We start from the raw sequence: 72,089 nt of genomic DNA on the forward strand, positions 1-72,089 counted from the left end.
CCTCAGCCTGAACTTTACCAGGTCAGGCAGCGCAGCGGAAAAATCAAAACGAAACACAAGAGAGAGAGAAGAAGAACACAACCAGATTTAACGTGAAAAAACCTTCTTGAATGAAGAAGTAAAAACCCACGGGACCTAGTCCAGATCAAAAATCCCCTATGAAAATAATGGTTACAAAAAATCAAATACACCGATTTGGTGGTTAACTCAACCTCTCCAACAATGGTGATAATCAAACTATCCTAGAGATGTTTCACTCAAACTCTCTCTAGAGATCTCTCAAATGCAAAGCATAAAGCTTTACTCAAACAATCAAATAATTTTTCTCTCAAATTTGTTCTCTCAAATCTGACCTAGCCTCCACCCATAACTAATGAGTATATATAGAGGAGGTGGAAATTAGGGTTAGGATTCTTAGGAAACCCTTCAAATGAGCTTGGGCTTAGCATTGAAGGAGGAAGCCCAACATACTACAAGCAAAAGGTTATGTTTTTGTCATTTAAAATCGGCTTTAGTATATCAGAATGGCTAAATAAGGTTTGTGGTTATATTTGATTCCTATATAACCACTTTAATCATGTAAGCTATTATTTTCTCTAAAGTAAAATAGGGTGTATGTACAGAAATATTTTCAGTATATCAGATGTACCAACCACTTAGTATATTTTTTATTAAATATGGAAAAAAGTGACACATTCATACTACCTTTATTTTTATGATTATTTTCTTTCATATTCCTCTTTTTTCTATTTTTGACAAGGGAGTACCTATTCCAGTTGTATAAAAAATTCACTTGTATCCACACACCTCTCTCTCCCCTCTTGAGTCATAGTTTCAAAAATCTGACTATTATGTAATAATTGTCATAAGAAAATTCGTTTATAACCTTTTACAGAAAGGAGATTCAAGTGCAGATAAGGATATCATGTATATTTACATTAGAAGAGGTCAATATTTCAATTGATTCATTGTTTCACGACTAGTTTGATTTGGGACAGGTTCATGATTAAGACTTTAAACTCCTCTCAAATGTAGCACTGAAAAGGATCGAACTCATAACATATGCTCTCATTCCTACTTGCTCAGCTCCTATGCACCAATAGAACTATCACGATTTGGTTAGAAGAGATATACCTTTTATGTGAATAACTGTGATCATATACGCTGTTGCCGATCCATTTATTCTTACACCACCTCTATGATGGCTACGGGTTATTTAAGGGCGTGCTTCAGTTCAACAAAAGAAAAAGGATGTGTCTTTCAGATAAAGTTTGGTCCTTTATATTTTTACTGCATTGATTTAATTATTATTTAAATTCATATGATTAGATCGATTAATTTTATCAATTATTTAGTACCAGAGCTTTATGATACCTTTGAAGTTGAATATTAGTTTATCTATCATTAAATTTTAAGTTTATCATTAAAAAAATTTGGATATAAAAAATAAAAAGTAATTTCAACCCAAAAAATTAAACTAAATAATCATTTTAACCAAAAATTTAAATTGTTAGGTAAATGTACATTAATAGTCTTATATTTTATATCGTATTTTTCTAATACACCCCGTCACATGATGTCACGAGAATCCATTGAGTTTAAAGGGAAATAATACACAACTCCATCTAATAATATTTAATTATTTATTAATATTATAAAGATATTGAAGATCAAACTCATAATCACTTAATTACAAAGACTCTAATATTATATAAAAAATTATTTCAACCTAAAAATTTAAATTATTAGATGAAAATATATTAATAATCTTGTATTCTCTATCATATTTCTCTAATAAGAAATCAATAAAAAATACGAAGTGAGAACCTTGGGTTGAAACCTGATCAGTTTGATGTATCTGGAGGTTGAAGTCGCTTAAAGGATAAGTGAATTTATGCTGTCACGACATTACACGAGCAATGAAGATAGATGCTTAACTCTAATTGTGTTGCATGTCACGCTTTTATTATTTGACATTGGTTTCACAGTGTTGCCCTTTTATTATTTGGCATTTGAGGCAATTGTTATTTGGTTAGGAAAACACAAATTCCACGTGGTGGGGTTCATGCTTAGAACAGCAAAATCAATAAACTTACATTTTAATTTAAGAGCGGTTGGTCTAGTAGCATTCTAACTAGATTTTAAGATTTGACTTGTGAGAGCTGCAAGTTTTGGAGAGGTGGAGAGATTCATATCTGAAACAAAATTAATAAGACTTATTACACTTCAATAACGATTGATTAAAAAAACTTATATTTTAGCAACCGAGCTATAAGCATTGATTTGTTATGCATTGATTAAAAAAACTTGTATATTTTTATATTGTAATTATATGTATTAATTAAGTTTTAATATATATATATTAAGAGGAATTTTTTTAAGTTAATGTTACAAAGTTATTAAAACTGTCAAAGAGTTAGCAACCAAGCAAGGTTATTTTAGTAGATCTACAAAATGCTTAATCCTAGCCCCCGCTTACTACATTTCAAACAAACAGCGGGTCCTGGGCCATATACCAAGTTCTAATTATAGGGACTGTATCTTTTCATGCGGGCAGAGGAAAAAAAATAGTTTGTAGCTCATACAATTAAATGGGTTCCACTAATTTAAAAGAAAAAGAATAAAATATTGACACGCAAATTGACCTCTCACCCATAAGGAGAACATCAACTTTGCTGTGACAGAAGAATTACTTTCCCCCTAATTATATGCTAGAAACCAATAGAAACAGATAGTGGTTTGGGTAATAAGTAATAACTTTTAATTAAGGAAAATTATACTCTCATATTGTATGAGATTCATCTCTTATATTATACTTATATAAAAAGATGTGTCTTTTTTTTTTAATAAAATAAAATAAAATGGTGGACCTTACTTTATTTATCTCACAATATAAGATAACTTCTTTCCTGTTACATTAGAAAAATAAAGCCCTTTAACTAATACCTATACAGATGTTTTAAAACCTCAAGTAATAAACTCTCTGGTCTACATTCTTAATCATGGTGCAAACAGATGAGCTTCTTCGATCCTTTAAATTCAAATATCATAATCATTTGCACTAGTTTAACTATTGGTCGAAATATTAACTAAAATATTTTAGCGAGAGAGGAGGAGGGGCCGGGGGTTGCGAAAATACCCTCCTCATTGATCGCTTTGTGATTTATTTGGGTTTGATAGATATGCAATCTTGTTGGGAATCCGGTAGCGTGGATTCAATTGTTAATGGGTTGGGCAAGGTTGGGATAGGATCGAAACCTTGTGAGCTCTTCAATGTTCGAATTTTTAAAATAGACTCATTTCGTGATCTTAAGTAAAAAATTGACCCATCAATAAAAAATTATAAAAATATCATTTTTGTAGAAGAAATATATTGTTAAAGAGAAAGTTATTCTACCAATCTTTTTCTCTTGTCTAACTTTGTCTATCACTCTCTAACACCGTTAGATCAAAATCTAAAGTATGATCCTTTAGAGTGGTAGGCAAATGTAAGCAGAAAAGAATGTAAGTAGAATAACCTATCATATTAATAAAAATACATAACAATGATATAAAAATTACTATGAAGTAAACTCTAAGGGTAGCTCAGTTGACAACTGAACTCCCAAGGATTTGCTTGAGTCTGGTATTCAAACTCTGCTTAAGCAAATTTTTAGAGGTCAGAGGATGTATCTCTTTCTTCGAACAGGGAATTAGTCTTATTCTTTCTTCAATGGCGAAGCTCAATGCACCTACTGTTTCAATAAGGGAATAATCTTTGGGGTTGTACTCCGAGAATAAGGTGATGAGAGGAGGTTGAATGAAGATACCTTCAATTATAAAAAAACCAAAAAGTTCATACTATGAAGCAATCAGCTTATGGGTTTTTTCTATTTACAGCGAGACAGGATTTCAGGTCAAGACACTAAGTTAATTTTTTTTTTTCGAAAACATTTTTTATATTGGATATAACGAATTAATGAGAAGTTGATCAATTTTGAGCACTTTTGACAATGTTATATTGGGGTTTATATTTATCATGTAATATGATATAATTACTTTTCTACACACACAACATTTTGTGGAGCTCATATTTTTTGAAGCAAAAAAAAAAAAAATTAAGATACGAAAAAGGAATCATTATAATATGACATAATTATTTTTTCTACAATATAACCTTTATAAAATCATGTTATATTATACGGGTAAAAACATAACTTACCCTCATATGGAGTAATGTAATGATGGGATTTATTTTTTTATTTTTTTCCTTTTGATACATTCTTTTTCTGTCCACGTGGTCTCTTCCGTAGATGCAGTTCCTGTCACGGGTCACCTTCCTCGCTGTCACATTCTCAACGCTCTGTGAAGGTTGACGCTAAGGTATAATTACAATGAAACTTACTTATCAAACTTCCATTGTTGAGCAAAAGAGCGTAGCTTTGACAGAAGCTATTAAGAGTTAGAAAGTGATTATACAAGGCCAATTACACGCGATGTTTTGGAGCGGGTCTTCAATAGATACTCCCCAGAGGCCAGAGGCCAGAGGCACCGGTATACAATTATGTTTACACTTAATGTTTGATGAAAGTTTTAACAGAATGTTCGAAAATATAACATTTTTCATTGGCAATTATTTTATTTTAATACTGAACGCGCTTATGTTTGGGAGATCAAAGTTTATTACTCCGAATTTTATTCCTGATGTTATTCGGTTTTTGACATTCTGTGACTGGAAGTATGAAAAATTAATGCACACCCACCACTTTTTCGGGGACATGCATGCCCACCTAATTTTTCATGCATGCGGCATGCCAACCTAATTTCATCACAAATAATGACGGCAATCCCTGTTCCATCCCCAATTGCTACCATCAGTAACTTATTCTGGTAATATCCAAAATAAAACTTTCCAACTAAAGCTGTCGGTGCATGCAAAGAGGCTATATTATTTTTTATTATGTCCCATTAGTCTCAGGAGGGTCCATTTTTTGTTGTTGGTAATCTCAGGACCCTATTTGGTGCAACGAGAGTAAGTATTATTTTTACCAAAATTGAAAAAAAAAAATATAAAAGAAAATAATCATAAAAATAAAAAGTAATATAATTTTTTCTTTTGAAGAATGTATTGAGGGATCGATACATCTGTAATACTGAAAATATTTTCCGATTACAAAATAAGGTTTCGGAATGTCTCACCTAGACATAATAAAAATAAAAATAATATAAAGAATAAAGAGTGGGACAGGCGATTATAGCAATCGCCTCCCTTCAAACAAATCATGCGCTCAATACCATTGACAATGAGGAAAGCAATAAAATTAAAATATGATTTTTATAGTAACTTTTTTTTTTTTATTTTCATCGTCAACATATTTTTATCCAAATTAAAAATAAGATAAAAAGTAAATTAAATAAATAAACAAAATAAAAAATATCAAAAAAAATATAGGGAGAAATGACTATAAAGGCAATCCAAAATATCAAAAATAATGAATCTTTCCCCTCAATACTGATAGTTTTCCTCCATTTTGTCTTGACACAAATCGTATGCCAATTTATTCCTTTCTCCATTGAGTTTTATTTTACCACTGTACCTCAAATAAATTATGGACAACCTCTTCCTCTTTTTGTCTTACAAGAATATCTAGGAGTTTTTTTAAGAAGATGCATCTTTTTGGCCATCAATGCTGCTCTTACTTTTTATCGGATATCTTTATTTTTCATGTTATAACATACATCCACCTTCACATAGTCATTCTTTCTACTTTCATTTTATGTTAATATTGTTTATGTGTTGGCCAACATTCAACTTTGTATAATGTTGCAAGCCTTCTTGTCATTCTATAAAAATCTCCTTTAGCTTCAAAAGAATTTTGTTTTTACACAAAAATTCTAATGCAGTATGTGAGTATGTCATTTCATCCAACTTGCTATAATTTTATGTTTTACACCCCTTTCACAATATAGATGACATGTATCTAAAAGTATTTTTTTTGGTACCTCTTATCCTGACATATGCACAAAATCTTGAACTTCTTATTATCGTCATAAACTCACTCTACTCTATATACTAAATTTCACTCCATCTTAATGCAAACCCTTAGACTTCGATATATTTATCCACAATTCTAATATTTTGTTGACACCAGCTTTAATCATATCAATAAGCATAATATCTTCAAGCATACACCATGACGTCTCCTTTTGGATTTTTTTGTTAGCTCATCTGTAGTTAAGGCAACAAGATAAGGACTTAGGAAGTGTATTGGATTAGAATTTTATAAGACTTTTTTGAGATAAAAAATATTATAGATTTTAAAAGATTAGTTATAATTGGATGGATTTTAAAGACTTTTTTTACAATTAAAATTTCGTAAGATTGAATTTTAAAGGATTTTAATAGAATTTATAAGAATTGAAAGGACAATATGGATTTAGAAGATTTTAAAAAATCATATGCATTTTTAACAAACATTCAAAATTACAAAAGTCAATAAAAAAAACAAAGAAATGCAATGATATTAATAAAAAAGTAAAACCTAATATAATTTTATCAATCATAAAATCTAATATCATTTTTAACATACATTCAGAATTACTAAGCAACAACTCTCCGCATATCTAAAGCTCTATTAGTCCTCCACGCATTAACATATTTTCGTTTCTGCTCTTGGGCTTGACCAATAGGTTAAAAATTATCTTCTTCATTAACTAGTGATACTGAAGATCATGAAGATGCATCTATTGATTCAATTGAAAATTCATCTTAACGACATTCTTTGCGAAGAAAATTGTGTAATGCTACACATGCTAACACAAGCCCTGTTTATGTTTTAAATGAAAATGGAGGTGCTGACTTAAAAATTATGAACAATGATTTAAAAATGCCAAATATCCTCTCAATTACATTTCTCGATGATGCATTACGAAAATTTATCAATTCATTTTCATTTTGAGGGTTATTACCATGACCTATAAAATCTTGCAGATGATATTGCACACCTCGAAATGGAGCTAAAAATTAGCATCGATTGGAAAGTTCACAATCCACTAGAAAATATTTACCTAATTATTTATACAATACATATAAAATTAGTATGAAATCTAAATTCATTTACGATAATAAAATTTAAACTAGACAATAATTAAAACAATTTTAAATGAGATTATATCATCACAATTTAAACAAGTTTATTTAAATGAGTAAACCAAACCAACATTAAATAGTTCAATCAACAAACAATAAAAAAAAAATATTGAATAAGCTAATGGTTATGTACGAAAAAAAGAGAGTACATGCTTACAAAAACAGAGCACATATATTGTTCTTTCTCTCTCTCTATATATATATAGAGAGAGTTTGCCACCCGAGTATTAAGATTTTTAATATGTATCATTGCCAAACACGAAGAATATTAGGATTTTATGTTCATTATAATCCAAACAATATACAAAAGAAGAAGGTCGACGGAGAATGTATGTGGTAAACTTATTAGTTCAATTTCAAATTGAATACGTGAGCACATACATTATTTAGAGATCAGATACATCTTTATCGTTAACTCTATACAACTTTAGTAAAAGAAAAATAATGAAACACATCAATAATCATGAAGGGGGAATACCAAAACCTGATAAATACAGGCGACAATCACAATCACTAATCATGAAAGAGGAATACCAAAATCCGAGAAAATATACAAGAGTCAAAAAAAGACATACCTTGGCTTTGAGAAAAGGCTAGAGTAGATTGTGAGACACTGCAATATAAAAATCTCAAGAAATCTTAGAGGTTATGATGAGATTGTGAGAGAGACATCATATTCATATTTTTCACTAAAAGTCTTACAAAATCCACACCAATAGAAAATTCATTAAAATAATCATATTTTTGAATACCACAATATTTTTTTCCTTTATTTAAAATCTTGATTGAATAACAACGGATTTGGATATACTTTAAAATAATCTTTTAAAATCTTAATCGAATATTCCGTTACTTTTTTTTCAATCATTTTAAAATTATTATTGAATACCAATGGATTTTTTGTCCAAAAATAACCGGACAAAAAAATTCATTAAAATTCTTTGAAATTCTAATACAATACAATCCCCCTATGGAAAACTTTGGTGCAAATCTATTATGATTGAAAATCAACTTAATGTTCCATTACAAGCCTTTATACTTACAATAACACTATCATACATGTCATTGATCGCCTGCTTAGACAATATTTTTTTCTCTCATGGAACCACCATAAAACATTTCTTAAAACCTCATCGTACACTTTCTCAGCATCAATAAACACTATATATGGAACCTGTTTCTTTTAATTCATGAAAATATAAAGATGAACACTTTTTTTTAAGAGTTTTAATACAAATTTAGTTCACTAATTATATATAGAAAATGAATCATTTCGTTTATCTATGAACACATCATGATTCTTAAAGACTAAATTGTTATAAATTTCCACAAATAAATAATTGATTTCATATTAGTTTTTGTATGATCAAAATACTAATTTGATGATATTCTCGATGACTGATGAAATATATCTCAATAATTGATTTTAGGTTAGTTTATTGGGTGATTGACCAAGTTGTCAATTTTTAAATAAAATTTATTATTTCATTATATTTTTTAAATTATATACCAAATTTATTTATGATTGATTAAAGTTGACCGAACGAGTATATTAAAATCAAATTTTACAAATGACGTGATCTTGTTAATGCACTGTGACGTGTTGGGTAAAAAGTATTTAATTAATCAAATTAATTAAATTGGTTTGACTTTTTGGGTCAACTTTAATCAAACGAAATAAATTGTTATAGTTTAAAAAATAAGATAAATTGATAAATTTCTTTTGAAAAAATGGAAATAAATCTCTTATAATAATATTCTGACTGTAGTAGTGCCGAAGGCCACATGGGAAGGGGCAAATACATGTGGTATTACCACAAAAAAAAAAAAAAAAAAAAAATTACTGTATGTGGGAGTCGCATTGCATATTTTTCGGGTCACATTTCTTAATTTTTTGTTGCTATCTTTTTATTTTCAACGACAGTACACTAATTTAACAACTGCATGCAAATTACCAAAATGCTATTTGTTAATATTTATACAAAAAAATCTATATGTCGACAAAGAATAATAAAAACGCATCAACAGACGAACTTACACGAGGTTAATAAAATAAAGCAAAAAATAATCTAAAAAAGAAAAAAAAAAGAAAAAAAGAAAAAGAAAAAAAAGAATCGTAGTTGTATCTTGTTCGTGGTGGGTGCGGGTGGTGCGAAATCGAGGGCTTTTCCTCTCTCTTCTCTCTCTAAATTTTCTGTCTCCGATTGCCTGCAACATTCTGAACATGGATCTCTAAGTTGATATCGTTTTACTGCGTTGAATTGAGGCCCAAAGCTTTGCAGTTCCCGGGTATGTTTTCCTTGATTTTTGGTTATTGGATTTCGTGAGTTTCAGAATTACCAGATCTTGTTTACTGGTTTTGGTTATTCCACCTTCTACTTGAGGTTTAGCTTTAAAGGATCAGTAACTTTGAGGCTTTTCGTTTTGGATCTCGAGTTTTTGTTGCCGTTTAGCTCTGACATCGAGTTTAGGAATTGTGAGAGGTGAAATCTGAGCGAGTTTGCCGTCGAATTTGTCTCAATCTTTGGTGGGATCAAGAGGAATCGGTGAAGGGTTAGGGTTTTGGTCGATGGCTTCGAATCCTCCATTTCACGTGGAGGATCAGACGGATGAGGATTTCTTTGATAAACTGGTTGAGGATGATATGGAGCCCGTTAAGTCTGGCCATGACGAAGGGAATGATTTCGATGACGCTAAAGCATTTGCAAATTTGAGTATCAGTGATGTTGATGCTACTGTGTTTGAGAATTCAGATACGGGTGAAAGTGGGATTGAACTCAAAGGGGAATTGGGTACTGTGAAATCCGATGTGGGTTTGGTTGCTGGACATGAACAGGAGGGAGATTCGTTGCTGTCCTCTAGTTCAGTTGGTTGTGATGGTGAGAGGGATCTCGGTAACAATGGGATGGAATCGGAATCCACGCCTGCTTCAGCTGTAAGCAAGAGCGATAAAACCTCTAGTTCGGAGGTTAAGGAGGTGGATTGGAATTCTTTTTATGCTGATTCAAATGGAGGCACTGGGTTTGGATCTTATTCTGACTTTTTCAGCGAGTTGGGAGATCAATCTGGAAATTTTCCAGGGAATGCATATGATAATTTAAATAGTGAGGTGAACCCTGGTAACGAAGTTCGAAATGATGGCTTAACTACTTCAGTTAATTACGTGCAATATCAAGAGGGTCAAGGTTATGATGCATCTTTAGAAAATCACACAAGCAGGCTAGGTGATGATTTAAATACTTCGGTTAATTATGTGCAATATCAAGAGGGTCAAACTTATGATGCATCTTCGGAAAAACATGAAAATGGACAAGATTTGAGTAGTAGTCAGTATTGGGAGGATCTTTATCCTGGCTGGAAGTATGACCACAACACTGGGAAATGGTATCAAATAGATGGCTATAATGAAACAGCTGCTACTCAGCTAAGCTCGGAAGCCAATACAGCTGTGGATTGGACTGCTGCTTCTGGTGGAAAAACAGAGATCTCTTATCTACAGCAAACTACTCAGTCTGTTACTGGAACTTTAGCTGAAACTGGCACAACTGAAAGTGTATCTAGCTGGAGTCAGGTTTCACAAGGGAATAATGGGTATCCAGAACATATGGTTTTTGATCATCAGTATCCTGGTTGGTATTATGACACAATTGCCCAAAAATGGGAGTCATTGGAAACTTACAATTCAACCATTCAGTCTTCTGTTCATGGACTTGAAAATGGGCATGCTTCTACCGGTACTGTTTCACCTAATGAAAATATGTATAGTGAGTATAGCCAAGCTGGTAATTATGGAACACAGGGTGTTGTTAATCAGGCTGTAGATGGAAGCTGGAGTGGTTCGTATGGTGTTAACCATCAGCAGGGTTTTGACATGTACACAATTGAGACTGCTACTCAAAGAGGGGATAATATAACTTCTGGTGGTAACCAGCAAATTAATCATTCTTATGGTTCAAGTATTTCTGTGAACAAAGATCAACAAAGTACTTATAGATCCTTTGGATCAGTTGCATTGTACAATAAAGTAAACCATGATCATGGTTTAGCTAATGGAACTGTTGAATCACAAAGCTTTGTCCCCGCTGGAAACACTGTTCATCAGTTTAATTATTCAAACACAAAGTTTGATGACCAACAAAATTTTTCAAATGATTTTGCTGAAAATCAGAAGTCCTTTAGTTATTCCCAGCAATCAATCCAGGGTGGACATCAATATTCATATGCCTCTCATGTTGGAAGTTCATCAGCTGGACGTCCTCCTCATGCCCTGGTAACCTTTGGATTTGGTGGAAAACTCATCATAATGAAAGATCCTAGTCTTTTGAGCTCATCATATGGAAGCCAGGTTAATTCTTGATTCCTCTTTTCTGTGTTGATTTATGCTTCATCTGATTCCTGAAAGACTTGGTGGTTGCTTTTGTGTGATTTGTGTTTGAAAATATATTTTCCTCTTTCTTCTCTACTTTCTTATGAGTGATTTCTTAAAATGATTAAAACCGTATATTCATTTTTATCTGAAGGATTCTGTACAAGGTTCTGTTTCTGTGTTGAACTTGATGGAAGTTGTCAAGGGAAGCACCGATTCTTCTAGCATTGGAAATGGTACTGGTGATTATTTTCGTGCTCTGTGCCAGCAATCTTTCCCAGGTCCATTGGTCGGCGGGAATGTTGGAAATAAAGAGCTATACAAATGGTTAGATGAGAGGATTGCGTGCTGCGAATCACATGATATGGATTATAAGAAAGGTGAAAGGTTGAGACTCCTTCTGTCCTTGCTTAAAATAGCTTGTCAACATTATGGAAAACTACGTTCTCCTTTTGGTACAGACAACACACGAAAAGTAAGTTACATCTTTAGTTGCTCAAATTATTTTTTTTTTCTTTTATATATCTTTGTTAATTGATCGGGCCATAGTTTTCAAGGTTGATCAACAATCTATTAAGAGCTATACTCTGCACAAGATTTTGCAACGTTATTAAGCGTTAAATTATAGGTTAGCTTTAATCAATGCATATCTGGGAGACCTTCTATGATTGCTATGCTGCAGTGATTCTATTATGTTGATGTAGATGATATCTGTCCTTGATTTCTCCACTTGTGAATCATTTCTTTTTGGAGCGGTTTATGACATTATAATTAGAATTGCTCTGCAACTGGCTTTTGTGCCTTATTCTTTTTCGTTGGCTTAAAAAGCATGATTGACTTTGCTTATCATGCCCTTAGGTAATCTGATTCTGAGTCACATTACTGCCTGAATACTATTCCTTATGGGACCACTTCCAGATTTGGTGACTTTAGGGGTTTGTATTTGATACAGGAAAATGATACTCCTGAGTCAGTTGTTGCAAAACTTTTTGCATCTGCCAAGATGAGTGGCACAGAGTTCAGTCAGTATGGGAAGCCGAGCCATTGCTTGCAAAATTTGCCTTCTGAAGCACAAATGGGGGTGTGTATTAAGTTAACTCCTGACCATCCCCCTCTCATGTTTTTTACCCTTTACTGATTTTAATTTTGATCTAGGCAATGGCTTCTGAGGTACAAAATCTTCTTGTCTCTGGCAAAAAGAAGGAGGCTTTACAATGTGCACAAGAAGGACAATTGTGGGGACCTGCACTTGTTCTTGCTTCACAACTTGGTGATCAGGTCAGGTGCCAAAATTTCAGAATGTTTAATACCTTGCTGATACTTTGTGCCCGAGCTAGACAGTCTCTTTTGGGTCTTATAGTCATTTTCTCATACTGTCTTTACTGGGGGAGTAAGTTTGGTCCATATTTGCATTGCAGTTCTATGTTGATACGGTGAAGCAAATGGCGATTCACCAGCTGGTTGCAGGGTCACCTCTGCGCACATTATGCCTTCTAATTGCTGGGCAACCAGCTGAAGTATTCGCCACTGATACCTCAAGTAGTGGGCATCCTGGTGATTTTAATATGCCTCTGCAGTCTGCACAGGTGATCCTAAGAGGATAAACTCAGAAGCCATCCATGCAAGGGCTATGCAATCCAGATGTTTTGTTAAATACATTGGTTCAATAGTTGCAAAGGTTTTTGGTTTTTATTTTACTTAGAAGCTCAAACTTTTGTTGTTTCTCTGCAATTTCAGGTTGGATCTAATGGTATGCTTGATGATTGGGAGGAGAATCTGGCTGTAATAACTGCAAACCAAACCAAAGGTGATGAACTTGTAATTATTCACCTTGGTGATTGCTTGTGGAAGGAAAGAAGTGAGGTATAGTTCTCACTCTGTTTTTTCTTCTGTTTAATGATTTTTGAAGTTGTCCATTCTGCTTCTGATTTGAAACTCATATTTTAGATTACTGCTGCACACATCTGCTATTTAGTTGCTGAAGCAAACTTTGAGTCATACTCAGACAGTGCAAGACTCTGTCTGATAGGAGCAGATCACTGGAAATTTCCTCGAACTTATGCTAGTCCAGAGGCTATCCAGGTATTTTGAAATCTCTATCGTTCTTAAGTCGCTTCCTCCACAAAATTTGGCTGTTCTGTTGCATGTGCATGTATTTAGTCTTTTTCTCACAAAATATCATGTACGTCGTGTCGATCCAGCAGTAGCTCTCTCGCTTTTGTGTGGGGGGTTTTCTGGTTGCAAATGCTCAAGTTTCTGGGATTTTGCAAGGTTTAAACTAGGATGTTTCATATTCTCTACTATATTTGGCTACATACTTAAGAGATGTCATTTCCTTTCTTAATTACTTCTCCAGTCCTTGGTTTATCTTCAAAATGAAACAATGAGTTTTTTTAATCAACCCTGTCTTCTGCAAGCTTTTTAAATAACCTATCTCTGCGTGACATATTCGTGCCACATCAGCATCCGTTGATTTCTAAAAAGAACATGTCAATATGGTTCAATTTGTATGATGTGTATATTGAAGCACTCAAACTTATCTTACCTGACGTGTACTTGGACAGAGAACCGAGTTATATGAATATTCGAAGGTGCTTGGAAATTCTCAGTTTATTTTGCATCCATTTCAACCATATAAGCTTATTTATGCATATATGCTGGCTGAAGTGGGAAAGGTTTCAGACTCATTGAAGTAAGTTCGTGGTACATTATTTGTTATATTATTCTCTATATGATCTGTCTTATTGTATTGTTATTATTTGATTTCAGGTACTGCCAAGCAATACTGAAATCCTTGAAAACTGGCCGTGCTCCAGAAGTAGAAATGTGGAAACAATTGGTATTATCTCTTGATGAGAGGATTAGAACTCACCAACAGGTGCTTCCTTGTCCTTAATTAAAACTTCATTATTATTATTTTTGTTATTTATCCTCTTGTTTAATAATTTATGTTCAGGGTGGATATGCTGCAAATTTGGCTCCTGCAAAATTAGTTGGCAAATTGCTCAACTTTTTTGATAGCACTGCACATCGAGTTGTTGGTGGTTTACCACCACCTGCTCCATTATCATCACAAGGAACTGTTCATGCAAGTGAACAACAGTACCAGCAAATGGCACCCAGAGTATCCACTAGCCAATCGACGATGGCCATGTCAACGTTAGTTCCATCTGCTTCAAGTGAGTGGACAGCTGACAATAATAGAATGGCAAAGCCTAATAGAAGTGTTTCAGAGCCAGATATTGGTAGAAGCCCAAGACAGGTGTGTGAGTACTATGAATGGTGTCCTGTTAAGATTTTCACCTTCCTCTGCATGTTTTTGGTCGAGTTAGAGTATAATATATTTAAACTTGGATGAAAAAAATCTGGTTGATTTATTGCAGGAAACAACCTCCCCTGATGCACAAGGAAAAGCACAGGTCTCAGGGGCTGCATCTCGCTTTTCTCGTTTTGGTTTTGGCTCACAACTCTTTCAAAAGACTGTGGGGCTAGTCTTGAGACCTCGTGCTGCTGGTCGTCAGGTATCATTAGTTGCTTTATATTCTGTTTTATTTAATTTTTTATTTCTGAGTGTGCCTATTCAAATGGTTCTTATTCTGCTCTATATGTAGGCTAAATTGGGTGAGAAAAACAAGTTTTATTATGATGAAAAGCTGAAGAGATGGGTAGAGGAAGGTGCTGAACTTCCAGCTGAAGAAGCTGCACTGCCACCACCTCCAACAATTGCTGCTTTCCAGAATGGTTCAAACGAGTACAACTTGAAATCTGCATTGAAGACTGAAGGTTCACCTCCTAATGAGGGCTCTAACATAAGAAATTCAAGTCCTGAACTTTCTCCAGGGATGCCACCGATACCACCTAGCTCAAATCAATTCTCTGCTCGTGGACGCATGAGTGTTCGGTCAAGGTAACGTCTTATATTTCAATCTTTTAAGTCAATGTTATTGTTGCAGGCGGGGGTTTGCTTTGGTTTTAGTTATACTTGTCAGCTGTTAAGCATTGTAAAGTGGACCTCCTGTTAGTTTCTCTATTAGATCATAAAATTTGAAATTGAAAAAACAAAGAATTGTAGCTCCTAAAGGGCTTAGCTAGCATAGTAATTGAATCTTAAAGGGTAATTTATTTTTTAACTTTTATTAGGGCTGAGAAGAGTTATAATATGGAGGGTAGTCTTGTTAACTTATATTTAAGGTGTAAATTATATTTTAACTTTTATTAGGCCTAACTAAAATGTTTATCAGAAATACCAAAGATGAAAAGAAAGGAAATCAGGAAGAACCTATGGGTTCTGGCTATTCTGTGCAGCCAGCTCAGTTTCCAGAAACAAGAGAAAGATAATATTGATGAAACTGTTTATGTATTATACAGGTATGTTGACACCTTCAACCAAGGTGGTGGAAGCTCTGCAAATTTGTTTCAGTCCCCTTCTGTTCCAGCTGTGAAACCTGTTCTTGCTGCCAACGCAAAGTTTTTTATTCCTGCTCCTGCACCATCATCAAATGAGCAGACAATGGAGGCTATAGCAGAAAGCAACCAAGAAGATAGTGCAGCTAATGAAGATCCTTCAACATCTGCCACGAATGATTGGTCATTCCAATCCCCCAAACATGTATCGTCAACGGCCATACAAAGGTTTCCAAGTCTGGGTAACATGTCAAAACAGGGAGCTACGGGTGGCAGTAACTCTCAATTTTCTCATTCACGTCGAGCAGCATCATGGAGTGGGAGTTTTAATGATTCATTTAGTCCTCCAAAAATGGGTGAAATTAAGCCTCGAGGGGAAGCTTTGGGCATGTCACCACCGTCAACATATATGCCTGATCAGTCTTCTGTAATGCGTACATCTACGAAAAGTAGCAGTTTTGGAGAAGATCTTCAAGAGGTTGAACTTTGAGCAGATATACTCAAGCTGTAAATATCAAATTTTTGTTTTTGATCATCAGAATAGTTGGGACGTCCCTGCTTCTGCATTTCTCAGGAAGCACGGAATAGTTGGAGTTCATACAGAAACAAAAGATGTATATCTCACTCTCCCCTCCCCCCTTTTTATTCTCTTTCTGTATTATTAAAGTTCCCAACTCCCGACCTGGTGTTGTATGATTAAAATGTGGTCGGTTCACTTGATAGTAGGTATTGTTTAATTTTAAATGCCAAGAGAGTTTGACACTGGCCACCATCTCAGGATTATGGAACTGGTGTCTTTTAGCAAGGGATAGGACCACCTGCTTCGGTGAGTAGTACAACTCATTTGTTCATTTTATTAAACAAGAAAACATTTATATATGCCCCGCGAGGAAAAAATATGCCCTCAATAGATCAAAGACAAAATAACAGTGAATGCAATTGTGAAATATAATTTTGCCCCTTTTCTGTTTCTTTCAGCTTTTAAATTATTTAAATTTCCAAATCATAGCCTTTTAGTCTTGATTGGGTTAGTTTTTATTACCGTTTGGTTGTTTTTTTTTTTTGAACAAAAATTATCAGAGGAGCTTTTCTTAAGATTTCTATATGTTTTTTCTTAGGTTTTTTTAAATATACTCTTATAAAATTATATTTACAAATTTCACTCTATATCCTAATGACAAATCGCTTGATCTCTTTCTCCCTTTTAAAATGCTAAGAATTTCCCCAAAAAGAATAAATAAATTGTATTTTATCCATTCTTTAATTTATTTTTTCCTTAAAATCTTCATTTTGTAACATTTGTCTTTTATTTCTTATAATATTTGTATTTATCTAAAGAATAGATGATTTTAATATCCTTTATGGAAATTTTAATTAAAAGCAGAACTTACAAAAGTTATTTACCAAACAACTTATTTTTAATTTGAGTTTTAAAATAATTTTTAAACTAAATTTTTTATATAATCACAATTTTTTAAACTTTTACTTTTTAATTAATGGGAAGATCTTGGGAATTCAAGAAGCATATAAGCACGGGTTTTGACTAATCACTTCAATATCTCCAGTGTATTTTTTGATTACTATAAATTTTAGTTATTATAGATAAATTATGATCTGCAATACAAACTTTAAAACTATAAGCACGTGCTTTTTCATGTTCCTGATCAAGCACTTGCGAGCCAAGTCCAATCGAGCATCAAAATTCAATGTTTTGACTCATTTAGCAAACAAAATTCAAGCTGTATTGAAATTATGTTTATTTCCACATGAAGTGGCCTAAGCTTTACATGAGCTAAAATGTGGATAAACTTAGCTATAAATCCGGCTCATCTACGGCTAAACATAAAATTAACCCATCACGAGCGAAAAAAAATTAAATAATAGAATCAAATATAATTTGACATTAAATTGGAAGTGAAATATTGGTCAGACCATATATTTCGAAGCACAAGCAATGAGATGGTTTAACATGCAAATGAGTGTATTTCATTTTACAGAAAAGTTCACACTTCAACATTTATAATTTAATTTCGATTACTAACGGTGTAAAAATTTGTGCACTATTAATTTCTATATAGCATCACCTATTTGAGAAACCATAAAATTGTTATCACAATAATATTTTACTTTTTTCTTTCTTACTTTTTACTTGCATTTGTACAATGACAGCACTATGTAAGTTCGAATTTAAACGTGTCACAAACTAATTAAACCCTTTACACTAACTCGATATCACTATCTTATTTATTAATAACTCCTGATACTAAAAAAATTACAGTATTCTCTCTAAATTTTCATGTCTTTAATATTTCTATAGTGAATCTAAAACGACGTCATTTTGAGTTAAAAAATAAAAGAATTATAATGAAAAAGATTATTATAACCCCGAAATAAATTATAATTACAAAAATATCTTGATTTCCGTCTCAAAACGACGTCGTTTTGAGCTCAATGTAGATAAGTTATCTACATTGACTGTAGAAAAGACGAATCCATTTTTTATTCTCATTTTTTTCAGGGTTCATTTTCTCTGCAGTTAATGTATATAAATTATCTACTTTGAGCCCAAAACGACGTAATTTTGAGATGGAAATCAATGTATTTTTGTAATTATAATTTATCTCGGCTATAATAGTCTTCTTCATTATAAATTTTTAATCCAAAATGATATCATTTTAGGAGTGAATGTAGATAACTTATCTATATTCAGGGTAGAAACATTAAATCCTTTATTTTAGGTATATTCGAAATTAAACAAAATAAAATTTAATCTCTTTTTGAACAGGCCTTGGCCTGGTAGGTAAAGTGGGCTGAGGTTTTTAAGTATTGGGCCTGAAGGCCCATCTAGGTATATATAACCCTAATCCTAACACTACTAATAGCACGACTATTTCACTTTGATCTGGTTTTCTACCTGCAGCCGCTGCAACTGATCGAAACAGAGAGAGAAAGAGAGTAATCAGCAGAGGAATTCATCGTTGCAGTGATGGGTAAGTGCAATTACTTTGGATTCAATGAGGTATGATGGTATTTCCCTTTTTCTGCATAATAATATAACCTAATTTGCAGGTAAGGTTCACGGATCACTTGCTCGTGCCGGAAAAGTGAGGGGCCAAACACCCAAAGTGGCCAAGCAGGACAAGAAGAAGAAGCCACGTGGCCGTGCCCACAAGCGCATGCAGTACAACCGCCGATTCGTCACCGCCGGTATTCTTCATAACCCTAATTTTTGTTGTTTACATAGTTGTAAACCCTATTTCTCGCAATGTTGCGCTATAAGATTCGTCTCCCTTTTTAAGATACACCAGAAAACGTTTTTCTGTCTATTAGAGAAAATACAACATGTAAATTGTCTGGTTACTGATTTGAGATTTTGATGTTTGTAATTGTAGTTGTGGGATTCGGCAAGAAGAGGGGACCCAACTCCTCTGAGAAGTGAGGCTGAGGCTTGAAGAATGAATGGTCTTTCTTAGCTTGAAAAATATGTTACGACTCTTGATTTGATCTTTTCTTTTTTCTTTTTTCTTTTTAGAAGTTAATGTTTTGATTATGTCCCGTGAACGGTTTTTTTAATAGTTTAATATCAGACTATATTTTTTGCTTGCAATGTTAATTCTCCTTCTATTTTTATTGCTCGGCACAATTAGGGAAGAAATAAGGTAGACTTTCCCTTTTATTGTGGCCATAGTTGTTTCAGTAATTGGTTTTACCCATCAAAACCTTTTCAAACAAAGCCTTTGAACATTATTATCTTAGCGTGATGTCTTTACCTGTCAAAACCCTTATTCCGCCACCATCCTTAACATGTATGACCAGGGTGTTCTGCCTTTAGAATGCTGCACCACCTGAACACAAATATGAAATATGAATTTCTTGCGATTTGGAATGTTTTATCATCCCGTGGGTCTGCAGGAAAATAGAGAATTATAGTAACCCTATTAATTACTTTTTTTTTTTTTTTTTGTAAAAACCCTATTAATTACTTTAAGTCAGTAGATTTGCACTTTGTTTTTAGCACGCACGCATACATGCATATGTTGTGTATTCTCAATGAAGGTTTTGATATTTATTTGTCTCAAGTCTCGATCTTTAGTTTAAATCTTCCTCGCATCGTGCTTGTCTTGTAATTTTCTATGTTATGAATTCTTAATGCCTGAATGATGCTCCCCTTATTTAGTCATATTGAGCGATAATAAGTTGGAACATAAAAATGGTGTGCCTTCCCTTGCCGATTGCTTGCGATTTGTGACTGGTTTTCAAGTACAATAGACCAGGTTCTTTATCTCTCAAGGGTAAACCAAGGCTGAATGGGACGCAAACGTCTGGTCGTTAATATTGTGAATAGATATAATAGGGCAGGAGATCTTGTGTGCATTTGGTGTCTAAAGTAACTTTCAGATGCCAGAGTTTTCTGACCATAAATGGGGAGGCAAAGGATCAATGCTTACTACTACCAGTTTTGTAAAACACGTTTAAAGTGGGATTATTTGTTGGGAAAAGTGTTTATATCCTACTGTAAATGATCAATGCTTAAGAAGTCGTTTTAGCCAAAAATCAATGTGTTTTTGTAATTTTAATATATTGAAATTCAATCTTATAATCTTAAAATGTCATTTTGTGTTTATTGAAGATAATTTTATGTGACTGGAGAATTATTTTTTTCTAAAAAAATAGTTAAAATATGCATTAAAAAAATATAAATATAAGAGTAAAGTCTCTTTTGAGTCCCTCGTCATATTAGTTCTTTATAAAAAAATTAGTCGTTTGGTCCATATGAAATTTAAAGTTGATTCATTTTATGTGGGCTTTTTTTAAATTTGAAAAGAATCACGATTTCAACTAAATGGATCCACTTTGAATTTTTTAGAAATTTTGAGACTAAATTTTTTTATAAGGGACTGGAGTGAGAATCTTTAAATTTCTTAGAAATTTCGAGATTAAATTCCTTTTCATAAGGAACTGAAGTGAGAAGTATATTTTTTGTTAGTGATCCAAAAGAAACTTTACTCTAAATATAATATCTTTTTTTTAAATTATAATGGCAGAGTTCTTGAACTCATTTTTTCAAAATATATTGATAGGAATAGATATTATTATAAGGGTTTTATTAATCTCATGTTAAAGAAGATATAAGTTATCTCATGTCATAGAGATCAACTTATAGGTTCCACTACCTGAAAAATAAAAGCAAAAGAAAAGAAAAGAAAAAAGTGACACAGTTATCACACGTAGCATAAGAGTAATTTTTTTGCTTATTATAATATCTTTTACATATATATATGGAATATGTTATTCTATCTGTCTTTTTTTCTGCATATCTTTGTCTACCATCCTTCAACACCGTTAGATTAGAATCTAAATAAGAGAGAGAAATAAAAAATGTAATTGAGATTCTGATCCTATATATATATATATATATATATAATTATGTAGAGTTTATTTTTTTTTTTCTTCATATGGTCACACGTGAACCCCGTATACTTTTACGAATGTATAAAAAATAAAATTATTTTTAATAAGATAAGAAATATTAATAAAAAAAAAAAGAAACAGTGAAGAACTTGAAATTATGTAGTGGAATATACTTGGGAGCATGCATTGCCATTTATTCTTTTTGCTTTCCCCGGACCTTTGTTATTATGTTTATGAGTAACTTGCTATGGTTGTTAAATTACAAAAAAAATAAAAAATTGGGTAATTAAAAATTTAGGTGGAGTTAGACGTGGTTATCCCGTGAGGGCAAATGTAAACCCCCAACTTTTTTAGGATTTTTTGAAAGAAATTATAAATCTCACCACCAACAAAGTTCACATATCAGTCAATAATCAAGTGATATTAATATTTTTTTCCTGCCGGAATTGCTAGACTTCCGGTCCAATTGTTATGCAATGTGGAGCTATTTCTCTTATACTGTGTCACAGATGCTGGTTTGTAGATTCTTAGGGACATAATTTTTCACTTTGGTGAGAATAAAATATTTTTATTTTTGTCATAAAATTGTTCTTTTCCTACTCATTGTAAGGTTATGACTCGTGAGGAACTCACACTTTATAGTCTATCACCTTGAGATTATATATGATCGAAAGGCAAATTCTTGTCTATATAAACATTGTCTGAGGGAAATTGGTATATAAGTTGAGAGTTCATAGAAGGATTGGGAGCTGATTTAGAAAATATGTGGTAACTTATAGGATCACTTTCTCCCCTTTGGAAATTAAACACAGCTATGAAGCGCTCTGAAACAACATCAGAATTTCATATCCGTATCATATTGTTTATAAAAATGAAAAATGAAAAACGAAAAAAGAAAAAAGAAATAGAGAGGATTGAACCATTATAATTGTGCATTTATTACATTTGAAGGTAACCAAAGAATAATCAATAAGAAGTCATGAAACACACCCTTTACAGAGAGAGAATAAATGAATTCCTATATTAGCAAAAAAAAAAATAGAAAAGAAGGAAAAGAATGGTTTTGGATTGAGTGCAGCTAGCAAGGTAAAACGTTATGGCTAAGCATCAGAGGGTGCGATCCAGTGTCTCCCATTGACGAAGCTCTTGACTAGAAATGGATGTGCTGATTCGAAATCCAACTCTCTGGCCCATGAGACTCCACGTACTGCCTCAGCTCCTGGTCCCCAACACTTGTACACTCCGAAGAACACAGTCCTATATATGGTGATTACAATTCAACAACACAGATACTATATATTACGTCAAGTTTAACTTGAGAAAAACATATTTATAACAACGGGAAAAGTTATATTTACAAACTTTATGTTTATAAATTTTTACAAACTATATTAAATATGACCGATCATATTTCAATCAAACTAAAAATATATGACTGATCATACTTAATATAATTTATAAAAAAAATTTATAAACGGATCATTCCCGTAATAATGTGATCACCGAAGGAATCATAAAATGGAGATATAGCTTACTTGTTCTTGTTGTGAGCATGGTCCCAATCATCCCAACCACCGTGTGCAACTACATCACCGAAATATGTGTACGAGTACACAATTCTCGAGTATTGGCCCATTGCTCGCCCCACATACAGTGGGCCTGTACCCGTAACCTTGCATCGTACGAATGCGAAGCCTGTCTTCTCGTATGGGTATTTCCTATCCTGGGCTGCTATGGAACCGAACCTCGTTGCTATTGAGTGTAGCTCGCAATCCTAAACCGATTAATATTATTACTCAACCCAACGCAATTATGAGCTTAACCCAAAGCAGGCAATGCAAGTGTTACAGATGAGATGTTGTATTGCATTTATTTAATTTATCAAATACTTCAATTATATTGTCTATCTTTTTATTTTTAAAACTTGCATTTTTTTTAAAAAGTTAAAGTATGTTAAATTTTATTTCATTTTAAAACCACGAATCACATAATAATAGTAAACAACAATAAATAAGTCTCTAATTGTTCAAAATTAACAGTTGAGTTAATGATGCTGAGAATTGCGGAAAGAGAACAAATATTTTTAACAATTTGTTCACATTAAAATAAATTAAAACATAAGATATATTAGTCTACCAGTGAATATGAGTATAATCTTTTAAAATAAAGAATAGGATAATATAATTTGAGCATCATTCCAAAAAAAAAAAAAAAAAAGAGTAATGTCACTGTCCACGTAAATAAGAACATTTTCAATTATCATGCTATTTTATATAACATGCAGTACATAATACCACGCAGTATACACACATACACCCAACTTTTTGAGAAAAAATGGTCCTAAGTTTTGAAAAAAAATTACATGAAAGAAACAAAAAGAAAAAGAGTTATGAAGGAGTGAAGGAGTTGGAGATGGATAATGGAGAGAACTGGGAAAATGTTTTCTAAAGCTTCTCTGATTAAGAACCGAAAGAAGCTTTCAGTGCTTATAAATATGGGGAATGATTGTCTTAAGTTGCAGTGAGTTTTTTTTATCTCTTCCTCTCACCATCAAAAGTCGTGTTTTCTTTAAATGTTATATGTTCCCCAAAATATATATTAATTTTGGAGAAAAATATTTATTACATAATCTATGTCATTTTATTCTCACAAAAAGATAAAAGTGTGGATCTCACAGAGACGTGGGATCCACACTTTTATTCTCATTATCTATCTCTTTTCTCTCACACACAATTTTACATCATTAAAAATCAGAGACTTTTCCATTTTTAACGTTACTTTATGCATCTGAATGTTTTTTTTTGGATTTCTCCTTCTGAATCCCGTGTGTGCTGACACAAAGGTGCAAAGTCCCAAAAAAGCTTGCTTCCTTTTCCTAAAATCACTAATTTCTTGTCCCTGACCCAAGCCACACACTTGCATTCAAATATAACAAACTTTACTACAGAAAACAGCACTAGTACTCTTCTTATCGCGTGTCATTACCATTAAAATAAAGTAAAATAAACTCCCATTAGATAAGGTTGGTAAAATTAAGATAAACAAACGAACAAATATTATACATTGTACTAAGTTAATTAATTACCTTGTACATGGACCTGCCATTACCAAAAATGAAATCAATGGAACCCTCGATATAGCATTCCTTGAAGTAATGCCTGCCAGCGTCATCACAAAGTGTATCTTGTGCACCGTAGAATCCACAGCCTGAGAAGTATGCTTTGTCCCCTGATATTCTAAACGCCGCCGCTTGCCACCCCTGCATCCCCGGCATTGGTGCTGGCGCTGTGTTCTGTGCATTAAATTAAATTAACCCTTTCATTTTTACTGTGCCAGCGAGTAAAAAAACACAACAATGATTCATTTACAAAAAAATTTTACAAATTTTTATAAATTACATTATATCCGACCAATAATATTTAACTGAAGAATGTATTACCACTCAGATAATATAACGCAGTTTATAAGAATTTATAAACAAAAATTTTATAAATATAATCTTCTTCCAAGAAAAACAATATAGTGTTTAAGTTATTTACCTTGAAGCTGATATTCCTAGCAGAAAAGTAGTTAGCAAAAACAGTAACAGAAGCTGTTCTGTAAGTACGCAATTGTTGTCCATTGGGACCAGGATCACTTGCTCTGTCATGCCATTCCATCACCGTCACTTCTCTACCCGCTCCTTGAAACGTTATGTAAGGTTTCGAAACGGGCACCATCACCTTCTCCCTGCAGTTCCCCCCACACACACACCCAAATCAACCACTTAGTTTCGTTTACCAACAAGAAATAACAAGAAACTAAAACTATTAATTAATTAATGGCGTTTATATACACGTAGCATCCGGCGCTGATTTGAATAAGGACATTCATTCTATTGTTGTCTGGGACAGCATTGACGGCGTCTTGAACGGAACGGAAGTGGCCACCGCCGTTAAGGTCAACGGTTATTACACGGTGGCCGATGGGTCCGACCCAACTGTGGTTCTGGTTGGAGGAGTTTGTGGAAGACAATATTTTGAGGGTGTTGTCGCGGTAGTGTGTACATGTTACTGTTGCTGCATGAAATATGCAAGTGAAAACAAAAAGTACTTGCAGCTTGACGAATAGAGGAGCCATTAGATAGTAAGCATCGAACGCGAAGAAAATAGAACTGTGAAGAGCTAACTGAGAGACTGTGTAATATTATTCTATTTATATTGGGAGTTTTTGGCTGCAGGCGTAATAATTAAAATAATTGAGGAATATACAAGTGTGCAAGTAAAAAACAAGAAGAGAGAGGTAGTTTGTATATGGAAAAGATGTGTATAATTTTAAATGATATAAAGTTGTATCATTTTAAGTGAGAGGAAGAAATAGATAAAAGAGGAGAGAGAGTGAACAAAAATATATAAAGATGAAGGTCCCACCTCTTTACGAGAGTGAAATGATATAAATTGTGTAATTTAAAAGTACAAACACTTTTCGTTTTTATATATTTTATATTTGGATGCACTATGACTTAGTACGGGTGTTTCATTCCAACGGTCATTTTTATTGAAGTACAAGCTTTTAGGGGCAATTTAGATGTAGATTACTAGCCTTGTAGAAAATTGATTGGCTGGCATTGCACTCAAAATCTAGTATTCCAAAACATGTGGGGCATCATCCTTTTGGCTCGGTATCTCTGAGTAAGATACCACCTAGGTACTACTAGCATGTCTCTACAGTAATCTTGATTGATAATTGATTATGTCTATTTGGCTCTCCAATCTTGATATTGGTAGAGATATGCTTGTTATTCTCGTATACTTATGAATAGAAAAATTATTTCCTTATAATAGAACGAGCCCCTTTTTTTGAATTTTCTGTTTACTTTATTCTTTTCATGCTTTACTCAAGTGTGTTTCATTTCATCACAACTAAAGTTTCAAAGAGTCAAATGGTAGGATGCAATTGCACTTATGATGCTATAAAAAAAAAAAACATGAGACATGATTACAGCAAATTTAGCTTCCATTTTGTTTATTCAGTTTTAACTTTTAATTAACTAGCTCGTAATAACTTGTAAACTACAACAACAATGCACATGCAAATATCAAATACGAATGCAACAATAATGGGGTCCGGTCTAAGGAATCATTTGTCACTTTTACTGTGTTAGTTTTCTTAATAGGTAGTATCTTATCTTTCCATCCCACGTCCCTTGATTCACCACAATTGTATAGCAATATCATTATCCACTGTGATTCAAACGGTCATTTGGGTGGGGGTGTGTGATGTGTGATGTCATATGTTCATGACACATGATGGTCCCGGCATGGATTCAATAGTATTTTTGTTTTATGCCCATCGAACCTTTTTATCTTTATATATAGTCGCAGACAAATTGGCCCCACACACCAAATGTTTTTCCGTTTGTGAGCCCAAAATTTTTTTTTGAACGTTGGGGCCCGAACCCTTTTCTCTCTCTCAATTTTCATAAAGGGGGGCATGAGACCATATTTACCCAAACTTATAAACAAGTCTTCCATAATGATTATGGCGGAAAAGGAAAAGCCAATGATCATTGGAGTGTCACGGGAAGGGTGCCACGACCACCCTGTCCCAGTTCCAAATACACTTCTTGTTTTAGGAAATGCAGTTGGGTAAAATGCTAACTTCAATCAATGTTGTTATTTCACTTATTTGCAATGGTTACTCTCATGTTAAACAAAAGTGAAGAAATTATAATTATATAAAGTTAGATTGATAACGATAAAAAAAAGAGAGAAAAATATTAAAATAAATAGTTATAAAATTTTTATCTTTGGATAATTATGATTTTCCCACATTACTATGTTATGTTTAACATGAAATGATCGATTTCCTATTTACCTATTTCTTTAAGTATCTTGTTAAAACCTGTGCACAATTAACTAAATAAAAGTTTCGAATTAATAAGTTCATAATAATTCATGAGAAGTTTTCGTAGACAAATTTATGAAACTAACTATAGTTACAAGCTGTCTGAGCTATCTTCTTTTTACTCAAGAAGTTGTATTATTTTTGTCTTAACATTAGTAAAGTGTTAATGTGATATAAAATTGCAAAGAATTGAAAGTTATTGATAAAAATTAAGTAAACATATAAGTATTAGATAACGCAGCCTACTTTAATTGCCATTATTGATGATTATTACTCTATACTTCACTGTGAAAAACGCAGCCTACTTTAAAGGTTCAAATGATGCTGTATTCACCCCCTCCGTGGGTCAGTAAGGTGACTGGTACAAAAGCAACCGATGTATGATACCGTACGCACATGCTCTTATGATGTATAGATCTTCAACATGCAAGAACGAAAGATGCAAAATCTTGATATGCAAGATGAGAGAAGAAGAAGCCAACACAAAATTAAAGTGTTTCTGTATATTAAGTTAATGAACCAGTTAACCAAAGAATGGTTATATACAACCCGTGAAGGAGGAGAATTAAAGAATAAAAGAATAATGCCAACTAACTCTAACCAGTCCTTAATTGAATTAACAAACTAAAAACTAAATCAATTAAGTGTCATTGGGCTGGGCCCTTTCTTCTGTTAGGCCCAATTGTGTTGAAACCGGCAACACCCCCCCCCCCCCACCCACAAGCTTGGGCTGGGTTATGGATGTCAAGAAGGCCAAGCTTGCCAATTAAAATATGAAAAGGAGATGGCAATAACGGTTTCGTGAAAACATCAGCAATCTGGGCAGTAGTTGAAACCGGCAACATATGAATTAAACTGGATTGGATCTTCTCGCGAACGATATGACAATCAAGTTCGATATGTTTGGATCTCTCATGGAAAATCGGATTATGAGAAAGGTGGATGGCAGAGAGATTGTCACAGAAAACCATAAATGGCTTTGGTCATGGAATTGACAAATCGTGCAAGGGGAAAGACAGTCATTGAAGTTCACATGTAATAGATGCCAAGGCACGATACTCTGCTTCGCTGGATGAACGAGAAACCGTTGTTTGCTTCTTTGATCTCCAAGAAATGAGTGAAGTGCCAAGAAAAACACAAAAACCTGTTACAGAACGACGGGTATCTGGACAACATGCCCAATCCGCATCAGCATAACCACTTAGTTGCAGAGAAGAATTGGCAGGGAAGAACAAGCCTTGAGAAGGAGAGTGCTTCAAGTATCTGAGGACTCAATTAGCACCATCAAGGTGAGCATCAGTAGGAGCAGCCAAAAATTGGCTAAGTTGATGAACACTAAAACTTATATTCGGACGAGTGGTAGTCAGGTATAAAAGTCTGCCAATAAGTCTACGGTATACTGAAGCATTTGGAAGCAGTGAACCCATATCACGGCTTAACTTGACTGAAGGATCCATGGGGGTAGAAGCTGGTTTGAAAGCTAACAGACCAGTATCGGAGAGAAGGTCCAAAGTGTATTTGCGTTGATTGAGTAATATACCAGTAGAGGAGTGTGAAACTTCAAGACCTAAGAAAATCTGAGTTTCCCCAAATCTTTAATCTTGAACTGACTATCTAGAAAAGATTTCACCTGTTGAATCTCCTCCATGCTATCCCCAGTAAGAACAATATCATCCACATACACTAACAAAGCTGTAAAGTGATTGGCCTGCTGCTTTGTAAACAAAGAAAAGTCAGCATTGGATTGAGAATAACCAAGAGATAAAAGAGCAGCAGAAAGCTTAGAATACCACTGTCGACTAGCTTGTTTAAGACCATAAATTGACTTGTTCAATTTACAAACCAGAGAAGGAGTCGAAGAGAAAACACCAGGTGGCAAAGTCATGTAAACCTCTTCATGTAGGTCACCATGAAGAAAGGCATTGTTCACATCAAGTTGCTCCAAGAACCAATGCTTAGAAGAAGCAAGTGACAACAATAAACGAACTGTGGTTAACTTGGCCACTGGACTAAAGGTTTCAAAAAAATCCAAGCCTTCAGTTTGTGTATACCCTTTGGCTACAAGGCGAGCCTTGTACCTTTCAATGGATCCATCAGCCTTGTGTTTGATTTTATACACCCATTTACAGCCGATGAGGCTCTTACCAAGAGGAAGAGGAACAAGACTCCATGTATTGCTCTGATTAAGGGCTGCAATTTCAGTTTGCATAGCATGCTGCCAGCAAGCATGTTTTGAAGCTTGTGTGTATGTGTGTGGTTCTGTGTGTGTGATAGTATTGAGACAAAAATATTTATAAGTAGGGGAACATCTGTCATAGGATAGGATAGTGGATAAAGGATATATAGGATTGGAGGATGGAGAAATACCTGAGATGGATGGAGAAGCTGATGTGATGGAAAGGTTGCAGTGATAGTCTTGCAAGTAGTGTGGTTGTCTTCTAGTTCGAGAAGGTTTGCTAATGGGAGCAATAGAAGGATTAGGTATGTCAGTAGGAGGTCAAAGGTTGCTGTGGTAAAAGAGTATGAAGATTTTCAGGTATGTCATGAGGAGGTAAAGGAGAAGTGGGTTGTTGTGGTAAAATGGCAGTATTAGGGCCAAGTGGAATATCATTGAAACTGTGGAAATCAAAAAAAATGTGAGAAGAATCAGAATGACCAGGAGAATTGTCTGTTGAAGTTTCTAAATCAGTAAAAGGAAAAATATGCTCAAAGAAAATAACATTTCGAGAAAGGAAAATTTTCCTGGTTTTGAGATCAAGGAGAATGTAACCTTTAACACCTTCTTGATAGCCTAGAAAAATAGTTTTATATGCTCTCGAGTCAAACTTGGTTCTATGAGAAAGAAGTGTGGAGGCATATGATAGACAACCAAAAACTTTGAGATGCTGTAGGAAGCGTGGTTGTTGGTAAAGGAGATCATAAGGAGTGGAATGATTGAGTAAAGGAGTGGACAATCGATTAATAAGATGAATTGCATGACAAATAGCATAAGACCAGTATGGTAGAGGGAGATGAGACTGAAAAATGAGGGCTCTAGCTACATTTAAGATGTGTTGATGTTTTCTCTCAACAACACCATTTCGTTGAGGATTTTCAACACAAGTCCTTTGATGTAAAATACCTTTTTCTTGATAAAATGATGTCATAGCAAATTCTGCTCCATTGTCAGATCTTACACATTCGACAGTTTTCTGAAATTGATTTTCAATCTTGGTTTTTAACATCAAGGCCCAAGTAAAATGAGAAAAATCCTCAACAATAGATAAAAAATATCTATGGCCATGAATGGAAGGAATAGAGTATGGACCCCAAATGTCTACATGAATCAATTGAAAAATACAAGTAGTTTTGGTATTGTTGTGGGAGTAAGGCAACTTATGTTGTTTAGCATAATGACAAGTGTCACAAGGATCAATGTCCTTAGCCAGAATGAAAGGAAATTTTATAGCCATATGTTTCAAAGTAGAATAAGGTACACGACCTAATCTATGATGCCATAGGCTAGAAGCATCATTATTATTTGCAGAATGGTAAAAAACAGAAGAAGAAGAACTCTTCAAGATCTTGAAGCCCTTTTCTCTACTTAAGGACTTCATCACATACAATCCTTCAATCTGATCAGCTGAACCAATCATCACATTGGTATTGATCTGTTTAATGAGACAATAGGAATTTCGAAAAATTAGATAACAAGATATGTTGTTGACTAATTTGGTGACAGATATCAAATTAACATGAAAGGAAGGAACAAATAATACTGAAGTAAGTGTCAAGGTTGGAGAAAACAGAACAGTTCCAAAAAAATGAGCAGTTGTGTGTGAGCCATCGGGTAAGCTGATAGAAATTGGATTGATTTTGGTCATTGAGATAAAATTGGATGGAACATAACTGATGTGATCAGTAGCTCCAGTGTCAAGTAACCATGTGGAAAGAGAAATACCTGTAGGGTTGACTGTGTTAGTGTTCAAAACAGCAGTACGAACAAGATTGGTGGAACTGAGAGGAGTTTCTTCAACAGAAGAACTTAATTGCAAACCCTTAATCAAATTTTGATATTCATCTTGAGGAATGGTGACCATGGCATCAGGAATGTCACCACTGTCAGTGATATCAGCATCAGTTTGAGAAACGAAATTAGCATTGGATGAAACTCTGGGCTTGAAACCTTGAGGATATCCATGCTTTTGGTAACAAGTGTCTACAGTGTGGTTTGGCTTTCCACAATAGGTACAAATTTTAGTAGGACCATGTCCCTTATTGAAGAAATAATGGGATCCACGACCCCTACCACGACCAAAATTCTGTCTTTGGGGATTGTCAGAAAAGCTATTGAAAGCTCTAGATTCTGATGTGGGATCAGCTAAAATTTCACAATGCATTTGTCTCTCTTGTTGCACAATCAGAGAGAAAACTCGTATTAAATTGGGAAAAGGATCCATGAGCATCACTTGAGATCTTACAGGAGCATATTGCTCATTTAGACCTTTGAGAAAACGAACCACCTGATCACGGTCCCTATATGTTCGCATCAAGGTATAACCTCCACAAGTGCATTGATCAGCACATCTACAAGCAGGTAAGGGTGTCAAATTGTCGAGTTCATCCCACATGATCTTCATCTGAGTGTAAAACTCAGTAACAGAACGATCACCTTGTTGCATTTTATATATGTCTTCTTGTAAATCAGAGATGCGAAAAATATCAGAATGAGAAAATCTTCCTCGAAGATCAGACCAAGCATCACTGGCTCTATCTATTCATAGTATGGATTGTGCAATAGAACTACTGATAGAATGATGAATCCAAGATAAAACTATCATATTGCAACGCTGCCAAATTGGAAATGTATGATCATTTTCCAGTGGACGTGCAAGAGAACCATCAACAAAACCTAATTTGTTCTTGGTTAAGAGAGCCATAGTCATGGATCTGGCCCAAGAATGATAATTCCTCTCATCAAGAGGAGGAGAAACTAACACCAAGCATGGACTCTCGCTTGGATGTAGAAAGAAAGGATTACCTGGATTTGTGTAAAAATCCGAGAGAATATTGTTCAAATTCGCCATGGAAGAAACGAACTTGCAGAAGAAAGATCAGCAAGAAACGAAAAAAAAATTCAGCGGAAGAAGAAGAAATCTGATACCATCTTATGATGTATAGATCTTCAACATGCAAGAACGAAAGATGCAAAATCTTGATATGCAAGATGAGAGAAGAAGAAGCCAACACGAAATTAAAGTGTTTCTGTATATCAAGTTAATGAACCAGTTAACCAAAGAATGGTTATATACAACCCGTGAAGGAGAAGAATTAAAGAATAAAAGAATAGTGCCAACTAACTCTAACCAGTCCTTAACTGAATTAACAAACTAAAAACTAAATCAATTAAGTGTCATTGGGCTAAGCCTTTTCTTCTGTTAGGCCCAATTGTGTTGAAACCGGCAACACATGTTGTTATCCTTTCATTCATGATTCATACATACAAACTACGAGATTGCAAAAAAAAAAAAAAAGATTTAGAAGAAGAAGAAGGTTGTAGGAGTTATATAACTGGCTTAATTTTATCCCATATATATATATATATATATATATATATATATATATATATATATATATATATTTATTTATTTATTTATTTTGTACAAAAATGATTTTATTTTTATTTTTATTTTTCCAGCAAAACTTTTAGAACCGTGAAATATGTTTTTTTTCTTCTTCAAGGAAGTGTGTAAATTTTCATGGAAAAAGATGGAAAATCACCTAAGTTTATCATTTCAACTTTTACTTTTCATTATAAATATAGCATGCTCTAAACCTTTTTATGTAATTGTGAGGTATAAACAAAAATTGCTCAACAAAAACTCCATAAATTGATACGTTATAATGTATAAATTATTTAATTAATATAAAATCAGTTCTAGTGGGATGATAAAATTAATTCAAAAAAAAACTCCACATAAATTGCTATTTTGTAATATATCAGTATAATTAATTAATTAAATCCAAAACCACCTCTAGTGGGCTAATTAGATCAAATTAACTAACAATGATGATCAGTGTTATGATAAAAACTTTAATGCATAGGTAATACTACAGGTGAATATTGGATTTTTATCTTGATCATATTTTAGTATCGGGCTGGACATATAATTTTGGTTTGGTTCTTTTGGGCTGGGTCGAAACCCTACCAGCGCGCAGGGAGCGAGTACCTACCGTTGAACTGAATCCAGCTATAATATTATCGGAAGATACTTTTATAAAAAGATGTTGGATTCCGTAGTACTTTCACGCACGAAAAATATAAATATTAAACAATTCAGCAGATACATGCTATTTGGTGTAAAAACATGTGTTAAAAAATATTACAAATAATAAAAGTAAAAAATAATTGATAAAACACTGTCTATTTTTTTTACTGTTTTAGTACGTGAATTATTTCGAAAAATACATATCATTTATTATTATTTTAAAGAATTTCGCTAACCACGTGCTGCAAAGAAATGGCAGAATAATATTGTTGTGATCTTGATATGCCTACGTTATTGAGATCAGTGTGTTTATCGTATTTCTGGAATACGGGGTTAGACAAAAGCAAAGCTTTTAGTAATTAGCGTTTGTAAAATGTCTAATGAACTCTATTCTGTTATCTCAGTTCTTGGTAATTTTACAAAAAAATAAATAAATACCGTAACCAATTACACAAACGATACAAATAGGTGACTAGTAGCAAACAATCTCATATCCTTGTAGGAGCCATCTCTTGATTTCAGCTTTGACGGCTTGATGTTGCAAAATATCTCTTCACCAACACAAACAAGTGAAGTGAGAACAACCCTATCTCAGTCCTGAGCACTGTACGTGGGGTATTAATATATTATACCTACCCTTATAAATTTGGTTTGGTCCTTCTTTGTCCCAGCATTGAACTATACTCGATTGGACAGCTCAACATAACTTGTTAAACCAAGAATGTGGCAAACATTCTCCCAATCTAGGCAGAAAAGCTTCCTTTTCTAGAGATAGCTGAAGACCTGCCACTATCCTCACCATAGATGCCCATAAAAATGGTGCAGAACAGAAGGCATAAACAAAGACAGAGAGTGCTCTTACTACCCCATCCGGATACCAAGGAAATGCCATTACCATCAGGACCCCAAAAATCCCAAGCAACGGTACCAAAACTGGTAACATTGGTAGCAGAAAGACATTAATTGCAATTGAGCAAAGTGCAAAAGTACCAAGCAAATACATGATCCAGCCCAGTAGAGGGTGAACCGTGTGAGGAATGATAAAGAACGGTGTTGTGTATGCAGCAAGGATGCACCACAAAGCTACTAATTTGAGGCTGTTATGCACCAGGTTGATGCTCTTATCAGAGCGCCTATAACACAGCTTTGATAGGCTTGGCCTTGCCAAACGCGTCATTGCTATTATTCCCAGAAATATTGCAGATTGGAAGAGTATCACAGCCATCTCGGCACCATACCTGCACCAATTAATAAATTATAGACCAAATTCTAAAATAGCTTTCAACATGTGAAAAAAAGATTTCAAAAGGACATGTATCTCCCGAAAGCAATGGTGTGACAAAAATCAAGGGGCTACCAGAAAGAAATTAACAGAATGCTACATAAGTAATCTATCACTTCACAAATATATACTGAAATCCCGTGTTTTTGGTTATAGGCCACCTTCATGATTTTCCATCAGAAAAAAATTGGAGGACAACCAAAAAATGAACACACCCCTTTTGGACTTACCCCAAAGTTTGACGACGATGTTCATGCCACTGGAGGCCTAATGGCAGGACAGGCCACGACCACCAATACCATGGCTTCAACCATGGTGCCCCTGGGAATGTGATCACACTATTTGGTCCACAGGGTATGCTCCAGCGAAGTTTAAGATCTGAAGCCAGGAAGAAAATTAGCACAAACTTAAGTTTCACTAAGCCATTAAGAAGTGTTGTTTAAAATATTTTAACAACTTTTCTATTGTAATTTACTTACAGTAGTAAGAAGCATCCATCTGATAACCTAAAGGAAGCCTATATGTTCCATCAAGCTTGGTGTCATTTGGAGGTGGATGAAACATTGGCTTATCAAGCAACTCGGGGAAGTAGCTAGCTATAAAACCCTGATCTGCACCATCTGGATTTTCTCTCCCATTCTGTAATTCATGAACCATGTCCTTGAACACGATCGTTGATGGCTGCAAATATCAAATAATTAGAACCTCTATGACAGAGATCAACAAATATGGTCAAATTTAATATAATTTTTTTCCCCAAAAACTTTTGCATTAGATATATACCCAAAAAAATACATATAAATAGCATGAGGTGTTATTGTTGCTGACTTGCTGTAATTTTTGTTTTTGTTACTATTATTATTTGGAAGAAGTTTAGGTGCGCATAAAAAATGGTTTTAGGGTACAAATAATATGTATATATGGTGTTAGTTATATTGCACCTTAGTAGATAATATTGTTTTGGCCTTTAAGGTAAATTTACCTGGAGCACGAAGAGGCCCGTATGGAAGACGCAAGGATTGATGAAGACAGCACAGAATTGTCCACATTGAAACAACTCATCCGTGTTTTGAAGGAAGAGGTTGTCAGCGTCCAACATGACTACCCTGTCATAGTCCACTAAGTTCCACGCATACAGTTTGTTCAACGATAACTTAAATCTCTTGTCAAAATTATCTTGATGCTTGTAGGGATTGTCCATGTTTTCCACCCTCACCACTTTCGCACCATCTTCCTCTTCCCTGTTACAACACATAAGAACAACACCGGTTATTTCTCCAACTCAATAAATGCATGTATTGAAATTGAACCGACCAAAAGGAACTTCGAAACCTGTGTGTTCTACTCGCATCATATTAAAGTGGGTTTCGGTTGTTACCAAAAAAAAAAAGTGGGTTTCGGTAATTATACTGGGGCAGAACTAGAGTAAGTATTTTGGGGGTTAAAGTGCAGTTTTGTGAGGATTAAAGTTATCTTGTATGTAGGTATGTTTTGAAAAAATTTATTTTAAAAAAAGAAGGGTAACTTTTGAAATTTTGAAAAGTAACGGGTAGTTTGGTCATTGAGTCACTACTTTACTTGTTCTGACCAGTTAAGGATAACTTCGCAAGTGGAAAACTGGAAGTGTCTCTTGCGAGTACCGACAAATGAAGAGGGCTCAGAGTCAAAATTGGTTAAGCTGATCCCCTTCTACTCGTCACGGAAGGATGCAAATTGCGGATAAGACAAAATGCCAGTAGCTATATTTGGCAAAGGGCATTTATCATCAATTTTTTTAATTAATAAATAAAAAATATTATATAACTTTTATGTTTTCAAGAAGATATTACATATTTTTATTTTTAGAGTAAATACATTTTTTGGTCCTCGGCAGATTTCACGATATCCGCTTTAGTCTCTAGCAAATAAAAAAAAGTCCATCGTGATCCCTAAAAAATTTAAAATAGAGCTATTTAGTTAAAATCGCGGTCCCTCACAAATTCAAAAAAGACTCATATTAGTCCTCAAAAATATTATATAATTTTTATGTTTTCAAGAAGATATTCCATATATTTATTTTTTATTAAGAATTTTAAATTAATAAAGCGACGTTTTAAAAAGATGTAACAAAATTCAAATAAATGATTAATTTAACAAGAAGTATATAATTCTAGTTATGAAATGAAGCTACACCGTCCAAACCCAAGCCAACGATTTTATTCTCATTATCTCCTGTCATAATAATGTTTTATTTAATTGGAACAGTAGTGCGGGCAATAATAGGCAAATCAGGTGGTAGCATATAATAATACTGATAACTGATGGCACAAAAAACGAATAGAAACGATTCACAATTCTCGAAAAAAGGTAGGTTGAAACCGTCATTTCCAAATCTTGTCCTTAACGCGCAAACCTCAATTAAATAACTAAAAATTATTCATAATGATAATTAAGTAAGGAATAATTGGATTTTGACCAAGCCAGGCTTTTCTGGGAGATTTCAATTCAATCCTCATTCCTCACCATTTCAATGGATATTTACTTATATAGAACTCACTCCCAACCCTCAAACATGACGCGCTGCGACTGGACAACCAAATGCTCTAACATCGACCGAATATTAGGGAGAAATGAATATTTATGTAATATAACCGAAACGAGACCAATCTTAATCTACGCCGAAAACAGAGGAGCAAATCGATAAAGAAATAAAAATAAGAATTATTAAAAAAAAAAAGGAAAAAGGGAAAAAGAAAGTGTGTGAGGGAAGAGAAGGACTCACAGAGCTCGAATCCATCGGAGAGGGACATCGAGGGAAGCAATGACGACGAGATCTGCTTCAACGTTTAGTTTGGAAAGGGATTTGAGGAGGACGCGAACCGCGATGTAGAACTCGTAGTCCCTCGGTGTTCCCACGTACATCATCGTCGCGTATGCATTCTTGTACCTGGGTGTAGACGACGTCGCTTTGACACAGGGTATGGTGGACAATTGCCACAACCCCAATAGCAAGAGGGGCGGCAACCATCTCACAAGAGCTGCTTTACGATCTTTAATACCCATTTCTCGAAAATGAAATTATGGGTTTGAAAGATTTAGAGGGGACTATTAAGTAAATTACTAGTCGTGTCTGGACTGAACGGTGGAAGGAACTCCCCTCTTCTCTTATCGTGTGTAGAGAACGAAACTTTGAAAAAATGGGGGTCAGATGGTGGAGTATGAAACTGAGGCTAAGAGAGAGAGAGAGAGAGAGAGAGAGGCCTTTTTTATAAAAATCAATGAGGGGATACGTTACAGATTTTAACTGGTAGCTACTAGCTAGGCTGGGTCAGTACGCGTTAAGTAAGCGTGTGTAAAATAATCAAAAAATTGGGTCGAACTATGAACCGAATTAAACCGCTTCATAAAATAATCGATTTTTAAAAACTAGTTCATGAACCGAATCGGTTTTTAAAGAACCGGTTCATGAACCGAACCAGTTTTTAGAACCGGTTTAAGAACCGAACCTGTTTTTAGAACTGATTTAATAACCGAACCAAATTAATTTTTATAACTTTATTTTTTAAATTTTTAAATTTTTTTTTTTAAAAGAGTGTCGACCCGAACCGGTTCCAAATCAGTTTTAAATCGAACCGAACTACTTTCAAACTGAACCATTTAAACCAATTCGATTCGATTTTTTATAAAAATTGATCTGGTTCGACCCATGCAGATCCCTAGCGTTAAGCTCAGAATGAATCAACTCAGGATTTTAACTTTTAACACTCAAGAGAAAATGAAGAAAAATAAAAATATCTACGATTTTCATACTTTGTTGTTGACTGAACTCGTTGTTTTAAGTTGGATTGGTTTGACTTAATTCTTTTTCTTTTTATATTTTAATTAAGCTGAACTTTCAATTTAGTCTTAAGGACACATATAAGAGTTGTTATGGGACACATCTTTTATTTGTATGAAGCTAATTTTGTAGATCTGAATCTGTCTCGATCATGTCCCAACCAATAGCTAAATCAGGACTAGATCAATCCAATCATTTAACAAAATATACAATTTTATCATTATGCATAACCAAGTCACAAAAAATGTTTGTTATATATGTTTTAAGACAAATTATATTAATTAAGGGAAAAACATATATCCTTTTAAAGGATATAATCTTATATCATTTTAGATTCTAACCGTTGATTTTCGTCCATCAACGGTTATAATTTATTGGGTCAAACTTAATGGCCAAATTTATTATTAATTAATTAATAATTTTGATCCAATAGATTATAACCGTTGATGGACAGAAATCAACGGTTAGGATCTAAAATGATATAAGCTTACATCCTTTAAAATGACGGATGTTATTCCCATATATTAATGTAAACATTTTTCCCTTATAAGGGTTTAGTATCTGTCCTTCTAAATGATATAGAATTATGTCATTTTAAATGAGAAAAAATACGGATAATAAAAATTATGGGAGAAAAGTGAGTATTTTTTTAAATTTTAAATTTTAAATAAAAGATACTAGGTTGTGTCTTTTCCTTGCTTAAAATGACACCATTATATATATGTCTTTTAAAAAGACAAACATTTTTTTTTCTTATAATATACAATATATTAATTTGAATTGATAAATATACATTTCCATCAATTATTAAAATAAGTCCTTTTTAAATATTGTGTGATATCATATCAAATTAAAATAACTTAAAATGTGGTTTATCAAAAAAAAATAACTTAAAATGTGACTCAAACTATAATTATAGTTTCATTTATAAAACACAAACTGCTCAAAATTTACATTTAGGAGAAGTTACAATGATGAGACGCAATGGTGAAGCCAGCAAGGGATTAGAGGGATAATCGCCCCCTTTAATTTTATACTAGTCTTTAAGTTTGAACATTATTTTTTTTTTATCATATAGTTAGTGATCACCCCTCAAACCTTATAGAAATCTTTTGTTGTTTTTCACAAAGAATATACATTGCAGTTTTTTACCCTCATAAAATTTTGTAACTCCACGATAAATAAAATGAATCTGGAATACTTTTTCACATATACAATGGAAATGCTCCGGCCTTTATTTTCCCCTTTTATAAAATCCTTATTAATGCAATATAAAACTTCATTTAGTGCAAGTAACATGCTTTAAGACTGACTCTTTTTAGAATTACCAGAGCATAGTACTAGAAATATGAGTGAGTCATAAGAAAATTGGACAACTTAAAAAAATGTTAAGCTAACATTTTTCCCTCTATATTTCGGAATGCGTATATTTTCTCTGTTTAACACAAATACCTCTATTTGCAAAAATTTATAAAAGTTTATATAAAAAGTACTACTGAGAAGATATATTAATGTAATATTTTAAGATAACATAATTTTTGTTATTGAAGACAATGGGTGATATTAAATCACTAGAGGCTTGAACTCATGTATAAACCAGAAGGGAGTAGATAATCAGAATTATCACTGTGCAATTATAAATAAAATAAGAACAGACTTACTTGTTAGATATATGAGACAAGATGATAATGATACGCAGTATCACAGGAGTAAAAATCCGAGCCCACAGAACGTGTCTCCTTAAGACAATTTGCCCACTCTCAGATGCCAAAGGTTGATCGACACTTGCCTCCCAGGATAGAACGGATTTCGTCTGAAGAATTGTGGCACTACCAATCAACAGCCCAAACGAACACAACAATTGCCAGAGGAAACTACACCGGAGGATGAACAAAAGTATGCAAACCGGAAGAGAAGAAAAATTTCAGCAGAGTTTCAGTGCAGAAAAAACCGACAAATTTATGAAGGTGTTAGTGTCTATTTATAGACACTGACCGGTCACGATGAACAGTCGCCGGCGGCGAACGGGTACGACCGGTGACCGTTCCGACGAACAGGTACAACCGGTGACCGGTTCGGGGAGCAGACACAACCGATGACCAGTTCACGAAAGGGAAGAATCGGTTCGGTTAAAATTGCTCAAAAAACCGACGGGTAGAAACGTTTGGGTTCGAAATTTGGAGGGAAGCAACGGATAAATTTTTGGACAAAATATTAAAAAATAATTATTTTTATTACACACATATGAACCGAACCGAACCGGCCGGACGACGGCGGTAGACCACAGCTCACCTAGCTCCTCCCCTCCACAAAATGTGTAGTGACCCAAAGGGTCAATCTAGGAGAGTGAGGTGAGAGCTTATAAACTCTTCAACTTCCTACTGTTTTTCTAATGTGGGACTTGCCAATACTCACACACTTCTTCATCTTCCCTTTGCCCCTTTCTTTATTAACACACTTCTTATTCATAACCAATGGATTATTGTTCATAAATTCCAACAATTTTTAGTGCATAATTTTTTTAGAAAAAAAATTAAGATGAAGATAAAAAAAAAATTTATTTCGAAAATAAACTAAACCCTCAATGAAAAATAATTATTTAAATGTATCGAGAAGTTAATATAATTTATTTTTACAATTACATACGGAGATTATGCGATGTGGTGGATCGTAATTCGGTGTAGTGTATACGGTTGTACTAAACGTCCAAGGAGGTTGACAATTTGACATATAGCTGATTAGTGTTTTGATTAACCCCTATTGGTGGATTAGCAGAAGTTTTCAAAGTACGGTAGGAAGGACTTGGAAACTTTCGGCCTAGAAGAAACATGTGGAACATGTCGGATTTTAGAAACCTTGTCATACCTAATTATAATTCACATACCAAGTCAATATATTCAATATTATAATTGCATTACTTTCCTTTTTGTATTATTAATTGGGATTAATATATCTGCTTCAACAACAGAAAATACACTCTGTCACAATACCGTTTCCTTTATTTATTTATTTCTTACTTTTATTCTTTTTGAAAACAAAACTAGGAAAGGAAAAAAAAACACAAAACAAAAGGGAAACTACGTGTGCAGAGTGCAGCCTATGAGCTGCCCTTGCTGCTGCATCATGCAGAACTAGTTGAATAATGAATACAGTCCTCCGGAGGCAAAGTCATCATGCGAATCTCTCAATCACCCGTGCAGGCCCTTGGTTCTTTGCACCAAAGAGAAGAAAGGGTTGTGCGCAGGGCAGATCCTACTAACCAGATTCTTTGCTACCATCGAGTCTGTCTCCATGATCACCTTCAAATAACCAAGCTCCCACACTATCTGCATCCCCAGCATAATTCCCTATAGTTCCGCACTCAGAGCCCATGCGTAGAAAGAAGATGCCAGCCCATTTGAAGGATTACTTTACTGTCTAACATTATTTATTTATTTTGGTAAATACTATCTAGGATTATTTTAGGATCCCGTAATTATATTGATTTCTGTATTTTTGGGAGTGTATTAATTTCCTTTTTTTTGCCTCGTTGGTTGTAATCATGGATAAATAGCACTGATTTGTAATAAGTAAGACATGAAGAAAGATTTGTTTCCAAATCTCCCCCAGTTTTCTGTCTCTCTCACACTTCCCTGCTCTTGAATTCTTTGCACTGTTGTTTGAAATTAAAACAGTTGATGAACTATTTTGCGTTACTTGTTAATCTTGTTTGTAGGAGAATCATGCAATTAGCTTGTGTAGTGGTAAGTTACTCTCTAAATTGCACATAAGCTGTATGATAAAATGCTTCGATCCTTGAGTCCTTCATGTTGCACCCTATGCTTTAAAAAAATTTAATGATGACACAATTGATGTAATTAAATTTCAAATCCTAACAACTTTATTTGTTGATTCTAAAGCAAGATGATTTTTGTTGGGTGGTTGCAGCATCTTGAAAAGTTTGTTAAAGTTTCAAATCTAGAGATAAGGTAAAGATTGAAGTTGTTGAAAGAATTGAGAACAAAAATAGAATCAGAAATTCAAAATAAAGGTAAGATAAACTTGAAGTTGTTGCAGTCAATTGAAGAAAAATAGCAGAATCAAAATTTAGAATTAAGAGTTAAAGATGAAGTCCAAATAGCATCATAATGGGAGCAAAAGTCTATGGAGAATTTATATATCTATATATATATATATATATATATATATATATATATATATATATATATAATTCTAATTTAGGGATGTTGTTCTGCTGTGATTGGTTCATTTGAGTGCTACTATGGTATAGGTTAAGAGTGATCAAGGCATTGATCACAATCTTGTAAAATTCCAATTGAAGTTTGATTCAAGGGGAGTGATCCTAGGGTTTAGGTTAAGGGTGATCAGGTCGATTACAGATTTGTAAAATTTTTTTTGTAAAACGGTTTCTTCGAACACCGATTGAACGCTTGATGATAGTGGAACGATTGGCCTCAATCTGGATGTACCTCTCAATGGTGGGGAGTGAACCAGGATACATCACGATGTTATCTTCTCTTCTCCTATCTTTTAATTTTTCGCTGCATATTACTCTCTTTTATTCATTATTTTTGAATATATGAATTTGTTTAAGGGATTGGAATTTTTTGTTAATTGTTGAATCTCTCTTGCATGCTTTCTTGAAAAAAGGGATTTTAATTTTTCTTTGTTTAATTCAAAAAGTTTAAAACACAATTTACCCCCTTGTGTTGTTATTTAACCGTTCTTTATTTACATAAATCTTAGCAATTGTTTTGCCTTCCATGCCTTCATGTAAGAAACGTGAAATCTAAATAGACCAGTATGCACATTAGGAAGCCTTGACCATGTCTACAATCCCATTCACAACATATGCACATTAGGAATATTATTTATGTTCACTGATAAACACATATAGTTATAAAAATGAATAGTTAAAGAATGCATAGTACTTATTATGGCCTCAGAAATAAATTCAGAATCAAGATGTCTATGATCTTGGGAGAGAATTTTGCTCACACAACTATGACTTCCAACCTATTTACTAACTATCCAGGTGCTGTTATGCTTTGGTTTAATTGCTCTTACTCGCCAAGTGCAACCTTGTTCATGATTCCGACATTTCATAGACAACTTGGTCGTAGTACTCTTAACCACTATAGCTTCTAGATGTTCCTTCATGCAGTAGTGTTTTATGGCGGCTTACACATTGCGCTTGGACCCGAACTCTTATTTCACATACATTTCCTCTCATCTTGTCCACGGACCACGACCTAAACCTTCAACATCCAATATGTCTTCGTTCGGGTAATCCCAATTAATAGCCTTACAGTGTGTAATCGCTTTCCAAAATGGTGTAACATCTGCATATACACACATAATAGGGTAGATGCGAAAATATGGTAATTAATAAAAAATAAAAAATACAACTCACTAACTAACCTGATGGTGGTGGAACAACTGCGATATTGGACATATAGATACCAGTCTCGCATTCCAAGGGAATATCATGATGTTCATCACCTACATCGTTGTCATTCTGATCATGATCATTTGCCAACAGAGTGTCTTCATCTTCCTCTTGCTCTTCATTGTCAGGTTCAACATCTACCATATAATCGCTTTCTTCTCCATGTTCAACAGTTGATTGTGTGGGCTGGGGTACAGACAACGATACATAATGTGACTGACTATTAAGATCCAACCCACGAATCGGTATTGATAGATCCTCTGATATCTCAATATCACGTATAACTCAACAATTTGAAACGCATTTTCGACAAATGTTCTAAGGAAAATATTTACATCCTCATCATCAGATATTTAAAGAATTGCATATTTGCAGTTTCCACATTGAACTCTACCATAACTGAAGATAATACCTGATTTTGTTGCAACTTCAACTTTTGACATATCTTCTCAGCTAGATCTTCAACGGATATGTCTCGAACAATATACATTGCTCATTTTTTCCCTTCGAAGCTCAAATTGCCTACACCGTTAATTTTAGAGCCATTGTAATATACGAATTAACGACATTGATCCATTCAAGTAGTGTTTCTATGCAAATAACACATAAAAATAGAGGGTAGTTATGACTAAAAATAGGGAAATAAATAATATGATTAAATACAAATTGCGAGTGATACAAAATAAAAATTATTAGTGAAACACGACGAAGTAAATATGAAATATAGAGAGCAATTATCAAACACGAAGTAAATTGTGAGAAACTGAGCAACTCATTCTCAGAGCAAAGGGTCTATATATACCAAATTGGGTGTCCTAAAACTACTCCAATAAGTGTCAGTAACGAGACTACCTATGTATGTATTGGCTACGCGACTCTGCTCCATGCTTATCACATTTTCACTGACATTTTTGTGGTGATGTGGAGCTACTACCGTTATGCAGGCTTACGAGAATGGTGCATGTGAAGTGTCGTTAACCTAAGTGACGGGAATGTAGGTTGACGTGTGACTTGGCAAGGGTGTTGTCAACCCCTATGACTCGAATGGTGCCGTCAACCCAGGTGATGGGAATGATCGCGTGGATGGTGGGACGCCATATGTCTCGTCAACGTCCCTGATGAGATCGGTCTCATCATCTTTCATGACGGGAATGGCTTGACGCGGAGCAAAAGGTTGATGTGGACATGAGTATCGCCACAAACGTTGATGGGATTGCTCCCAATAGGTTGACCAACGAGTTTGACTCATTGTTAATAAACCCGGACAGGCCCGGTCGACCCGAGAACCAGTGAACCACTCAAATAATCGATCCGGGTGAATCAGTGGATCAGCCATGCATTGGACTCAGTGCGAACGATCGATTTTGGTGAAAATCGATGACCGGCCCGGTTTATTTAAAAAAATTTCAAAAAATAATAATCACAATTGACATATTTGAGTGATCTATTACTTACTGACTTATATCACTAATATTATCTCAGTTATGTACTACGCAGATAATTTTAATTTGATTTTCAGTTAGAGATGTCGTTTATTGAACCTGAAACACCAGTGTCAAGTATTACATGTTTGTTTGATTTTTTGTTGGATAATAATGTGTAATTTATTATTTTTTATATTAAAGTATTTTGAATTTATACTTTTTTTAGCTATTTGAGTATGTTTATAATTTTTGTAATATGAATTATAAATTTATATATAATTGCTGAGTGATGTGATTCAACCAATGACTCAGTAACCTAGTATATCGATCGAGCCGATATTAATAACTTTGATTTGATTGCTCTACTATGGATATTCTTCTCGAACATACTTTAAAAGGATCTATTTATCTCATGTTGCATGAGATAATTATTTCATGCAAACAAGATAGTAAGGTTCACTATTTAAAAAAAATTGTGAACTTACTAATTTTTATTTCTGTTACATTAGATAATTATCTCATATAATAAATATGACAATTTTTAACTAAAAGGAAGGTTATATTTACAACCTCTTACAATCATATTTTAACACCGTTGATTTCTGCTAATCAACGGTTATGATTTTCGCAAATTAAATTCATTAATTAATTATTAATTCACAATAAATGATAACTGTTGATTAGTGAAAATTAACAGTGTTAAGATATAATTGTAAGAGGTTGTAAAAAAATATTATAAGTAAATGTTAGCAGTACGGTAATTTTGCTCATAAATGAAACAGTGGAAACTGAAAGAAATGCTAAACAAGTTGATACGGAAACCGCTGGTCGGCAGCGACCAGTCTTGCGTTGTTGACTGCTTGATAACCAAGGATGGTAGGAGACATTTACTAGACAAAAAAAAAATGGTAGGAGACCCTTTCCGCTTGAGATTATATCCACGCGCATTTGTGTGTGACATTTCATTATTTATTTGTTTATAATTAAAGTGAGTTATTAACTTGTATTTATTTATTTTTTAAATATTTATTGTAAAATTATTATTTAATAAATATTTAACAACTTATCTTTCAAACCGATAAAAGTATCATAAAAATTTCTTTTATATATATGTGTGTGTGTGTGAGAGAGAGACTGTGAGTGTGTGTTTGTGTAAATTTTATTATTTCATTAAGTTTATCTTATGCAATTTTTTGTACGTTTTTATATTATCATTTTGACGCACATCGCAAAATATGAAATCGTGTGTTTTTAAAAGATATACAATAGGTTTTTTCCCCCTCTCTTTCCGAAGCAAATGGGACTTATTTATAATGATTTGGAAAATACTTGTTACATGTATATATCTTACATTACATCTCAGCACAATCTTCCAAAACAATCTCAAACCTATATCCCCCAGTTGCTTATGCAATCTTGTATCTCAACACATTAAGTTTATCTTGTGCAATTTTGTATACGTTTGTATTCTCATTTTGGCACATATCCTGGATGTGAAATCATGTGTTTTTAAAAGATATACAATAAGCTTCTGTTTTTTTTCTATACTTGTTACATGTACATGCCTTTAAAGATTACATCTGAACACAATCTTCCAAAACAATCTCAAAACTATATATCCCTCCCGGCAACACACGTATTTATTGTCAGAGGTTATGACTTAAAAGAACGAATTTGAGAAAGAATAGCAATGGTGCTTGAAGTATTACACAAGAAACATCAGAATTTGAAATACTCAACAATGTTATCTCTAACTTAAAAAATTTAAAAGATAATACAAATTATTGGACTCCAACTTATATAAATTCAAATAACCATGCTTTCAATTCTTGAATTTGTATGTGAATATATTATTAAATTTATTATTAATATATCCAACATTTATCTCTTTATGAATTTCCCCTACATGAAAGACTATAGTGGGACTACATCCTTATTCTTTAGTGATAACCTCGCTGTCCTTTTTTTTTTTTTCCCTAATAGATTGTTCAGATCTTGAGCTTAGTTGTCCATATGTGATTATCTCAATGATAGGCATGAAAGACTATACTATAATTAAGTGATCTCCCTTTTAAAGAAATTGGAAAAAGCATCAGTCGAATTGCTTTAAAAGGTACCTTATTAGCTTTAATGAGACTACACAACTGTAAAAATTTAGTAATATGGCGATTCGTATGGGTGTCAATATGGGTTGATACGACACGAATTTGACACGACACAAATTCGACACGACACGAATACATCAACACGAACACGACACGAATTTCATTCTTGTCAAAATCTTCAACACTGACACGACACGAATTTTTTGCGGGTTGACACGACACGACACGAATAACACGCAAAATAGGGGACAAAACGGTAATTAACAAAAAAAAATTTAAAAATAGATCAAAAATAAATAAAAAATAAAAAAATAATAATAAAAAAATAATAATTAAAAATAATACGGGTCGACACGAACACGAATTCATAAACACGAACACGACACAAATTTTTTGCGTGTCATTTTTTCCAACACGAACACGACACGAATTTTTTTACGGGTCAACCCGAACACGAATTTTCGTGTCGTGTCGCGGGTTGACCCGCGTGTCAAAACCCATATTGACACCCCTAGCGATTCGGATCTCCTTCAAATTGACTATTTTGAATTAAATTTAGAAATGAGGCCTTTATTTCGAAGTTATTAACCGAAATTTGAGGTCTTCTAATACTCGCAGTCGGCTGCGAGAAATTAGGATTTAGAAAATGGTTCATCAACTCCTCAGGTGGATTTTGATTATCCTCGGCCATAACTGGTTCTTCAGCAAGACTGAAACTCGATGCGTCTTGTATCTGCTTTGTGGTTGTGCGCTTCCCTATTAATTCTTTCTATTCGTCGTAACTCTAGTTCGTACTGTAAATCACTGGGGTAACAGTGTTTTGCAGATACATAAACCAGAAAGCTAAGGCTAAGTGGGCCTAACTAACGAAAATCGCTAACTAACATAAAATTTAAAATTTAAAATAAAATAAGCAGAAAAAAATAACAAAATAAAAATAAATCAAAAACAAAAATTAAAAAGAAATAAACTAAAAACAACTAATAAAAATAATATTTAAAATAAAAATTAGAATTTAAATTAAGAAAAATATAATAAATAAATAAAAACAAAAACAAACTAAAATAATAAAACTAACTAATAAAAATATTTAAAATAATATAAAATATAATAAACTAAAAGGAAACTAATAACAAAAATGATCCAATCTATAATTTTATAGATATAGTTAATGTTGATTAAATTCAGTCCCCGACAACGGTGCCAAAAATTTGTTGCGACTTCGGCAAGTGCACCGGTCGTACAATTAATAGAGTGATAGAGTAAGGTTGTCGATCCTACGAGGACTGATTATCAATCACTAATTTATCTACGCGATTAAAGTTGGATCTATCCTAAAATGGTTTTGTTGAGAGAATTGATTTAATTGTAAAAACAGAATTAAAGAGCTTGTTTTTATTTTTTTTATATTTAAGAATTCAAGAACTGACTGAATTCAAGAATTAATAACGCGAAGAAATTGGTTTTTAACTTTTAATAAAAGACGTAGTTAAGAACTCGACTTCCCCAGTGTTTTCCTAACAAGTCTACCCCTTCTTACAATCAAGATTCAAGATTAAGTTATTAACGATTCTTTCTAAAATTGATTAAATCTCAATCCCTTGGTATTTTGATCCTTTACTTTATTCAAAAGCCTAATCCTTTAGTATCCTTTTCCTAAAGTAAGCATTAACACAAGAACCATAAAGTTATAGAATTTGTAAGCCTATCCTCAGATCATACAAACTCTAGCAATTAATCAATCAGAATCAATATACCAACATCCCTTTTGTCATGCAAGATTCTAATGCTTATTCAAGATTGACCAGATCATAAATGAGACAAGGAATTTAAAATAAATTAATTGCATAACTTAAATCATGAATATAAATTGCAAGAGAGGATAAACAATGTTCAAGAACCCACTGGTTTCGTCTCGCCCTAACTACATAAATAAATTTAGTCTAACATATTCATAAAATCAGAATAAAAAATAAAAAAACTACAAAGATTCATAAAACTTAAGAGGGAAACTCCACAGTGATTTCTTGATTTTCTTTTCTTGCTTCTCCTCTGCAGTCGTCTCCCCTTTCCATAAATGCTCCTCTGCCTTCCTTCCGAATAAATGGAATGAGCCATAACGTACATTTTTATAGAAATAAAAAATGGGCCTTTTTAATTTGGACCAGGCTCGTTGAGGATTAATATTGACTAATTCTTTATTTTTCTTAATCCTTATCCTTTACAACTTATCTCAACTGTCTTTTTCATATTAGTGATTTATTACATTGAACCTGAAATAACATGGAACAATATGAAAAGGGATTAAATCATATCCGATTATTGATATTTTAATATCTTTTAGATTTATTAATTAACACTATATTAATAATCATATTAATCATTATTTAAAATAATTTTAATATTAAAATCATAATATCTTTGACACTTACCAAAAAGCTTAGGCAGCAATTTAATGGAAAGGAAAATATTCGAACTACCAGTCTATTGGAGTCTCGCAGTTTGGATCAAAATATGTAGGTTGTAGGCAGAGAGTTTGAGGTCATTTGGTGTTCTGCACACGACTTTTTATTTATTTATTTTTTGGATAAATAAGGGTATGCTTGGGATGGGTGGTTATAGAAGAAAAGGGAAAGGCGAATAAATTTGTCATTCCAAGTAAATATTTTATAATTTAAGATTTTTTTTTAAATGAAAGGAACAAATAATAGATTATCACGAAACTTTCCAATCATTTCTTATTCATTTTTATAATCATTATACGACTATCCTAATTTCAAATTGAAAATTTTAGTGCATCCCTCTTTCTCCAAAAAAAAAAAAAAAAAAAAACCTCCATACAAATATATCATTATTTCATTCAGGAGAGATGACTCCATGAGCTGAAATTCTATGGTATGGGCAACCCTCATGGGTCAAGCTTTTACTTTTGTGGGCTTTTTCGGGCTCTATCTGGTGAGAATGTGGTGCGTGGGTCATTTTCACACACTTATTATTATTATCTTCTTTGTTGAACCGTTATTTGATGATCTTATTACTATATCATTGTTGTTTCTATTACATTTATAATAATTACATCTTTCGCTGGTTTAATTTATTGAATTTTCGACACTTTTAAAAAATATAAATAACTAAGTAGTTTAATGGAGAGGTGAAAATGTGTTGAATTGTCTATGCAAAATGTGTTGCTAAGTTAATATCAGCCATTTTGTTACAAAAGTAGATTTCTCGAAGTGGCTATTATCTTCGTTAAGTCTGGATGTGATTCCCATCATCATTGCTTTCCCAAATATAAGGACATTATTAATAAGGCCTCTTCCTTTCCGGCAACACCTATCCTGTGACGAGGTCACTTTAATTATAGTATTGATGCTAGGAGAGGTTGTCATTAGAGCTCGCAAAGTGGACGGCCCGCCCCGCCCCGTCCCATCCCGTCAAAAAATGAGTCAGCTCGTCCTGTCCCGCTTTTGAAAGTGGGCTAAAAAACTCAGCCCGCCCCGCCATCAATCCGCCAAAAAATAAGTCCGTCTCGCTTTTGAGATGAGTTGAAAAATTCAGCCCGCCCCACTCCGTTTGACGGGATAGACGGGTTGGCCCGCCGAGCCGAGCCGAGCCCGTTTTGCCCGCTCTAGTTGTCATATGCGCAGATAAGTACAGAACTCGAAAATGCTATAGGCAAGAATTTGTGTTTAAAGATTCATATGAAAAGTGAACAATAATTCAAACATAATAATATCACAATTCAAGAGAACTCACAGGATGAATGATGATATTCTCTATGTAAGTAAATTACGAACCTAATTAACCATTTAGAATTATATATTTTTGCACGGTGATGTACAGCTAGCGGCTTATGCTCGTTAATATTCATTGAAAATTGTACATTATCCATAATAGATTAAATCGAAGTAGACATTGATTTCAGACATTCGAATACAAATCTTCTCATGCCAAAGACAAAGAAAGAAGAAACGAGAAACGATTAAGTAATGAGGGAGGAAATGAAAAGAGAGGAGGATAGAAAGTGACTAAAGTGCGAGCATTGAAAGAGTATTTAAGGTGTCTTGGTCTAGTTCAGAGTCCTCGGATGATGTTGTAGTACTAGAACTAGTGGTGGTAAAAGTTTGGCATATTAATCGAAGGACTCGCCCTAATCTTGCACCCCTGTTGAATGCTATCTGACCCAATCGGAAGAAGAAGAACCTTGCTGTGTAAATGGCTTCTTCTCTGAACTGCCTGAGACCCAGTAAGAGCTTCAGTGCCAGTGGGCATACAATCCCAGCCACAATTGCAGGGTTTAAACTATGGCTGGCAAGTTGTAAGTGGAACTTCGCCAGAGCCACCACGTGCAACCCCATGTTGTACAACACTCTGCAGCTACAAAACCAAAGAAAATTTCAACGGGAAGATATATAATAAGGATGGTATATCCATTTTGTTGCACATGCTTTCAATTATTTTCCGATGTCCGATTCTTTATGTTCAGCTTCACTCTGAAGGGCATAACCTTAATTAGCATGTGTTAATATCAAGAAAAGAAAGACAGCTAGAAGCTTTTTGAAGTATGAACTACCGGTTAGCTCCGGTCTGCTGCAATGCAATGCTGTGGTGCTCAGAATGAAAGCAATTGTTGGATAATAGTTCGTGTGTGATTTCTTACTTTGTTTTTACTAAAATTTATAAGACAAAATTCGTTGCAATTTTTTAATCACAATCTTTTAAAAAATGAATATAAAAAAAAATATATATATATATATATAGGGTTTTATACATATCATGTTGCATGACATTCTTAGTGTCATGTTACTCTCACATGACAAATGGGACCCACCTTATTTACTTTTTTTTGAGTGAGACCCACATCAAGTGTATTAGAGTAACATGACACTAAAAGTGTCCTACAACATAACATATATAAGACCCACATATATATATATATAATATATATAGGGATAAATATTTCTTGAGCTACTTTAGATAAGATTATCTACAACTACCATTTATAACTATGTACAACCGGTAGTACATAATTATAACATTAAAGTTGCCTTTTTTTTTCTCTCCTCAGTCACTTTTTTTCTCTCTCTGCTGACGTGAAGAGAGAGAAAAAAAATTAACTTTAATGTTATACCTATGTACTACCAGGAGTACATAATATTTATAAAAGGGTAGCTGTAGATAACCTTATCTAAAGTGACTGTAGAAATATTATATATATAAATATATAGGGCATGATCTTTTTACATCGGTGTAACGTATCTTAACCGTTGATGGACGAAAATCATCGATTGTCATTTATAGTGTAATTAATGATTAATTAACATTAATTAATTCATATGACTTCCTAAATTATAACCATTGGATGCACGGAAATTAACGATTAAGATGTAGTGTAAGACTTATTAATCTTACACCGATGTAAAATGATCCTAATTATATATATATATATATATATATATAAGATTTATGGTTTGTCCTTGTCACAGGATATAAGAATTTGTCATGTCATCCCCTTATAACTATGTACTCCAAGAAGTACATGGTTATAATATAAAAGTTTTTTTTTTCTCTTTATAAACTTTTCAGAAATTTATCTACTAATGTGGAGAGAAAAAAAAAAATTAATATTATAACTATATACTTATAAGAGTACATAATTAGAAGGGGTAACATGACAAGATCTTATATTCTATGACAGGACACCCGATGAACCCCTGTATATATAATTTAATAAGTTATATCCATTAATTAATTATTAATCTCAAATAAACTACATTTGATAAATACACCAAGATCAATCACTGATAGGAGGAACATGAGTATAAAACTTCTTAATCATACATTAGGGTCAATAGATTCTTCCCCTATATAAAGGCGACATTTCGGGTTGGCACGACACAAATTTAACACGTACATGAATAGCCCGCCAAATCTCAAAATGTATTGTTTATTATGTAGGCTAACACGATACAACATGAATAACTTGCCAACCTCAAGTGTATCACTTATTATGCGTGTTAACATGACACTGATTCAAATAACCCGTAAAAAGATAAACGCGGATCAATTTTGTGTTTGTGTGTTGACATGCGACACGATATAAATTTTTTGGTATTCATGTTTTGTTAGCACAAACACGACACAAATTTAAAAAGGGGTCACATGTGAATGAGTCATGTTGGAAATTGCTACTTCCACCTCTATAAATATAAAGAGGAATGTTACACATAGAATTCATTTCTCTTTATAATCTCTTATAAATTTTTTTGTTATCATTACATCAAACTTAAATCAATGGTTATAAAATAAAATGTCATTAATTTAATTTTGATTTAATAATAATAAAAAGGGAAATAATACTCTTATGCTACATAAGAGTACATCATTTTCCTACACTAATTCGTTTTCCGTGTCAATTAATTTTTCTTTTCTTTTTTAATATAAAATATGGGACCCACATTTAACTTCTCTCTACTTTTTTTATCTCCTACAATCCTACAACATAAGAAAACTTAAACCCTAATAAAAATGATGGTAGATATATATACATATAAAAGCATGAAACAAATTTTAAAATCCCAAAATGAAATGAAAGCTTGAAGACAAAATTTTGATTTTGGCGGACTTTATAATTTTAAAAAATAATTTTATCTCTCCTAAAAAAAGAGTAAAGGGAATATATATATATGTGATCCAAATAAATCGACGTACAATATAGGTGCAAATATCTTGGAAAGGGACCATCCCAGAAATTTCCTCGAACTTTCTTTGAGGACAGACGTGACATGCTGTCGTTATAAGTACTAATAATTAATATAGTGCCAAGAGGTATGATGCACGGACACAGACACGGAATATGAGATATGATACGTCGACATGTTAATTTTAAAAAATGTCATATTTTAACACGTTGAGACACGTTTTGATATTAAATAAAATTTTAATATATATAATATAATTTATATTTAATATATATAAGAATCCATAATAAGTCATATAACTAATCAAAATTTAAATTTCATAACATAAATATAAATATAAATAATTTTTCGTACTTTGTTAAATTTTCATGTCAAATTTCATAACAGAAATAAATTAATTTAAAATTATTTCTTTTATATTTAGTTAACAAAATAAAATTAAGATTAAAAAAAAACGTGTCCGAGCGTTGATCGCGTGTCCGAAAAAGTTAATCGTGTGTCGAAAAAACGTGTCGAAGAATTAACCGCGTGTCCCCAAATGTTGACCGCGTGTCGAACGCGTGTCCGAGCGTGTCCGTGTCGGACACGTGTCTGACACGCAATTTTTTTTCAAACGTCGTGTCCGTGCTTTGAAGGCCAAGAGGATGCTGGTCGTTTGATAGAGAAAATATATATTTTATTGAGAATTTTTGTTTGTTTGAAAATATGGTGAATTTTTTTTTCTCGAGTGAGTTACGAAAAATTATTTGGTAGGTCAAAATTTTTTTTCGAGAAAGTTGGGTTAATTTTATTGATGTTATATTTAGTTGATTATAAAATATTGATGGGAATCTGAATTAAAATGACAAAACTATTCATTTTTACACATTTGCTGATATATTGTATAAGGACATTTTTATCTCAAAATGTGAAAATATGTTTCCCTGTTGGTGGGAAAAAATAATATAATGGATGAAATGAAATTATTTTTTTCTCATATATAGTTAAAAAAGGAAATAAAAAAAAGCTATCCCAAAATAATTTTACTATTATTCATACCTAAAAAAAATTTCCCAACCCACTTTTTCATATTTCCTCCAAAATACTCGTACCAAACAACCACAAAATAAACACGTAAACTCAGGTCTTTTTTGTTGTATTTTTTTTGGGAAATAATTTTTTTATGTTGTAGGAAAATAGTTATCTTATGTTGTAGAAACAAAATTGCAAGTGAGACCCATAAGTAATAGGAGAGAAAAAAAATAGTTCACCACAAAAAAAAAAGAGAAAAAAAAGTGAGATCCACTCATCTTTTGTGTGTGTAAGAAATTTAGTTATCTAATGCAAAATGAGATAAATATAACACATTTTTTTTTTGTAAACTTTGTTTTACGGTTCTGACAATAGGTTATTAAGGGCATGTTTGGTGTATAGTATAGGATAAGGCCCGATAGTATAAGACATGATAGTATAAGGCCTGATTGTATAAGACCTGATTGAATTTTAATACTATCAAGCGTTTGGCAGGGTATTGTAATAAATTATATATTGTATAAGATAATATCATCTAGTATTTGGTAATGCACTGTATAATACTATCTATGATAAAAATAAATATTTTTAATAAAAATATCCTTTAATAAAGAATTTATATAATTCTTCAAAAAATGTCATATGATATTAATTTTTATAAAAATTTATTGATCAGTGTGTCCAAAATATAAATTAATTTTTATAAAAATAAAAATATTCAATATTTTAAAAATTAATATATTGAAAAATAAATTTTTATTTTAATAGATTAATATTAAAATAATATATTAATTTTTGAGAATTACATTGGTCAACAATGTTAATACATCAATCTCTTATCAGGTCTTATCCCTCACCCTTAGGCCGGATTAAGTTATACATCGTTTTGATGTATTAAGGGTTTATGCTGTATAAGCTTATACTATACGGTAGTCACACCAAACAACTGAAAATGTCATAACGTATAGTATAAGCTTATACTATCATGCCTTATATGTCACACCAAACAGGCCCTAAGGAACAAAACAAAATTACTCAATGGGTGTTGGTTGGGAAGATTAAAAATGATTGTTTGAACGGCAAGATAGAAAGTTCTTGTCCTGGAGAAACATATTTGGCATACAAGTTATTAAAATAAAAATAAAATAAATTTTACTTGTTTTTTATTTTTAACTAATTTTCATAAATTTTGTACTCTTACTTTAAACCATTTTGTTCGGAACGTTACAAATTTTCAAAACAAAATTCATCGATTTTTTTATTCAATTTTTCTTCTGTAAAATAATTTTAAAAAGTAATTCGATAAAATAATTTTAAAAATAACAGAAACTAACAAGACTTAATATTTTTTTTTCTAAAAATTTAATATTTAATATTTTTGGGTTTTAAAATAAGTTTGGAATATATTCTTTATCTAATCATAAAATAATATTAATTTATTATTCTATATTATTAATATTGATTTAATTTATATATTATAAAAAATCTATTAAGTCCTATGAAATTTGGATGGTGTAAATACTTAGTATGCTTATATCTCAAAAAAATATGTAACTTTTTTTCGTTTATGCTGTTATGCATGTATCTTAATGAAATGGTAAATTGAACGATCAACTTGATACTTCCTTAAAAAAGGATGAAAAAATAGGGGTGTTAATATTGATCACGTCTGTTGAGTGGGCGCGTGATTTTTCTTTTTGCATCTCTGCTAGGTTTTGACGATCTTTTCATGGTGGAAAAAAGGGGAAGACCCCCCACCTCGAACGAGGACGGAAGTATTACCAGAGAACCGAAGAAGGCCAAGGGGTTAGTTCTGGTGGATCAGGAAATGCTCGAAGGATCTCCGATTGTGGGCGCAATGGAGACCGAAGCGGGTGAAGGGGGTTCACACCCTGAGACTGATGGCATGGAGATGGGAGAAGCAGCTCGCAGGGACCCCCGCGGACTGATCTCATACAAAGACAAGCTGATTCAGGTGAATGGTGTGTGGGACGGAGCTCAGGGGAACGAAGATGAGGACTGGCTGGCCCAGTGCCGACGGGATGAGGAGGAGGAGAAAGAAGCCATGAAGGCATACGAGCAAACAGGGGAGGATGACCCCTTGAACCCCTACTTTCAGTTTGACGTATTGGAGAAACTTGAACAGTGTAAACGATGGCGAAATGCTCTGATAGTGAAGCTTATGGGAAAACGCCTTGGAGCGAAGTTCCTCTGGAACCGCATACACAGGCTATGGAATCTCGAAGGTGAGTACAAGGTCCTGGACCTGGAAAATGACGACTACTTGGTGGAATTTGAGAAGACTCAAGATTACCTCTTCGTTCAGCAACAAGGACCTTGGATAGTGGCTGACCACTATCTCATTGTCCAACGATGGAGGCCAAATTTTGATCCACATGATGAAAAGGTCAGGAAACTGGCGGTATGGATTCGTATTCCAGGTGTGCCGCGGGAATTCTACACTTTCAAGGACCTTTGGAGAATGGGGAATATGGTGGGACGGACCCTACGCATTGATGAAAGCTCTCTGAGGACAGGGGGTCTAGGGAGTCACGAAGAGGTGACTGATAGAGGTAGATTTGCCCAGATCTGCGTTGAAGTTGATTTAAGCAAGAGTTTGTTATCCAAATTTAGGATCGGGCAACGGCAATTATACATAGGATACGAAGGATTGCATCTCATCTGTTTCCTTTGTGGGCAATACGGCCATAGGAAGAATGTTTGCTCGCTTAATCCTGTGATCAACAAGCAAGTTGAGGTGAATACAGGGGAGAACCCACATGGAGCCCAGCCTGAACATTGTCATGGTGAAAGCCCAATTGCTGGCGAGGTGGCCAAGAGCCAAGAGGAAGACGGGTTTGGCACTTGGATGACTGTGCAGAGACGCAATAATAAGAGGGCAGCTGCATCTCCTAAAAACAAGGAGCAGAGTGGAGGTAAAGGAAATACCAGAGGTGCTCATGATGGGCAGGGACAGAAAAACAAGGGATCTGGATCTCGATTTGAATCACTGGGGGAGGAAGGGGCAAAGGAGACCTGAAGGACAAATGCCAAAGTTGTTGTCGAGTCTGGACAATCAAGAAGGAACTCTGATGCTAGAAGGAGAAATGGTGGTTTGGAGAAGAATAGCCCAATTCAGGTGCCCGTTAATGCTGTTTTGACTCCAGAGAAACAGGTATACTCCCCATCAACTTCTGGTGATCATTCTAAGGGGTTGTCACTCCAGTCTCCGGTTAGGGAAGCAATCCTTGTCAGTAGAGCTAACAGTAAATGGAAGTCTCAGGAGGTTGTTTCTATGCCAAAGAAGGACTTGTTTGTGGGGCCATGAGGCAGTGTTCAAGTGCAGGTGGACCCAGGACCCGAAGTTAATCCAAGTCCAGAGTTGTCTAGAGCTGCTGTTGATGAGAGTGGGAGAGGGAAAGCTATGCAGAGTGGCCATGGCTTTGGACGATATAACCAATGTTGATGGAGAGAGAAGACCACATGTTGCAGGTTAGTTGGGCCTGTGGGTTGATCCTAGACTGCAATCATTTCCTTTTGATGATTGTGTGCACTTGGAACTGTAGAGGAGCAGGGAAAAAGGGATTCTCTTCTCTTATTAAGGATTTAGTCTATCAAAATAAAATTCAAGTTCTAGCTTTACTAGAAACTAGAATTAGTGGTAAGAGAGCTGATAGTATTGTTAGGAAGTTGGGCTTTGATAGCTCTTTCAGAAGGGAAGCTGAGGGATTCTCCGGAGGCATCTGGCTTCTATGGAATAAAAACACCACTACTATTAGCATTTTGGAGGAAAATCACCAGTTCATTCCAAGCTGACTTGGCTAGGTGCTGGCAAGGAAGAGTACTTTACTTTTGTCTATGGGAGTCCCCGGAGGATTGAAAGAAGAACTTTATGGGACAATCTTAGGAGACTTAATTCGGTAGGTGTAGACAAATGGGCTGTTATGGGAGATTTTAATGTCTTGCTCGAAGAAGGGGAAAAACAGGGAGGTTCAGGATTTTGTGCAGGGAATGCTGATGAATTCTCCTCTTGCCTCAGTGACTGCAGCCTCTTTGATGTGGGTTTCGCTGGTCCTAAATTTACGTGGAAAATGGGAGGCCTCCAAGAAAGAATTGACAGGTTGGTAGTGAATGAAGCTTGGCATTTGGAGTTCCCTAATAGATCCATTATGCACCTCTTGTTTAATGTATCAGATCACAGGCCCATTCTTATTCGAGATGATTCTTCTGCTGATATAGCTAGGGGCCAGAAACCATTTCGGTTCCTTGCTGCTTGGTTGACAGATGAAAGGTTTGGAGGAGTTGTGAAGGATTGTTGGCAAAATAATTCTGCTTGGGTCCCTGCAAAAACCAAATTTCAGCAGGAAGCATCTTTGTGGCACCAGAATTGTTTTAAGAGAGATCAGAGAAAGAAGTATCACCTACAACGAAGGCTGAAAGGGATCGAGGAGCAACTCTGTAGGGGTCCAAGTGAAACTCTTGACAGGCTGCATAGGGAAATTTGGCAGGATTTGAACTCTATTTTTATCCAAGAAGAGCTGACCTGGTTCCAACGTTCAAGATGCAATTGGTTGGCTTTTGGGGATAGGAACTCGCGTTTCTTTCATTCGGCCACGGTTGCCCGAACCAGGAGAAATAAGGTGACAGCTTTGAAAAATGATGTAGGGACTTGGGTGGAGGATCCGGAGGAACTAAAGGCCCTAGCCATCAGTTACTTTAAGAACCTGTATTCTGAAGAGGCCCAGAATCTGCCACACCTGTGTATTGGGGGTATGTTCCCGGTTCTGGATGACTTTTCTTGGAGGAACTTTGATGTTGCACCCACTTTCTCTGAAATTAAAAACACTGTGTTTGGCATGCATCCTTTCAAAGCCCCAGGAGTGGATGGCTTACATGCTGTCTTCCTTCAGTCCCAATGGGAAACAGTGAGCAATTCAGTGGTTCAGTTCATAAAGGATATTTTCAGAGAACCTACGAAAGTTGCGGGAATTAACCAAACGTTAATTTGCTTGATACCCAAATCTGAGAGCCCGGAAGCTATAAGTCAGTTCCGGCCTATTAGTTTATGCAACGTCATTTATAAGGTGGTTACAAAGATTATTGCTTCGCGGCTGAAGCATCTCATGAGGGAGCTAATTATGCCAAATCAGTGTAGCTTTATTCAAGGCCGTCATGCTTCGGATAATATAGTGATTAGTCAGGAGATCTTTCACTCCATGAGGGTCAAAAAAGGACAGAAGGGCTGGATGGCAATTAAGGTTGACCTGGAAAAAGCGTATGACAGAGTTAGTTGGGAATTCCTCAAAAAAACACTCCAAGTAGCTGGCCTACCTACTTCCATGGTGGATCTTATCATGGCTTGCGTTACATCATCGTCCATGAACCTGCTGTGGAATGGAGCCCAAACAGAGGATTTCATACCATCTAGAGGCATCAGACAAGGAGATCCTCTCTCCCCATACCTCTTTGTATTGTGTATAGAGAGACTTGGGCAACTCATCAATGCTGCTGTGAATCAGAAGCAATGGAGACCGATTAAAATGGGAAAGAAAGGGCCACCTATCTCACATCTATTTTTTGCAGATGACCTCCTTTTATTTACAGAAGCTTATGCAAATCAAGCTAGTCTGGTCTCGAATATTTTGAGCCATTTTTGTAAGGCTTCTGGGCAAAAAATCAGCAATAGCAAGACGAGGTGTTTCTTCTCTAGAAATGTGAATTATGTTAAGAGAGAAGAGTTGTGTCAAACCTTGCAGTTCACCCCTACTGCTGACTTGGGAAAATATCTAGGGATTCCGATCCTTCATAAGAGAGTCAATAAGAGTACTTTTAGGTACATCATTGATAAGACCAACAGGAAACTGAGTGCGTGGAAGGCTAAATCACTTTCTTTGGCAGGCAGGATTGTCCTCACTAAGTCCGTTCTGGCTGCACTACCCACCTATTCCATGCAAACATCCCTGCTTCCTCTTGGTACGTGTGATGAGGTGGAAAAAAAAATGAGGGGTTTCGTGTGGGGTTCTAATCAAGAAACCATGAAGGCTCATGCGGTTCCTTGGAGTACTGTTTGTAAGACAAAAGAGGAGGGTGGACTTGGGATCAGAAGTCTTAGATTAACCAACAAAGCATGCCTCATGAAAATTGGGCATGGAATTCTCACGCATAGAAATGAGCTTTGGTCACAGGTTCTGAGAAATAAGTACAAAGTGGAAGATAGCCATATGCCTATGATCAAAAAGAGGAGCACCTGCTCTAATCTTTGGCTTGGTCTGACTCGGGTTTGGCCCCAAGTTTGCGAAGGGTCAAGAATTTTGTTAGGCAATGGTGCTGATAGTCTGTTTTGGAGGGATAAATGGTTGAGTATTGGACCATTACAAGACCACACTACTCAAACTATACCCTTAGAATCCCAAGATGTAGTGGTTGCTCAAATGGTAGATCAGAGTGGCGAATGGAAGTGGCAAGAATTCAGGAATTTCATAACCACAGAAGCTCTAAATTGCATGGCAGGCATATGTCCACCTCAACCGGGTGATGGTGTGGACAAGGTGATATGGGAAGCCTCTCCTGATGGAAAATTCTCGATTAAAATGGCCTTTGGTAATCTGTGTGTAGATGAGAACCCCCAGGCACACCCACAATGGAATTCAGTTTGGCAATGGGATGGACCACCTAGAATCAGGACTTTCCTTTGGTTATTGCTTGGGGAAAGTTTGCTCACGAACCAAAAAAGATACCAGAGACATATGACTGATGTAAGTACTTGCCCCAAGTGCAGATCTCACCCGGAAAGTTGCATTCATGTGATGCGGGATTGTCTATGGTCTCAGGCACTATGGAGGAAATTTATTAGCAGTGGAAACTGGGATACTTTCAACAGCTTGCCTCTTCGCTCTTGGCTGGTATCTAACATTACCCCCAAACTTAGCTTATTGGGAGGTTTAGAGGGTAGCACTTTATTTGGAATTATTTGTTGGTTTATTTGGAGGGATAGAAATAGTTTTGTTTTTGAACATACAAACAATAGTATAGATGACATTGCTAGATCAATTCGTACTTTTTTATCGAATTTTCTAGATGCAAAAAAGCTGTATACAGTTTCTGGTTTACAGCATGGCCATCGTGTGGAGACTCTTGTTCACTGGTATCCTCCGCCAGTGGGTTGGATCAAACTGAACACTAATGGGTCTGCTATGGAGGGGAATCGAAAGAGTGGGTGTGGAGGAATTCTAAGGGATGAGGCTGGTCATTGGCTATTGGGTTTTGCTAGGAACCTGGGGGCTGGGAGTTCTGTTCAAGCGGAATTATGGGGTATACGATTGGGGATGCAGATTGCCTGGGATAATGGCTACATAAGGGTGATTATTGAGAGTGATTCCCGAGTATCCCTGGATATGATTAGCAATGGGTGTGGGTCAAGCCATCCTCATGCAGGTCTAGTCAAGAAGATAAGCAAGATGAAGGAGTTGGAGTGGCAGATTCACTTTGAGCACACTTTCAGAGAGGGCAACAGTGTTGCGGACTGGCTTGCTGGGTATTCCCACTCGTTGAATTGGGAAACTGTTCTGTTAGAGAACCCTCCCCAAGGTTGTTTGGGGTTTTTGGGGAATGATTTTAGGGGTGTTGCTTGGCCCCGTGTAATTAGAGCTCTTTAGTTTGTTCTTTAAGCTTTTTTACAAAAAAAAAAGAAAGGTTGAACTCCTGAGAACTACACCTCCCCAATAAAATTACCCTCGATGACATATAAACACATCAGTATTTATTGAATTTCAGATTTTTTGTCAGAATGATATTTACTAGAGTACAAAAGTTCTTCAGCAACAAAAAGTTATTGGAGGTATTATGGCTAACTCATCTTTGTCTTTAACCATTGCTGACTCCGTTGTATACTCCTCATTCAGAGCCAAAACCATGCTCCCTCGTATTTCTTCCAAACTTGGAAACTTGACAAAAAGTTCTTTCAAACAATCATGAATAGTACTTCCAGATAACACCTCCAATGGCATCTCACTCAGGCCAGTAAGATCACGGGCTCTAGCGAAAATTCAGAATGCAGAAAATTCAATCTGACAACATAAATCAATGCTCATAATTCACTACTAAAACTAAATCAAATGAAACAACTCCATCAAAACCATTTCTGGTCACTAAAAAATTAAAACAGAAAGATCCCAGTTGTCGAACTGACAAAATAATATACTTATAAAGTGAACATGAGAATGTTTACCAAAAAAAATAAAAATGAACATGAGAACAAGCTTTAGTAAGTGTCACAACAGTCTTGGGGGAATCACAACACAAGAGGCAAACAAATTCCAAAAAATCTGATGTTGCCACTAATTTTTATTTCAATTGGGAAAAGATCGGAAAAAAATATATTTTAGTTAAGAACTTATGTTTGAAGCAAACATTAGATTCGAGGCTATTACTATGTCCATCGAAAGATGAAAACTTGCATCCTAAATGGTTACCATACAGCTAGGTGTGGAAACAGTTGATTACTTTATCGATATTTAGTTCATCCCATAAAAAGAATCCACATCATATATAAACTCTTACCATCAAGCTGAAGGAATGATGGGCTTGTGACACTGTTGGGATGCGCATAAAAGTCTGAAGTCACATCATATATAAACCATTGGAAATGGATCCTTTAATGTGAAAAAAAAACATGACATGGTCACGTGAGAAGATCACAACCATACAAAGGTAAATCAACGGTTATGATTTTGTAACTACCTATTTTAATATATTTTCTCTCTCCTCCTTTATTACCATTGATCTACCTTTGTATAGTTATGATTTCCCACATGACATGATCATGTGATTTTTCACATCAGAGGATCCACATCCTAGACCATTACCATTAATGTGTCAGTTAATAGTGATATGCAAAAAATACGGCTGTTGGATTTTTTGACCGTTATGGAGTAATTGTTGAAAATCAGTAAAATAGTTGGGTACTAAGTGAATCACATCTTTGACTTATTCAAGGTACACTAACATTTAACCAACAAGGTGTTGGCCAAGTGGAAGCATGCTTGGTCCCCGTAAGGTGGAGGACTCAAATTCTACACCCGGGAAGCGCATCTGTTGGAAGAGGGAGTACCCTTGTTACTCTCAGCCCCCGGCCGTATTAGTCCTAAAAGATGAACCGATTAGTAGAAATTCTAAAAAAAAAAAAAAGGTACACTAACATTTTTCCACTTAGTCCACATATCTTGTCATATACTATAGTGAGAAATAAAATACATGAATCATGACGATAAGTCCTCCAATCATAGTTTTAAATAGCGGGTAGCGGCTGACCCCAAAAACGCTATAGCGGTATAGCGGGTAGCGGTAAAGCCGCTACTGTGGAGTCCATATAAATACTTATAATAAATTATATCAAATATATAAATGCTATAAGATAAGAAATCACCCAAAATAGGAGGAAATGAGGAATGGAAAGTATGATACTACACATTCAAAACAAGGATTAAAGGAACATAAAGGAAGCAACATACTAGTTCATTGAAGGAAACTAAATTAATAACATTTTAGGAAAAGTCAAATACAAATTTTCAATGGCTCTATCAAACTTATACTTTTTTTTTGGTACCCTAAATTTATACTTTATTTTATCTTTGGTAATCTGCATATATATTACTTTAAACTGGAAAATATCTTCACTATATCTTTTATTAAATTTAGTAAAAAGTAATATAATTAATTTTTTAATTTTATTCTCTTGATTACTGACACTTACATTCTAAAACATTTTTTATTTTTAATAAAACAAACTCTTCTATAAAAATTATATTCTTTAAACATCTACTTAATATCATGTGATTCTAATTTAAATAGGTGAAATATGTGAAAATTTTATATCTTTTCTACACTTTTTTTAAATTATATATCACATCAAAAAATTTATCTGATTCTAATTTATATCCTTATTTAAATGATATATTTACACGTTTTCAAAAACTTTTTTTAAAACACATAAAAAATTTAAAATAATTATTAAAATGGAGGAATTGAAAATATATTATTAACAATGAAGAAAGAAAAAAAAGGTGCAAAGACAAACTATTATCTAAAAAGGAGACGTGCATGTGACAGCCAAGGAGATGGGAATGTGACAGCCAAGGAGTGTGGTCCCACCACGGTAGGGTAGCAGATGTGCATGTGACAGAGTGATGACTGATTTAAATTTAAACTTTTGCTTTTTTCGAAAAAAAAGCTAGCTTTTTAAGTTAAATATCTATTTTACCCTTAATTTATCCTGCCCTTTTCCCATTATACCCTTAAATGATAATCTAATTTAATAAACACTGCCACCCTACTTTCAACGTTTCGTTTTCTCCATTAACGTCTGCAACTCCTCTTCCTTTCCCTGTAGCGGCTCAATAACGCCGCAAGAGCTGTCGTCCGCTACCACTGCTATCGTCCGCTACCAGTCGCTATCGTCCGCTACCAGTCGCTACCGGAAACTGTGGCGTCACGGTGCGAAAGTTGCGGCTGGGTGCCGCAACCCGCACCAGAACCGTTATTGCGCACGATAGCGCCGCTATTTCAATCATAGCCTCCAATATGTGTCAGTATTATCTTCAATGTATTACACTGCATTATATTTCTCAAATCCATATATCTTAATAAATAAACCCAATGTTTATTCTAAGTCCAAGCTTTATTAATGTTTCTCAAAATTAATAATTGTAGATGCGCATAATGGAAAAAATATATATCCTTTTTAAAGGACATAATCATATGTCATTTTAGATCCTAACCGTTGATTTTCGTCCATCAACGGTTATAATTTATTGGGTCAAACTTAATGGGCCAAACTTATTATTAATTAATTAATAATTTTGATCCAATAAATTATAACCGTTTGATTGACAGAAATCAACGCTTAGGATCTAAAATGACATATGGTTATAACCTTTAAAATGATAGATGTTTTCCCCTAAATTAAATGAAAACATCACAAATAGAGTTTCATAATATCATTCTTTCTACAAGTTTCAAAATTAGCAAAATCTAAAGTATTAAGTATTCCATCATTTACAAAAAAAAATTAATTCTCTGAATGGAAATATGTCCTAATCTCTAATGCCACAACATAGAGGAATCCTCATTTATAACATATTGTGTCATGCCAACATTAACATGCATAAATCATAAGTGGTGTCACTTTGCAAATTAATATAAAAAAGACCATTAGACAATGTACCATTCCCAACAAATTTAGAATTATAAAACAAATTGAAAGATGTCTCATACAATGAAAAGGAATAACAAAAATTTATAGGTCTCAAAACTGAGAACATAAAAAGTCTTTTCCAAATTCAAAATAAAACCACTATGTAAAATCAAATTCCCGGTCCCAATAGCCTCCACAGGTGAACTCATCTTACTTAGTGAATAGATGCATAGTTCACTTCCCATTGGCTTTCTTAGGTTTTCCATACCCTGCAAGGTATTCGAAACATGGATTGTAGAACCAGAATTAATCCACCATGTGTTATGATTAATATTGATCATATTAAATTCATAACAAACTAAAGAGGAAGGTATACCTTTCTTTTCAAACCATAGTTTGAACATAGAAAAATCTTTCTTCATGTGCCTTCCTTTTACAGAAGAAACACCTGGATTCTTTCTTAATTCCAACTTGAGGTGGTATTTTACCACTTCCCTTATTCTTATAGCCTTTCTTATTATCATTCTTTTCAGTTGTCATCAAAGTATTCTCTCCTTGTTCCAACTGCAACCTCCCATCCTTTTGAACACACATGGTCATGAGTTCATTATAGACCATTTGTCTTTACGTGTGTAAAAGGAGATTTTAAAGGGACCATATGGTGCTGGGAAAGTATTCAAAATAAAATGAACAAGAAAAGAGTTAGACATATCCACCTCTAAAGTTTTTAGCTGAGTCACAATGTCCCTCATTTGTATGTTGTGCCATGATGTGCTCACGCACACCCCTTAGAGTAGTGAATTTTGTTGAAGAAAATTTCATTATTAAGGTACTGACCAATGCATTTCCTAAAGTTTCAAATTGTTCATCAATGGACTTTAGGAGCACTCTCACATTATCATACATTTTAACCGAACCCTTAATACCAGCTGGTATCTTTGTCGTAATGAATATCACACAAAGTCGGTTGGATCTTTCCCATTTTTTATACAAATCCACCTTTTCTGACTTATTGTTCTTCGTAATTGGTGATGATTTCAGCTTTCCTAATTGCATAATCAATGTCCATATACCCTAATGTCAACAAAATCATTTCCTTCCAGATAAGGTAATTATCCCTTTTCAATTCGAAATTATTGATCAATGGAGAAGAAATATCACTAGTTTTGTTCAATAAGATACCAAAGTGGATGATTCCAAAATATCAATGGAATTAATAAGCTATATGGCTGCAAAAACATTTGACATATACTCATACAGAAAAATATTTCTGCAGTTACAGGAGATAAATTACCTGCATTTACTCCCAAAACGACGTCATTTTGAGATTGAGATATTAAAAAATTATAATTATAAAAACTATAATAACCCTAAAATAAATTAAAATTAAAAAACACTATGATTTTCGCCCCAAAACAACGTCGTATTGAGCTTACTGCAGATAACTTATATGCAGTAACTGCAGAAAAAGTGAACCCATATTCTTATCATTAAAATTGGGGAAAAAATAATATATTATGTTTTACCGGCTTTTTAACCCTTTTGCCCCTCATTAATTAATTAATAACCAATTTGCCCCTGATCCAGAACTATCCACCAACCTGCCACCTTTTAGTCGACTACCTTGCTTTTTTAGTCGAGCAAATGGTCAAACTTCAGAAAGTGGACTACAACATATTTAGTCGACTAGAAAAGCATCTTAATCGAATACATTTTTGGGATATGTAGTCGACTAAGTAACGATATTTAGTCGACTATATGTCGACTGAAACCCTATATTTTCCATGTTTTCGGTCTCATTTCGATTGTTGTTGTTGTGTAAACCTAAATAACTCCCTTTGTTCATGTGTAATCCTCTCAATCCGATTGTATTTCATCCCACCATCTCTACAGACCTAATATTGTGAAATCATTGTCATTGCCCAATTCCAAACCCCAAAATCCGAACCCAAACCCCCAATTTCAGAACCCAAGTCCCAATTTCAGAACCCAAGTCCCAATTTCGTGAGGAAGATGAGCACAAGTCCAAACATGTATGTGACAATGATCTACTATGATGGAAAGCATTATGAAGGCCCCAATGGTGTTCAATTTGAAGGGAAAACGAAAATGTTGAAAATCAAATGGGGCACTACATACAATGAGTTAAAGGAGAGAATTCAGCAAAAATTGGGTCTGCAAGGCAGCCAATGCGTTCAACGGATGATTGCCAGGGTAGAGACAACAGTTGGTAAGGATGCTATTTACTACATTGGTAACGATATATGTGATGATGAAGATGTCGAATGTGTCATAGATGCAATTGTTGATCGAAATTTTTTGAAATTTTATTGAGATATATGTTGAATTAGATTGTGGTCAATCTTCATCTGCACCCATGCATACAAGAAGTGAACCGTATTTTGGTCATGAAGAAAGAGTAGTCAATTTATCTGCACCTGCACATGTCATAAGTCAGATAACACTGCGGGAAATAGATGAGGATGAACAGGATGCCGATATGGACAGCGATGAGGATGGTGAACCTGAGAGTGTTATTCCGCTAGGTGACACGTCAGATACTGACGTAGAGGGTGATTTCGACGCTGACACAAGCTCACCATCCCCGGGTTCGCAGGTTACGAGACCACTTCGTGTTGACCCTGTTAGCAGTGGTAAGATTTGTTTTTTAAAGATTTAATTTAGCAATTATTTTTTTTGTTATGAATGGTATTGACGGTGGCATTATAATGCATCCGTAGGTTCTGAGGTCGAGCCATTTTGGAATGAAAGCTCACATTATTCCTTCATTAATTGGGCCCACCCTAATGATGAGACAGAGATATTGTATGGTGACGATGATGATCACGGTGGCTGGCAATTAGGGGATCCTTTATATTTGTATCAGGAGTTTCGTAGCAAATCTGAAATGCAACATGCAGTAAAATTATATTGTATGAAGGCTCACCGTACTGCCGTTGTGGCAAAAAGTGATGACCATAGATTTGTGATGAAGTGTCGACACCATAATGATGGATGTCCCTGGTATGTGAGGGCATTGTTGCCGAAGAATGGAAATACTTGGGTGGTTAGTAAATGGGTTAAAGAACACACCTGCCTAAACCAAGGTCTTACCCGGGATCATAGACAGTTGGATTCTGATGTGATATGTGCAACCATTATCAATATGTATTATTCGATATATCTAACTTCCTAAGGTATGTTTACGTTAATCAGTTTGTATTCTGACTGTTGGTCGGTGTTTTTTTTTATATAGGTATGTTAAAAGAAGATCCATCATTGAAGCCAGTTCTTATTCAAGAGAGGGTACAACGTTTGTATGGATACAACATATCTTACAGGAAAGCTTGGAAGGCTAAAATGAAAGCCATTGTCAAGTTATTTGGCGACTGGGATAAATCGTATGCATTCTTGCCTGGTTGGCTGACATACATGACGCAGGTTAATGTGGGTTATGTGTTCAAGATTGATACGGACCAATGTGTTGATGAACATCGAGTGTATACGGATAAGGCTGTCTTTCACCGAGTATTTTGGACCTTTCACCAGTGCATTGAGGCCTTCAAATATTGTAAACCCATAATCCAAATTGATGGCACGCATTTGTACGGTAAATACAAAGGAACTCTTTTGATTGCAACTTCACAAGATGGAGATGGTTACATTCTCCCTATTGCATTTGCTATTGTTCCTCCGGGTGAGAGATTGGATGATTGGTCGTGGTTTCTTAGCCTCATGCGTTTTCACGTCACGCATAAGCATGGCATTTGTCTAATATCCGATAGTCATCCCAGCATCATCAGGGCTGTAAGAGATCATGCCGGTTGGCAGCCACCATTTGCATATCATGTGTTTTGTCTACGCCACATCGGAAGCAACTTTAACACTAAGTTTAGAGATGTGGAATTAAAGAAAACCCTGATGAAGCTAGGTACAATCTTCTTTTTAATATGTACAAATTGTATATAATTCATCCTTTTGTATCTAACGCATCATTTTGTATTCCAGGGTACTTGAGTTCAAAGATTCATTTTGATATCAGATTCCAGGAATTTATCGACAGTGACCCTTAAGTAGCTTCATGGATAGATCAGATTCCCAAAGAAAAATGGTGCAGGTCTTACGATGAGGAGGGTCAGAGGTTTGGTCACATGACGACTAACTTATCTGAGTGTGTGAATAAGGTCCTGAAGGGTGCACGTAATTTGCCTATAACAGCATTGGTGAAGATGACTCAAAGTAGACTTGTTGAGTATTTCGTCAAGAGACGTGAAAAGATCCAAAAGGCAAAGACAAAGGGTTGGAGAATTGCAAAAAAAGTTGAGGATATCATCCAAAAAAATGATCAATTAACAGTGAGCCTCCGTGTGCGGGTTTTTGATAGGGACCTGCAGCTATTTGAAGTTGAGGATGCCTACAATCAATCAACTCATGATGCAGGTGACATAATGAGGGTGGACTTGCTCAATCGCAAATGTCAATGTGGACGGTTCACATCAAGAAGATTTCCTTGCAGTCGTCTTAGCGGTGTGCAAGGTAGAAAAGTTGAACCACTATGATTATGTTGATCCTGTGTTCTCAATTGCACAAATTGATAAGGTATATGCTGCACATTGTTATCCAATGGGCAATGAGTTGTTGATTCCACAAATTGATGGCCCAACCATTATCCCAAATGCATCTTTGGTACGTGCACAAGGAAGACCCAAATCGTCAAGGATACAAAATGAGATGGATTGGGTTGAGTCTCAACCGACAAGCAGTCAGAGTAGATGTAGCCTGTGTAAGCAAATTGGTCACAACAAACATACATGTCCTATGAGGATTCCCAATACAAGATGAATTGCGGAGGAAGCAGGGGAGGGGCTTAATGTTTTGATGGTTTAACATTATAGGCATTTATGGTTTTATATGCTTGTATTTGATGTCATGATGTTTGTATTTGAATGTAATGACGGTGCTATGTTTGTATTTGATGTCATGATGTTTGTATTTGAATGTAATGACGGTGCTATGTTTGTATTTGATGTCATGATATTTGTATTTGACTCATCTTAGTTTTTTGACTCGGAAATTATGCTCCCTAAGTCACACTCCCTTAGTGGATCAGTGTAGAGTGGAAACCTAGGGCAAAAAACATGTGAAATTATGGATTTGGGGTCCTAAACCAACAATTTAGTCGATTAACCTGTACTGGTTTAGTCGACTAGGTTAGGGTGGACTAAACCAGTACGAATTACTGGTTTAGAATCATTTACATTGGTAAAACATGGTTTTTCAGCAACAGTGAGTGCCCAACCACTCCACTGATTTTCAGCAACCACTCCAACCACTTCCACATTTTTTCAACAATTATCCACAACGGTAAAAAAATCTCAACAGCCCAGATTTTGTGCACATTACTATTATCTAACACCTTGATGGTAAGGGTCTATATATGATGTGGCTTCAGACTTTTGGGGTCACTGAACTCATTCTTGGATTATTGCTATACATCATATGTGCCTCAGATCTAGAGTTTGGAAAACACAAAGAACACACAAACTACTTCAACTCATTTTCAGAGCAAGCAAGGAAAGCAATAGCGGCATGTATTTATGACTTAATTTTTTCGCATTTGATTTAATTGCTTCTGTTGTGTATGAGCATGATTAGATCATAAAG

General features: G+C 34.5%; 4 protein-coding genes across 4 annotated transcripts; 2 read left to right on the plus strand and 2 right to left on the minus strand.

Moving 5' to 3' along the window:
• Window positions 1-9,200: 9,200 nt before the first annotated feature.
• Window positions 9,201-16,832, plus strand: LOC133308951 (protein transport protein SEC16B homolog). The gene is made up of 13 exons (XM_061509677.1): window positions 9,201-11,474; window positions 11,650-11,970; window positions 12,448-12,576; window positions 12,651-12,773; window positions 12,914-13,081; window positions 13,233-13,358; window positions 13,443-13,577; window positions 14,060-14,187; window positions 14,265-14,373; window positions 14,452-14,757; window positions 14,879-15,016; window positions 15,107-15,402; window positions 15,864-16,832. The coding sequence occupies exons 1-13, from the start codon at window positions 9,699-9,701 to the stop codon at window positions 16,387-16,389; spliced, it is 4,281 nt and encodes a 1,426-aa protein (XP_061365661.1). The 5' UTR covers window positions 9,201-9,698; the 3' UTR covers window positions 16,390-16,832.
• Window positions 16,833-18,783: 1,951 nt separating this feature from the next.
• LOC133308956 (small ribosomal subunit protein eS30z/eS30y/eS30x) lies at window positions 18,784-19,506 on the plus strand. Its single transcript, XM_061509681.1, has 3 exons — window positions 18,784-18,889; window positions 18,969-19,106; window positions 19,292-19,506. The coding sequence occupies exons 1-3, from the start codon at window positions 18,886-18,888 to the stop codon at window positions 19,336-19,338; spliced, it is 189 nt and encodes a 62-aa protein (XP_061365665.1). The 5' UTR covers window positions 18,784-18,885; the 3' UTR covers window positions 19,339-19,506.
• Window positions 19,507-22,411: 2,905 nt separating this feature from the next.
• LOC133308955 (probable pectinesterase 68) lies at window positions 22,412-25,430 on the minus strand. The gene is made up of 5 exons (XM_061509680.1): window positions 25,147-25,430; window positions 24,851-25,040; window positions 24,397-24,603; window positions 22,847-23,085; window positions 22,412-22,568 (listed from the first exon to the last, which is right to left on the minus strand). Exons 1-5 carry the CDS (start codon window positions 25,428-25,430, stop codon window positions 22,412-22,414), a joined length of 1,077 nt encoding a protein of 358 aa, XP_061365664.1.
• Window positions 25,431-33,816: 8,386 nt separating this feature from the next.
• On the minus strand, window positions 33,817-37,931 carry LOC133308953 (putative glucuronosyltransferase PGSIP8). The gene is made up of 5 exons (XM_061509679.1): window positions 37,489-37,931; window positions 35,710-35,968; window positions 35,207-35,408; window positions 34,958-35,105; window positions 33,817-34,683 (listed from the first exon to the last, which is right to left on the minus strand). Exons 1-5 carry the CDS (start codon window positions 37,767-37,769, stop codon window positions 34,143-34,145), a joined length of 1,431 nt encoding a protein of 476 aa, XP_061365663.1. The 5' UTR covers window positions 37,770-37,931; the 3' UTR covers window positions 33,817-34,142.
• Window positions 37,932-72,089: the final 34,158 nt, after the last annotated feature.

This window comes from Gastrolobium bilobum, unplaced genomic scaffold (assembly GCF_033153095.1).
Source record: "Gastrolobium bilobum isolate Gb01-03AN ecotype WA unplaced genomic scaffold, APGP_CSIRO_Gbil_v1 utg48999, whole genome shotgun sequence".
NCBI lineage: Eukaryota > Viridiplantae > Streptophyta > Magnoliopsida > Fabales > Fabaceae > Gastrolobium > Gastrolobium bilobum.

Bases quoted from the DNA above. Each gene is read 5' to 3' on its own strand.
- LOC133308951 (XM_061509677.1), top strand. From the start codon at position 9,699: ATGGCTTCGAATCCTCCATTTCACGTGGAGGATCAGACGGATGAGGAT. The intron at 11,971-12,447 runs GTAAGTTACATC...TATTTGATACAG, and splicing joins GTACAGACAACACACGAAAA to GAAAATGATACTCCTGAGTC. The intron at 14,758-14,878 runs GTGTGTGAGTAC...GATTTATTGCAG, and splicing joins TTGGTAGAAGCCCAAGACAG to GAAACAACCTCCCCTGATGC.
- LOC133308956 (XM_061509681.1), top strand. The intron at 19,107-19,291 runs GTATTCTTCATA...TTGTAATTGTAG, and splicing joins CCGCCGATTCGTCACCGCCG to TTGTGGGATTCGGCAAGAAG.
- LOC133308955 (XM_061509680.1), bottom strand. From the start codon at position 25,430: ATGGCTCCTCTATTCGTCAAGCTGCAAGTACTTTTTGTTTTCACTTGC. The intron at 25,041-25,146 runs GTATATAAACGC...GGGGAACTGCAG, and splicing joins ATCAGCGCCGGATGCTACGT to GGAGAAGGTGATGGTGCCCG. The intron at 24,604-24,850 runs GTAAATAACTTA...TTTAATGCACAG, and splicing joins CTAGGAATATCAGCTTCAAG to AACACAGCGCCAGCACCAAT.
- LOC133308953 (XM_061509679.1), bottom strand. From the start codon at position 37,769: ATGGGTATTAAAGATCGTAAAGCAGCTCTTGTGAGATGGTTGCCGCCC. The intron at 35,409-35,709 runs GTAAATTTACCT...TGATATTTGCAG, and splicing joins CGGGCCTCTTCGTGCTCCAG to CCATCAACGATCGTGTTCAA. The intron at 35,106-35,206 runs GTAAGTAAATTA...TCCTGGCTTCAG, and splicing joins GATGGATGCTTCTTACTACT to ATCTTAAACTTCGCTGGAGC.